This window comes from Castor canadensis, chromosome 4 (genome assembly GCF_047511655.1).
Source record: "Castor canadensis chromosome 4, mCasCan1.hap1v2, whole genome shotgun sequence".
Classification (NCBI taxonomy): Eukaryota; Metazoa; Chordata; class Mammalia; order Rodentia; family Castoridae; genus Castor; species Castor canadensis.
In genome coordinates, this window is record NC_133389.1 from 173,679,089 (window position 1) to 173,751,177 (window position 72,089).

The 72,089-nt window shown below is 39.2% G+C and overlaps 1 protein-coding gene across 1 annotated transcript; it reads right to left on the bottom strand.

The window, feature by feature from the left end:
- Positions 1-2,257: 2,257 nt before the first annotated feature.
- Positions 2,258-59,781, bottom strand: Irs1 (insulin receptor substrate 1). The gene is made up of 2 exons (XM_020179932.2): positions 56,035-59,781; positions 2,258-6,817 (listed from the first exon to the last, which is right to left on the bottom strand). Exon 1 carries the CDS (start codon positions 59,779-59,781, stop codon positions 56,056-56,058), a length of 3,726 nt encoding a protein of 1,241 aa, XP_020035521.2. The 3' UTR covers positions 2,258-6,817; positions 56,035-56,055.
- Positions 59,782-72,089: the final 12,308 nt, after the last annotated feature.

Here is a 72,089-nt window from a genome sequence, read left to right on the forward strand (position 1 = left end):
AGGGTTTACCAGAGATAATATGTAAAATCTAAAGCCCAAAAACACAGCTGTTTGTATTTTATGTGGTCTTCACATTTAACCTACATCCTTGTGTAGTCCTAAAAAAAAACTGGATATTTGTATTCTGTTGCTGAAAAGGTATACTTAATGAGAAAAACAACGATGAATCCAGAAACCACTCTTGACATGGATGAACTAAGCTAGATACAAACACAAAGAATGAAAATAAATGACAGAAGACCCTGTAACCTTGTAGAGTGAAAATTATAAGCTGGAAAGAGCCATACTTTCAGGCTTATGTGAGATCATTTTTGCTCAGCAAATTCATAGCACAATGCAGCTGGAGTGATAGCAATTGTTTAAGGCACAGGAGAGCTAACCAAGGGCCGCTTGCATGCTACACCAGTGCTCTACCACTAAGATACATACCCCCAGTCCAACAGTGGGTTTATGAGTGTGTGTAGTGGTGGTACTGGAATTAGGACTCAGGGCCTTGCACTTGCTAGCAAGCACTCTTGAACCATGCCTCCAGCCTCCCCCCTGCCACACACAGTGTTTTTAATATATTTCTTTAAGTACTCTGACACTTGCAATGGTGTCAATGAGAACATAAACCTTGTCATTAAACAACCCTGTGTGAGAAGCTGTTCCATCCCTCAGTAACCTGTGACCAGACATGGCCCTTGTCTTCATCTAGGTCGCTGGATAAATAAAACAAGAAAATTGATGTAAATCCTAGTTTAGTCTAGAATGAATGCAGAATAAGTGCTGATAGTGTTTATAATAGTATCGAGGTAATTACAAATTTTCCTTGCCTATTAATTCTCAAAGGTCCTTTACTGACAACATTTCACTTTGCTATACTTGTATCTTTATGCGTGTAGAGGTAATAAAACAATTATGCTATAAACTACACCATTAATTCATTCCAACTAGATGTCCCTCAAATTAATACTAATTAGTGATGTTCACATTCAATTTCAGTAGGGGATAGAGTGATGTTTGCTTTGCAGTGTCACTAAGAGGGAAAGAAATCAGTGGTGTTTTGTTCTGCTTGATTTTATATATAAATGGAGGAAGGTAATATAAAGTGAAGATCAAGTAATAACTTCAAGCATTTATTAAATCATGCTGCATGCTGTATCTAAACAATGAAAATGTCAATTACACTGACAGACAGAAGGAAGCTATCTCTAGTTTGTGTACCAAATAAAGATGGAAAAGTAAGTCTTTCTGCTTTCAGTGGAGCATCATGCTCATAAAAAAAAAACTTTAAAAACTAATCTTGAATCTGTTTTTAAAATATCCAAAATAGACATATTAATCATCATTTCTCTTAAGTTGTCTAAGTAAGAAAACTCCAAGGGGCAGGGGGAGAGACTTGGCTACTTCTATATTGGCAATGTAGAAAATTATTCTCAAAAATTGTAGGTGTTACTATTCCTTCTAGTGGTAAAACAATTCAAAATCTCCATGTGTACAGAAATCAGGATTTCCCATACTTGCCTACCAGGAGTCACCTGCTAAATATATATATATTCCAAGTGATCAGTGTTTCTAATAAGCAGCTCTAGCAATCAGAAAAGTTTGGGAAATATTTCCCATATCTGACTACTTGCTACAATCTCCTGAGGAACTTCCAAAGCAATAGCAACAACTGATGTCCAGGCTTTACCCATAGACCAATTAAACCCACATCTCCAGAGTTGTTGTTTGTTTGTTTTTAAAGCTACCCAAATGATGCTAATATGTAGACAGAACTGAGAAACATCACACCTTTGCCTCTACATAGTGTCTCAGCTGATCAGGACTAGCAGTACTGGCCTCCTCTGGAAGTTGGTTAGAAACAGTCTCTCAGGCCTGGCCTCAGACTCCAGAACCATAACTTGTATTTGGACACAGGATCCATATGCACATTCAAGGTTAACAAGGCTGTTCCAGTGCATGTCAATGGATCACAAATCTTTCCATGGAGAGGATGGACAGATTTCTTCTCTCTGTTCCCATCTCCCTTGGCATCACCACCAATAAAGGCAGCTTAAAGTCTTTACAGAAGTCTTTTTCTTTATACACTTAGCCAATGAGAAAAAATTTTTAAAAGGGATAGGAGATGCAAACCTGCCTGTCTCAAAATCACTTGTGAAAGTATATTAAACAGTGCACATTGTTCTTACCCAACCAAATACCCAGTTTCTGTTTCATGTCCCATAATTAAAGACATTAAGAATCACTAACATTCACATCATGAAATCATGAATTCATTTAGACAGTTTTCTTTAATTAACGATGAAGACACTACAGTTCTAAGTACCAGACAGAATCAGGCAAAATAAAATTGAAAACAAGCATAACACTATAAAGAAAACTTGGAAAAGTGAAACACTTCTAAATAAAAAATATAAACCTGGCCTGGTACCCATTACATATATACATAATATGTATGTTATACACATATATACAGTAAATGTTTTGGTAGCAATACAGACCATGCCTTGGTCTTTTGTACACAGATGAAGTAGCACCATGAGCAGCACCACCATCTTAAGATGATAAACCAAACTGCACACACAGTAAATGAAAATATATATTTAGTTAATTTGGCCCACCCTGTAGCCAAGAGGTGTCAGGAAAGTACTTTGTCAGAAAAATTGTCTAGGAACTACATTCTTAGGCCAATGGCAAAGTTCTAAAAAGGAAAAACAGAACAGCACTAAAGATGTCTACACAAATACAGACATATTTTCCTGTGTGTGAATTTCTCCTACTATATGGCATATTGGTTAACACTGGGGAAATGAATAGCATAAGCAAAGATTTGAACACCAGGTGGATGATGAAAGGCTACCACACCAATCTCTTGGTGTATACATCACAAATGCCAAGTCATTGACAAACTAGTAAAGAAAGACAACTCTCCATCTAAGTCATACATTTTCTAATCATATTAGCTAATCTTAAGTTCTTCATTATGATAAATTCCTAAGAGTAGGGCCAAACATTTCCACTATCAGCTAACCCCCTCCTGGCAGCTAATTTGATGCTCCTAGTTACAAGCAGCAAGAGAAACCCCACACACTTAGGAGACTGATTTACAGGACTATAAATGATCTTCTCGGGCTTGGCTTTTGAAATGGCCAAAGGCACCAGTGTTTAACCCTTGATATTCTACTAACTACAGAAAGGCTATCTTTGCTCTCCATGACTAAGCTCGCAGTCTGAATGGAGGCCTATCTCTTAGTATTGGCAAGGTTGTATATCCCCACATTCCTGGAAGAGTATGCTTCTTCAGGTTTCTCAGCATCCCATATGTATGAATACAGCATCATTTCCAACTGACATTCACCCTATCTTAGGAACACTAACCCCACTGTCCAATCACTGCAAAGAAGCTATTTCCTACTTGGTTTCCATCTATTCTCCTTTGCATGCCTTACAGAGTCCCTCCCTCCCTAACTGAGGTCTAAATTCCCAGTGTCTGGTTTGAGGATCTCTGTTTATGATGGTCTGACCACAGAGCTCTGACAAAGCAGCATGAGGCAGATATGGAATCACTGTCACCCATAGTCACAGCACTTCACATTTGTACTGTTCTTCATGGTTCTTACTCTCTATGGATGGGGAGCCTTCTCCCCCCATCCGTAAACCACCTGTAGCAAATGAGTTTCCAACTACAAGGTATATACTGCATTCAGGATGCAAGACAAACAGGACATCAGCACTGTAAAATATTGTTTCTTACAGTACAGTAAAATTATTTCTTAATACTTTGTCCCACATTTAAAAGACAGCTAAAGACAAAAGTCGGGTAAAGAAAAGTTAAAAAATCTCTTTCTGGATGCATGATTTTTAATAGATTCATCTTTGCAGTTACTAGATTTGTTAAGAGTCCTTCACCTTTGAAAGTTAGCAAGAAACAACCACAAATGTAACATCAGTACTAATTTGTCATTATTGACTCAGGTGGTTGATCATTAATGGGTTCTCTTCACTTCCCACTGGTTCTAGGGCCATGCTTTTGCCCAAAATGAACATATTATCAAAGCCATGAAACATATTTGTTCTTTTCACAAAGGAGAATTTTAAAACTGTCCAATTCTCTAAGAAAGAACACTGTGAAAGATTGGTCTCATGAAGATAAGCCACTAACTTCTGGGTTAACCAGACACCACTAGAAGCCCCATTAATATAAGCCCTTGGCTGGCCTACAAATACTTTGAAATGGATAAAAGCCAAGTCACTTCAATAGGAACTGAACACAAGGACTTAGCAGCTGATGTGCTCAAAGTAAACCCTTCGAGAAGTTAGAGCATGAGTTTTTGACTCAAGTACCAGCAACTTCCAGTTTTAAATCAGTAAAGTTTGATACTGCCATCAAACTCAGCTCGGGAACCACTAGAGCAGCTTAAATAAGGATTTCTACCTTTGTGTTACTTGACTCAATAAAAAGCCAAAGATAAGAAACCAAAAATGGATTTTCCAGTCTGTTCATTTCTGTCCTTACCCAAAATATGTTGATAATCCCACATGCAGAGGTATCTTGGTAATACATATTCAAAGTTTAGGTTCCTTAAAAACGACAACCAGCTTTACAAGACATGGTTGAGGCTGACTTCTTTCACTGGTAGCCTTTAATTATTTAAATCCTCAAGGGAAGAGGGCAAGGGAGCTTGCTTTCTTCTTACACTAATAAGAGTCTGAATCAGAATGCTTGAAAAATGAAAACTTACTTTGACAAAGAAAGTGCTTTCTACACAGTGTGAAAAACAACTTTCGTATCAGACTTCCAGAATTGGTGGAATTCTCTTCTAACAGGAAATGATGTAATTCAGCAAATTGAAAATAATGGATTCTTATGATTATAGACCTATTTACCTTAGAAATTGATGAGCATGCAAATGATTAAGATCTGCAACAATGAACCTTGTACAACAGTCTGTGAGGTACATGCCATCTGGTTGAATGAACAGTAACACGGGCCTCAGCAGTATGGTGGGGTCCATTTATCTCCACTCCCTTTTGAGAAGAGTAGGGGTTCCCAATAAGTTGATCAGGGAAGCAGCCACTGCAATGCCCTCCAACCCTGTCCCCTTTCTTCTGGCCCCATCCAGGGAGCTAAGCCTTTCCCAGAAAGAAAATGTTGCTCCTCCTAACAGCAGGGCTCGCAGTGTCTGATACAGGGTTCACACTGACTCAAGGGAGCCTGATATTTGCATTAATTCACTTGATCTTTAGGAAGTTTCCTGGCAAAATGATTAAAAATTCCTCCATAGGCAATATCTTTAAGTGTGCTCATTGACATTTCTATTCACAAGAAAAAAATTCCAAGATGCATATACTTTCCAAACAGGAAAAGGATTAACACTTGCACTGCTGGCTAGATGTTTCAATAGCAATCATTATGCTTGTATGTGCTCTCTGTACACTGTGTTTTATTAACTAATTACTAATAGGCCAGCACCCACTAGGGCAAATAGGCCAATTACATTCAGTTAAATAATGTAACACTGGAAGTTCTCAGAACACAGGAGATAAGGGTCTTGTCTTAATGATAGGGACATGTAGCACTGGTCATCACTTTAACAAACAAAAACCAAAAAAAAAGAGGAAAAACTTTCTGGAATTTTAACTTCTGGCTAGCAAGAACTGACTTGTCTTAACATCCTTTTCAAGACAATGAAGGAAATGAAATACCATAATGTGTGCAGAGAAATAAAAAGTGGTAGGATGTAGTAGAAAGCTTATAGAAGTGGGGATGGGGTGGGAAGCAGATCAACAGTATCTAGTTTATTATGAATAGAAAGACATTTCCAGAATTTACAAACACCTACACTGTTCATTCCAAAGACAGCTTTTGATTTGAAGAGGTTACCCATGTCTCCTCTTCACAGCATATACAATGGAAGACAATGGAAGACAATGGAAGACAATGGAAGACTATGATTTCCTTTTCTTATAATTCTGCTTCCATTCAGTGACCAGTTTTAGGCTGACACTTGAAAACACCCCAGTAGAATATATCCTTCTTCAGTTTAATTAACACGGTCTATAGTCTTACAGGAAAAATAAAAAATTAAGATTAATTCTTGTAAGGAACTTAGCTCAACATCAAGTTTATATTACAAGAGATAGTATCAGCAAATATAACTACACAATTGAGAACCATCTATGGCACTTTGATTCTTATATTATTTTTTTCTGAATTACAGTCTTAAAACAAGGATCATACCCTATTCTACTCTTTTCAGCCTTGTTTTAAGCATTTGCTCCACTCTTTACAACAGAACATTGTATACCTCAGTTCCACATCCAAAAAAAAAAAAAATGTGCTGTAAGAAAAATTACATTTTCATTAAAAATTACACATATAAATCAAAACTTATGTTAAATATTCAATACGCTCTGCACTCAATGTGAACAGTTCTGTATGAAATAATTTACAATGGTGCTCTGTGGAACACAGTTTCAGCAGCAGATGAAACTTATCTTGTAACTGCAAGGAGAGTAAACCTATTTTTTCTTGACATGGTGGTGTGCAGCAGCTCACTGTGGCCAGCTAAGTTCTTAAGGTTCAAGATGAAGTTTACGCAGACTCATTGTTCCGGTGTCACAGTGCTTTTTTTTGCTTGGCACAATATAGAACGTACAGTTCAGTCAACGAACTCCTGAGGATTGTATAAAGTAAACAGACTGAAATGGATGCATCGTACCATCTACTGAGGAGGAAGATGTGAGGTCCTGGTTGTGAATCATAAAATAGTTAGAGTCTGGGTACCCATGAGTTAAAGGAGGATTTGCTGAGGTCATTTAGGTCTTCATCCTGGAAAAGAAAATAAAAGAATTTGTCACCATCGGTGTCTTAAAATGCACATTCAATTACAATTTAGGATCACTTCCTTTAAAAGAGAGTATCAGATAAGCCAAAATTACAAGCACAAGTAGTACTGTGTACTTAAATAAAATCAACAAACTGTATTTAACTTTTTCCCTTCAAAATGCAAGAGTCTAAAGCAATCACAAACTGAAAGTAGTCAATATTAAACCAGTAAACAAATCAATGTAATCTGGATATTTCAGAAGTTTGGCAACAAATAAATACAAAATTGTATAAAACTCTCCAAAATATAGTGAGCAGGTTATAGTCAGTCTACGTTCAATCTTCTTGGTTAAAAGTCAACTGCAGGTTTTTGCATTTGAAGATACAGAGCTTAACATTACAAAGTCTGAAATAGTTTTTTTAATATGACATTATTTGACATGAGAATTTTAGATACAAAAGGAGTCCCATGCAAAACAGACCTAGTTAATCATTAAATAAGAAAAGAAAGGAATTCAGACTTAGGTCTAATAGAAATAAGTTATTTAGGCAGAGGCACAGCATTTCTTCTCTGCAATTCAAGAAGGCAGACCTTAAAAGAGCATTATCCATAATTCTCCTTCAGAGAAGAGACGTTCTCAACCTCATAAAGCATCTTTTGCTCTCAAGTATTACATTAGATGGTCCATCAGACATGCCTATTTTTCATGCACTCAAAAGTTAATCTATACATATCAATATTTATAGAGTGGCCTGAACAGTATGCAGCACAAAGAAGATTATCACAAATTCTTGTTGAATGAGTAAATGGCTCCACTAAGTACTATGGAAGATTCAGAGTTGAATTCTGCTATAAGCCTTTAGAGCAATTATAGAACGGCAGGTATGCTCCATTCATAAATAGAATGAAAAGTAGACAGGTGAATTTCATGATAGACTCACAGAGCGGAATAGCTATAGAGACATGGAGAAGTGCATGTCTCTTAGGGAAATACTTTGCTGGCACAGGCGTCTGGGTTTGGAAGACAAGGAATAATTTCAGGATGTGGAAATAGGGCTTCTGTCTATGATGCTTCGGTGGTAGCACAAGGTCTGCCACATAGCAGGTCCTCAATAACAGACGACAGGGACACAGCACACTTTCCATGGAAGACCTAACAAAACAAGGTCCAAGGGGATGAATGGCCAGCCACAGACAGGCTATGCAAGGGACATGGCTTCACAGGATGACCTGTCTTATAAAGAGGGACACTGGAGTTAAATCTACAGATTTAGATTGAATAGATGGTGAAAAAACTTGACTGAAAGATCAAGAGGTCTTTAATTACATGGCCAAAAAGGATGTGCTTTAAGATATGATCACGACCCACATCAGCAATGGTTTCTAAAATTCACAAACACAGGCACTGACTAATAAAAAGTGCACCCCTCTCCTCCCTCCCTTCCTCTCTTATTATCTCTCCTTCCCTCCCTTTCTTCTTCCTTTTTTTTTGTTTTGGAAACAGGGCCTCACTATGTAGCTCAGGCTGGCCTTGAACTCCTGATCCCCCTGCCTCAGCCTTCCCAGTGCTGGGATTACACATGTAAGCTGCCACCAAGCCAGCCTTTCTCTCCTTTTGAAGGGTTGATTATGATTAAGATCCATCAGCTTTCACTACCCACATAATGGCCCTCAGGTAAGTCAAAGTTTACCAAATGAAGACTAGTTTTATGAGATTTTTCTTTATTTAAAAATATTAAGTCTGCCTCTAAAAGCCAGATAAACTTTTCTTCTTAACTTACTAATAAAGACTTGGCATGGAAGTGCCAATGCAAGCACAAACAAATAGAAAAGCATTCCAGGCTTATCCCTTTAATTGTCAGAGAAACAGGATTTCCTTCATGTGGTCACTGAGAGTGAAAGGCAAGTCCATTCTTCCACAGCCCTTGCTGTGTAACTCCCCAGACAAGGAGCTCCATGGTTCAAATTTTCTTTCATGTTTCTTTCACGTGGGAATGCTCCTTCCAGAATATCTAGATACAGCTGAACACAGCATCACGGTTCTGAGCCTAAAATTAGGCAGGAAAGCCACACTATATTAAAGGACTTGTGACAAAGAAAGAACTGCCAAATATACAATGGGAGAAAAAGCAAAGGGCATGCAGCATGTTTTCCATTTCATAACTGGCACTGAGCCAGAAGGGCTGAATGAACAGCTTAGGACAGGAACAAACTGTACTGCATTTTATCTTCACACGTGCCAACCTGCCTGGATACACAGGGCAGAGAACGGAGGCCCTGTGAGGAGGGAGAGAAATATGGCCTCAGTAGGTGCTAAAGTCTATTGTTTTGCACCAGTAGGAGCCACCCTTGTAATTTTCCATAAGTATGTGCAAAAAGCAGGAAATGAAAGGACATATCAATTCCACAATACACCTTCCTTCTAAAGTCTTAGCATAGTACCTTTGAAAAGGCCTTCATCATAAATCCTGATCAACACGTGTCTGTGCTATTAATGCTGCCTACTGGAGCCATCAATTTAGGAGTCTGTGAAAAAGGGAAACCAAGAGGTGATGTGTGAGGCAATGCTGACATGGTGAGTGGGGATCAGAAGTCTACAGAGACCTGGAACAATTTAAAGAGAAAGTCAGAAATTCACCTGTCTTTGTACAAGGGTGTGCACATGTGTATGTACGTAAAGTACCCAGAAATGACATGGGTTTTTCACAGGCATCCTCAGTGAGAACTGCCTGTCACAGCGGCCACCTTGGGGGCTGCTTACTTAATTCCAATCATGCAGCCATTGTCTGCAGCATTTTTGGAATGCCTTCTCAAGTTCCCATTTCTTTATTGCAACTAGCTTCTCAGCTTCAGGCATATTCTTTTCAATGGTCTCTATAGCAGCCAGTCTTAGCCCTCGGAGGGCACATTTGATCTTTGGAAACAGCCAAAAAGCTTTGAGAGCCAAATATGGTGAATAAAGGGGCTGATTAAACAGTATAATGGTTCCCAGTGAGGTATTATCTAAAGCCAAAGAGTTCCCAAATTTTAGAATTCTGAAGTTTCAAAAACATAGTTGTTCATGACAGTTATCCTGATAAGTTAGTTAGAAAGGAAATCTAATGACATTATAGACAGACCTCGAAATATACTTCATGGCACGAGCATTCACCTTTCCAGTTCCCTGCCTCTAAATGTGAAAAGCTGAATTTGAATCAAGCAATGCACTTAAAGAAAGGATAAGATCTATCTATCTATCTATCTATCATCTATCATCTATCTATCTATCTATCTATCTATCTATCTATCATCTATCTACCAATTGATATGTGTAATTTAACAACACGTTTAAAAAGAGATTGAAAGAGCAATACCCATTCTAGGGTTCCTGCACTCATTCACCTCAATAAATGTCTGTAAGTGACAAACACAAATGCAATAATAAATAATGCAGTAAGCACCAAAAAAGATGACAAAGCATATGTATATTTAACATACTTTATATACATAACCTCAATGGGCAGACCCCAACCACATGCAGCAAATATTGCCACACTGCTTTACCAATACAAATGATCATTGGTGATACTTATCAACTGGAAACCAAAAAGCAAAGCATTTGCTTTAGGGGAAATGCTGTGAAAGTATCAACTGCTGATGTTCTGTGATATATTTTCTCTAGTTATATCAGTGGTGAATAACTTCTGAATCCAGAAATACGATGCACCTGTCAGAAGATTTAGTAGCAGGAAATTACATTTTGACAAAATTTCATCACCACATCAGTATCTATTGTACTCTTTTGTATGTATCTTCTTGTAAGATAAAACCCACCTGATTTTGTTTCTAGTAATGAAAATGTAATTTTTAAAGCATTATAAAATAAGTCAACACTTGAGCAATGCTACTTAAGACCTATGGATTACTGCATTATTGCATCCAGAAGGAATTTACATCTTCTGGATTGTACCCTCTGAAACTATGCTTACTAGAGCCGAAAGACAAATAAAGCTTTTGCTTTCTTTCATACTGTCTCAGTCTGCTGCTCAGTTTTGACTATAAAAGCTGAAAACAGCAGCGTTAAGACATAATTACAAGGGAAGGACTGGACCCCTTCAGCAATGACTTTTTAGTCAAAACCATTAACAAGTGTCTTCATCTTGTATCTACATGTTTTGAAACTTCTTGCCAATTTGTTGAGTCAGGTGTAACCAAGTAATAAGTATCTGATCAGGGCATTCTTAGTAGGAAGAAATAGGTGTAAAAATTTGTGAGATTGTAATGTGACTGTTATCACATACTAAAATATAGCCAGAAAGTCATCCTTCCTCATGCTTTAAAAAATGACTACAGTAATCACTTTTCTTCAAATGGGGAGCATTATTTGAAATCTTTAATTGTAGATGTAACTAGAAAAATTCATATAAATTAAATTCCCCCACCTAAGGAAATGTGTCAACAGATTTCTCTCTTAACATAAATAGCTGTGTGTTTTTTTAAAAAAAATCTTGAGTATAATACAAAAAATGCATAAATAACAGGAACATGTAATGAAGGAATAACCATTATTTGTAATTCCTAACACCCAAGGAAAACCATTATTCAGCTGTGGTTCTAATTTCATTATTTACTTGAAAGACTTGAATTTTTATAATTTTGCATTTAATGTCATAAAATGTTTAAAAAGGAGAAGAAAATAACTGCAAAGCATAGATCTTTCTCATTCTTAAAAATCTGCATTCAGAAAAACATGAAGTGTTAGCCTATTTTTTAGATTATCTGTTTTCCATTTTCCTAATTCACTGTATATCACTGGAAAGTAGAAAGTGCCTCTGACTTTTTGGCTTTAGTTTCCAAAATCCTAAGTTTTTAAGGGAAGCACATCAACAAAGTTTTTGGAAGAACTAATAAGGAAGAAGGGTTCCTTTCAGAGGAGAAAAAGGTTCCCCTCCACTGGGAATGGAAAGGGCAAAGGTAGAGTGACATGAGAGTACACAAGTGGGTCAATCGGCAGGACCGCTCTGTACCTTGCAAGATGCAGGTCAGGTGATGATGCCAGAAGCATCTCTTTCTATCTTGTTTTCCCAGTTAATTGCCACCGCAATTCATGGCATCACTAATTTAATGACCACATCTTCTAGAATGTTGGCATATTAACAAAGCACCCTTAATATATTGCAAAAGTACTCTGTTTTTAAGCATTACTGAATCTGGCAAATAAACCTAGAAAATTAAACAAACAAACAAACAAACAAACAAACAATCACCACTCTCAAGTACCTTCATAGTTCTCATACTATGTGGGTATTCCTCATTTTGACATTCAAGCTATAAAATCCTGGAGAAATAAATGAGACCGGTGATCTTTCCGACAGACTGTTAAACCCTTATTAAAGAGATTCTGCAGCTGAGAGTCTGGGTGAAATGATGGCATCAAGGGACGAGGTAGCAGTATCACAAAGGGCTCTACAGCTATGTCCATCACCAACTTGAAAAGCAAAGCTAAGTTTAGAGAGCTTCAAAAGTTTGGGACACAGGAAAATCTGTTTTCTCTTTACAAGGTGCAGCTGGAAAGAGGGTAGCAAGCCTGAAGCTTTGGAAAAAGACAAAACTAGGTGAAAAAGCATTCTCAGTTTTAAAGCCTTCAGACCACCATCACCAAAATAAATAGGTAAACTAAATTAGGACTGAACTAAAGTTAGAGGTAAGAGCAAGGTGTCTGCAACTTGATGTTGAAAGTAGAAAATCATTTCAGCTTCAAGAAAAGGAAGCCAACTTCTTTTAAAATAAGCCAGGATTGAGCAGGAAAGGCTTGGTTTCATGGTCTTAAACAGTAAAGGGTTAGTAACCAACTGGCCAGAGCCAGTGCTTTAATGGAGCTGCTTAAGTAGCACTCTTGCCTGGTGCAAGTCACATGGGAGAGGGCTGGTGAAAATAACAAGGTTGCTGGCCAGACCCTCCTGTGCACGGGGTTGCCAAGGAAGAAAATCCAAGGAGAGCTGCCAACATGTGAGAGGCCATCTCGCTCCAGTTCCCCTTTTGTCCCAATGAAAGACCTTCTGGCAGGACTGGTGACTTCAGGAGACCACCAATGAAGAAAGGCACACGTATTTTTAAAAGGAGTGAAGATCAGAAATGACCAAGGGGGCCATCAAGCCTGTCAGTTCCCCTGTGGTGTGCCCGGGCCAATGCTGTCAGCACTGTGGATTCCTCTGTTCCCAGCTACAAAAGGCAGAAAGAAGTTCTAGAAACTTCTCAAGATGGTTAGGATGAGAAGACAGATTAAAACGACAACAACATCAATTCTCAATAACTAAAAGTATTCTGTGCGTAGTAGTAAAGGAAACTTGAATAAACATTTCAAAAAACTTAAACCAAACAGTACCCATTGTAGTTATTCCACATTCTCTTTATTAATAGGGAACATGCTGATAAAGCAAATGGGGTTGATGCCATAACAGCTCTGCCCCAAAACTGTAAATTAAAACCTCTCCAATGTGTCTTCTACCAATATGAGAATATGTCCATAGATATGATGGGATCACAGCAGAAGGACTCAGAAAAAAATTCTTCCACATTTGAAGTCTGACCGTATGTACTATGAGCAGGACATCTTTGGGACTCCTAGGAGATGTTTTGTAGCCTATTCCCCCTTGTAGGAATTACATTCCAGTTCTGAAGTTTATACTGTAACATCATGTCAGTTTTTGGTTTTTGGTTTTGTATTGTTGTAATGGTCAGGACACAGGTTTTCTAAGTCTAGCTTTGATACAAACCAGTAGACATCAAATTACATCACAGTTTCATTTACAATGTGGTGTAGAGAAAGTAAAAATTGTTTGCAATCCCATTTCTGTAATTAGACAACAGGGAATCAGGCAGGCTACTGCCACTGTCTTTATTTTTTTCTCTAACACCAAGTAGATTTCTCATTCTTTGCCCTGTCCCCAGAGTCGAGCTGCTTCAAGCAGGCAAGTGCCTGATTGTACATTTGAGTAACTGTCCAGTTACCCAACTCTTTTTCAACCATCATCATTTTTTCCATAATGGCACACGAACTGGGCACAGAACAGACATCCACACAGACAGCCCTGGATCTACAGAGAGCTGAGGTAAGAATCATTAACACCACTGACATCACTTTTGGCAACTGGAGAAATGGGAAAACCTGTGTTTAATCTATTTCCTACCCATCACGAGTTTTAGCCAGAGACCCGAATAATATGGTTGTGGTTGACTTTACGGAAGAACTTGGTAATGCAAGAAACATCTACCGAACTGAACAAGCATGTTTAAAAGGAACCAAGAGGTACCTCTGAGGTGTGGCACTGATCCTCTTCCAGAAGGTTTTTGGGGGTTAATAAACAGGCTTCCAGAGGACAATGCCACTCCCAACAATTCCTAGGAAGGCCAAGCTCAAGCTCAGAGGAGTTTCCCCATGACACATCTAACTAAGATCTCCAGGGAACCATTGTGTTAAACCACAGCTGAAAAAGTTTAGCCTTTGTCTTCCTCTTGCTTTGAGGAAAATGTGGGGGTTGGGGAATAATGTTGGGGAGAATTAGATCTGTGATTCTTTTAAGTTCAATTATGATACCAGGAATTAAACCCAGGGCTTTGTGCATGCTTGACAAGTGCTCTACCACCCTATCCCCTTCATTATTTTTTAGGGTCGTGTGTGTGTGTGTGTGTGTGTGTTTTAGACAGGCTTTTGCTACTTTTTGCTGGGGCTGTCCTCAAAATCAAAATTCTACTGCCTCTGCCTCTAAGTAGTAGGATTGCAGGCATATGCTAGCAGGCCCAGATAAGTGAATTGTTATAAAAAAAAAAAAAGTCTAACTGATAAAAGAACACTCCCTTTCCAAAGGAATTGAAACTAGTCATTATTTTCAAATGTGTTCAACCCACAATTCTTATTCACTTCACCTTAAAGGTTCTTAAGAAAATAATATCATAAATACTTCTGAGGTATGAGAATGATTGTCAAACAAAAGTCAGTATTAAAGAGTATGGGAAACTCTACCATCCACCTTAGATTATAAGCCAAAACCAAGACCCATACTAAATGGGTCGTAATAAAGATAAACTAAAAGTGTTGCTTACGATAAAATAATAATGTGTATTTCCCTTGAACTGTCACTACTTGAATGAGGAGTGAGTAATCCGAATGCAACTTTGAATTCCAAAATGTAATTTAGGAAATTCAATCCAAAAAAGATTACTTGAAGAATGAACATAGAGTTATTACATAGCTGTCACACTTTTCAAAGACTGATCATTTTGTTTAATTCAAATCTTATTTCAAAATTATACTTTGAAAGGAAAATAAGATTACTCCTGTTATCTCTCCACTCATTGTTCATCCTGTGATTGTAGATAAACTGCTCACCCTCCTTAAATCTTAATGTTTTCACCTATAACATAGGATAGCAATACCCATTGCAGAGGATCACCATTAAAATTAAATGTGATAATACAGAAGAGCTCCTATCATTGTGCAGGACATATAATAAGCCCTCAATCATAACTCTTTTGTAACTACTATTATTAAAAACTAGAAACCCTTAGTTCTCACACCTTCTGATACCTGGAAAACACCAGCCAAAAACCCTAGTGGAACTAGCAAGCAAGAATGAACCCATAGACCAAATGGCAAGGGCCAGTGAAGAAGCCAGAATAAGGAGGTATCTTGGGAAGATAAAGTTGTTTTGAAGAGGAAGTGGCATCAAAAAGAAGAGAGGCAGTAGTGGTAGTACTGATGTTAGCAATATGCCCTATGATACAATTTTATACTACCTGCACAGGTAGCAGCTCAAGTTCAGTATTAAGACAGCAGCACTCCCCCATCTTTGAGCAGATCATAAATTAATGCAGTCTACAGAAACACCATTAGAAGGCTACTTCTGTTGCTGGAAGCTTGAAGCCCACCGCCCTTTCTGAAGTCTGCTAATGAAAGCCTCAGAATACTGCATGAAAGCATTTCCAAAGAAATCACACGAAAAGGTTTACATGGATGCTCGGCCAGATTTTTTTTTAATGCACTATTTCCAGGTTCTAAAGCATGTTCATAATTGGTGGGGGAGGAACTGGTTGGCTTTTGTTTCCAAATTCTTTTCCCCAATTTCTCATCTGAAGGAACTGAACAGGAGGGTGATCCAGCCAGTCAGCACTGCCTGAGTAACTTGAAAAACTAAAATTGCTGCCAGATGCACATCTAATCATTGGCAGCTGGAAGAGGAGGGGGAAAAAGTCAGAAAGATAATCTGAAATAATTGATAATGCATACATTGCTGCTTGCAACTCGAAAGTCTTTGAGGCAGACAATGGTATAGATTTCTGTCTGACTGCAGACACTCCTTTATTGTCTTGCATAAAGAGAAAATTCTTCCAGTTGACAAAGAGGGTTGACCTTTCACCCAGTGACCTCAAAGCTCCTGTGTCTTTGCTTTCATCTTTCAAGTCTAACTTCCACTCTGCTCCATCTCCTCTCAATTTTCTCCATTCTTTGATATCTCCGCATTCCTTTTAATTTGGTAAATGTACTTTGCTTAGAAGTTCCCTAACAACACTGAATTAAACTGTTATATGTTATTGTGGTGCTAAGCTGGCTGCCTGGCTGAACTAAAAGATCCCCAAGGACAGTTGTGCCCAATTCTTAATTAGGAGGTGGTGACAGCTCTTAATGTCACCTTTTTTAGGAAATATTTATAGGTTTCTGATGTGAACTGAATTGTGTCACCTTCATATGTTGAAACCCCCAATGTAAATGGTATTAGGAAGCGGGTCCTTTGAGAGTTAATTAGGTCATGAGGGTGGAGCCCTCACAAATGGGAATAGAACCTATATAAGACAAATGAGAGTTTACTCTCTGCTGTCCACCATGAGAAGATACAATGAGAAGACATCCATCTGCAAACCAGGAAGAGGGCCCTCACCAGACAGCAATCAGCGGCACCTTGATCTTGGACTTGCCAGCTCCCAACACCACAAAACAGGGAAAATGTCTTGTCTCCACAGTCAGTTGCAAAGCTCAGGCAGATAATGAGAGAAGGATATGGGAAACAAGGGGACATTTAACTTATGCTACTTGTGACTATTAGTTGTGTGCTTTGTTCTCCAGTGTTTAGGAATTAAAGCAAAATTGAAGATTAGGTCCCCACTGTTCCAGAATTAGTTGATTTTTTTTTAAGTAGTGAACCCACTAACACTGCTCTTTAAGAGACTACATCTAAATCAGAATGCTCTTTCCTAGAGGTTTTTTCTGCTTTATGAAACAAATACCCAACTTGGAAGATGATGCATAACCAAAAAACAAACAAAAACCCACTGTCAAAACACGAAACTGAGATACAAATTCTAGTCTAGTCACTGTTTCTCTGTATGAAATGTCTGCCTAGGAAGACATTTTTAGGACTGTTTTCTCTAAATTTAATCTTAAAGAAAAATAACAAAGGGAGGTAGAGGGGAGAGTACATACATCGTCATCAATGAGAGTAGACAGCACTATAAACAAAAAGAACAAATTGATTTCCAGGTAATTAAACACAAAGTTTTTCAGACTCAACCCTAAGGTAGTAACACTAATAATAGATCCTCCTTAAATATAGCCACAGGAGCTGTTGTGCTCCCCAGGGGTACACCAAGAAAACAATAGCTTCTATTCTTTCCAGATTGTAGCCTGAGATGCTGACAAAATGGCTTCAGAATGAGAGTAAACCACACAGTTGTGCCTTATTATCAAATATCAACAGGCTATAATTAACACTTAATTAACAGCCCCATGAAGGACTTTGCTTAATTCTGCTAGAAAATCACCTAAAGTTTTTGCTAAAGAACTATTTCACCGAAGAGCAGGGTATGGTGGCACATGCTTATAACCCCAGCATTCAGAAGGCTGAGGCAGGAGGATTGTGAGTTTAAGGCCATACTGGGCTACATTGCAAGACATTATCTGAAAAAAAAAGCAAAAAAGAAAAAGAAAAGGAAGACTATGTATCAATGTAGTATAAAATGCTACAATATCAGTGTGATTAAATTAACAGAAATTTGAGAGACATAAATACTTGCCAAAATACTTCCACTAGACTTAGTAGTACCTAAGCCGTTATTATATACCATGATTAACTTTGATTTCCACTTTCAGGTTATATTAAAGTACAGAAAAAAATAAAATTATGAAGATACAGAATAAGCAGTGTTTCTCAGACTTTAATGGGAAAATTTAATGTTAAAAATGAAGATTTCTGAGTCATTAGGCTTGGGATGGGGCCAAGAGTCTCCACTTCTAACCAGCTCCCAAGGGACCCCAATGATGCTGGGCTGAGGACCACACTCTAAGTAGCAAGGGAGTAAAGAACCTACAGGAAAGGTGGAAAGCTATTATTTGAACTGTATGAAAGAATGAGAGGGCTTAGCTGGAGGAATAATGGCAGAGTTACACTGCAAGTCATCCCTTCTCTGTCTCCAAAGGGAAACAGAACTTAGATGGCAGAAACAAACAGTTCAATTGAAGAGAAGTTTCTAGAAGAATTAACTAAAGAAGAATGAGAAATATTTGGTCCCCAGGATTCTTGAACAACACAGAATTAGATAACTGTAAAGATGATACTAGGGAAGACAACAATAGTTAGGATTCTTTAAAAGACTCCAGCTTCCCACCTCCCAACTGCCTCTCTTCCTCTCTCTTTTTCTTCCTCTCTACTTTCTTCTTTCCCTCCCTTACTTCCTTCCAGATCTGGGTTGTCTAATCCATGTCTAAGGTGTTACATCTTAACTGTAGAAATTTTTATCTACATCCAGAGTCATACTGACAATCACCTGATTGGTTTTCTGAGTTTGATGCCTGGAAGACATGATAGATTAAAAACAATCAACCCGAAAATTTTGGTCCTGCTCCTGGTTGTGACCCAGACTTCCTGTTTGAGTAAATGATATCACCATTCACCTAGGGCTCAGGAAAAAATTCCACCTTCTCATTTCTCCATGCCATAAACATCTCATAAACAGTCCTGTCCATTTTCCCCTCCTGCCATTATAATAAATGAATAAAAGACTTCACACTTTGGTATTTTTTTTAACACTGTTTAGGGTTCAGACTAAGGCAAAAAGTCCAGAGGCTGAGGCAGTTGGACTAGGGAAAGGGTGTGAAAATTGTGACCCAATACAATTTTAACCTTACAGAATGAATAGATTACTTTGACATCTGAGGATCTCAGTCCAGAGGAACTGAGGTAGGGCCATGCATATTAGCTGACAAGTTATAGAACCAAAAGTAAGCAGGTATTCCCTACAACTCACCCTAGAGCCATCATTTACCAAATAAACAACATAAACAATGGGGCACAAAGTGGAGGCTAGCTCCAACTCCACATCTCCATTTTGTGAGGAGACTCACAAGCAAGAAGAGCCACCAAATTGCCAACTAAGGTTTCATCTCAAATAAATGAGTAGAACTAAGATAACAATGAAATGACTACAAATCTACAACTTTTTTTTTGAAACATCAAAAGTATTGGTAGCAAAAAAGGGCTCCCATTTTCCTCTGAGTATTAATACTCATCCTTCACCACATGTTTTAAGAGTAAGGATGGCCCAGATGCTGATGGCTCACATCTGTAATTCTACCTACTCAGGAGGCAAAGATCAGGAGGATTTCGGTTCAAAGCCAGCCCAAGCAAATAGTTTTAGACCTTAGTTTAAAAACACCCAATGCACACACACAAAAGAAAAACAATGGGGTGGGTGGAGTGGCATAAGTGGTAGAGTGCCTGCCTACCAAGTGTGAGGCCCTGAGTTCAAACCCCAGGGCCAAAAAAAAAAAAAAAGAGTAAGGATGAGTCTTTATGCAGATAAATACCCAGAACTACAGCTGCTTGCAGAAGTAGCACATTTTGTAATAATAGGGGAAGCAACAAAACCATAATGATATAAAGGTGCCAAAATTTGGAAAAGACCAAAAACCAAGTAAGCAAGAAAGGTTTGGGTCTGCTAATAACTTCCCATTCAACCAGCAGACAAAAGCAAACTGGTCCCAATTTATACAAGAAGGTAAACAGAAATACGGATGTTCTCTGGTCTTATTTATTCAGAAGCCAGTCACAAGATTGTCTCCCCATCAAAGAAGTTTTACAGCAGTGGGCAGGTGTTAATTATTTGATGGCAATTTCATCCATGAGACCTGTGTCTATACTCCAATCCTGAGGTGCAGCTTGACTGGTTTGGGAGAGAAGTCTGGGCAAGGCAAGCATAAGCTTCTAATGACTTTAGGAAATGGTAGGAAAATGATGATGTGGCCAGAGATACTCCCCAAGAGCTAATTCCAAAACCACTGCTGGGCTGTGCAATTTGCACGAGCTGTTTTTCCTAACCAGTTGCAACAGAGTGAGAACACATTTACCAGGGCTATGGGATACAGCAGGAATTCAACCTCCTGCAAAGTACTTTCTGTTGGAGATATGGGCACTCGCTCTTAACAGTTAAGCAATTCTAAGACAATTAGTTTATTCCAGTACTGGGAATTGAACTACCACTTGAGTCACACCCCAGTCCTTTGGCTCTCAGTTTGTTTTTCACATAGGGTCTTTCACTTTTGCCTGGGTTAGCCTCCTATCTTCCCCTCCCAACTAGCTGAAATTATAGCATGTGCCACCATGCCCAGCTCTGGCTTTGTAAAAGGTCTTAATATACATTATTTCACTTAATTCTCATGACAATTGTGAAACTGTATTATTAATCCTGTTTTTAAAGGAGGGAAACTGAGATTTAGAAAGGACAAGTAAATCCCTCCAGATCTCATAGCTAGTAAATGCGGAGACTGGGATTCGAAGTCCATACTTGTAACCACAAATTTATGGACAATGCTATAAAAAGCATGGGTGGAAGTGTGGTCAAACCTTTCATCTAAATTGAGTCCACTGCAATATACAAAGTTATTTTATAGAAGGAAGCAGAGGGTAAGCTTTGTGTTTACAGAGGGTGATGAGAATTACATGCTGAAATGACATGCTGATAATCTAAATGAAAACAGCTAAAACATGCTCCACATAACAGGCACTGGGATATCACAAATACCTTCCTTTCTGGAAAACAGTTTGCAAAAGAGATTGCCATCGCAAAAGCACACTTTTATCCCTCATTGTGTGTCCTCCTGTTAAAACACTGAAAATGAAATCTCTCATTTCTGGAAGGGTCTAGACAGTGGTAGACACAACCAACCGGCTGTGACTAATAAATTCTGACAAACAAATACAAACAGAGCCAAAGGTAAAGCACGAGGCCTGACATTTATTGGCCCTATAAAATAGAACCCCTTTTCCCTTATGTAAGGGCTACAGCTCAACTGCCCCACCGCTTCTGGTACAAGACCTGGTGCACGTGGAGATATTTTTATCCAACCATTTTCCTTCAGTCCTTCTGTCCTTTATTTAGAAAGCCAAAATAAAATCCAGAAAAACTATACTTATAAACTCACAAGCCTTGAACTATAACAGATAAATAAGTTCTTTGACATCAGAAGCCACAAGACAGAAGATTAAAAAGTAAATCATAAACAGCTGTATCTCCCCTCCCAATTGTTTACATTCTTAGACATCCACTTTTTAAAAATACTCCCTATGTAGATCAAAACATGCTGTACTTTGAGAAGGGGAAAACAATGACGTGAGCTTTAAAATATTATACAGTTTACACATAAACAGAGCTAAGAATATGCACACTATTCTCGTCGGCAGCAACTGAAGTGAATGGCTCAAATGGAGACCTAAAATTAAATGTGTTAATTATCTCAGTCTACAGAAAAATAAAAAATGCCTACGTCACCTTTAAAATGGTATCTAGCTTGAGTGTAGGCTCCTTGTTATAGAGCACAGGATACAACTGGTTGAATACACCAAAATAATTCAAAAAACTCTTTCAAGTTGAACTTGAGTGCTCTAGGCGTGGATGGAACCGGGTCCAATTATTGGAGGCACTATCTTTTCATCCTCTTCTTCCTTCCCATCTGCTCCCTCCCCTCTATTTTTCCCTCTTTCCCTTAATACCATCTCTCTTTCAAGTAGTGCCACCTGTGAATACTAACTGAGCTCATTACTGATACTCAAAAAACTGGGTGGGCCCCATACCAACAGTCCCCTTTTTATTTACTCTTGCCTTTGAACATCAAAACATGAATCCAATAAAAAGCTACCCTTAGGAGTCTGAGTCTCCCCTTCCAGCATCAGATACTTCTGTGATATGTTTAGGATTTGAGTTTGTTACCTGTTCAAGAGATCAACAATTGGCCCAAAAGTCTTCAAAACACAATATCCATTCAAGACTTCGTGCATTTACTTGAATTGTTCTTTTGAAGGGAAGCATTTCATCAAAGATATGTTGCAAAGTTTTTGTTTGTTTGTTTGTTTGTTTCTTCTGTTCTGTGCCACTGTGGCCTAACCCAGGGTCTTGAGTATGCTGGGCAAGCATTCTACCACTGAGCTATATACCCTGGCCCTTGGTCTAGTTTTAGCATAACATAATATGAGTCAACTTTCATCAGCAGCAGCAAATTAATATCAGTAGTAAGATAGCAAAATAAGTTCAGACTGATAAAAAGATTTGGCTGAGCTGAACTATCAAGAATGCTATGTTTCTGTTTGCTTGGTTTGGGCAGCATTGGGGTTTGAACTCAGGACCTCACACTTGCTAGGCAGGCACTCTTACTGCTTGAGCCACTGGGCCAGACCAAGAAAGCATTTATCATATATCCATGGGCCTAACACACAAGCCAAGGTGAATCACTGACTCATTTTACTGAAGAAAGTTCTTATGTTAAAATTTTCTACCCCTGACCTCACTGGCTCAAAACACATGCTCCAATGATGGTGAAACATCCCTTGTCAGCAAATCACCATCTCGCAAAAGTTTCCAAGAATGACATACAAACACGAGCCCTATAACTACAAGTCAAAGTCTTGACATTTGGTCTGGGGGTGTGGCTGAAGCAGTGGAGCACCTGCCTAGCAAGTGTGAGGCCCTGAAGTCAAACTCCAGTACCACCAAAAGAAAAGAAATGGCTCCAGTATTAATGGATGCCCAAAGTTTAATGAGGATGGATAAAAGGAAACAATACATTTTTTTCTTTAGGATACAAACAGGATAGCATATTGGTCAAATAGAATACGTTTGTTGATGCATTAAAATAGGGATGTGAGATCAGATTCAATATTCAATCCACAATTGGGGCAGAATTACAGAATAAATTGTCTTTCTTTAGGTCTAAATGCTTGTGTGCTTGCCTTCAACGATGAAGTACATGTACAAGTATCACAAATCTATTCAACTATTTATAAAGTACTATAATTAATGAGCTATGACAATGACTCCAAGTCAAACCTTTGGCGGTAACCTGCACCACGTAGAGTAGGAAGCTGTTATTAGAAGAGATCGGCTGGAGCCACTGAGTTTGGTCTCTCCTAGAGATCTAATCCTGGGCTTGTAGAGAGCCATCAATTCCACAACACGATGCTCACGAACGTGATCTCCAGGAGGTACAGCTCTGTGGGCAATGACACTTAGAAACTTTTTCCCTCCTTGACACATTGTGTAACCATGTGTTTTCTACACTTATCTTGAGAAAATAGTTTTTATTTTGCGCTAACTAGTCTAACATCCTATGAGACACTCTGTGGGAAATACTGCATTAAAATTTCCCCCACAAGAGTATTCTGATAAAAATACTAGATAAGATATATGCATATAAACAAAAGAAATGTGTTTCAGAATAAAAAGTTTATTAAAAAATTCACTGGATAGAAAAACTATGCTTTATTTCAAAACACCATACTTGTGGCTTTTTTTATTCCCAAAGTTCCAATATGATTTATAGTCAAAAAGAAAGACATTAACACATCAATAATTTACAATTAGGCATAATATTTATATGTCAAAAGAATTTTTGCTGCTCTGAGTTTGAAAAACTGAAAATAAGAGAGAAAAAATGAATTAAAATGTGGAAAGAAGGCTTTTTTCTCTAAGTATTCAGAGCCCCACTCTGAATTCAGAAAACCATTCTTCATGTTTTAGGATTCATGCATGAAAGGTGTTTTATTTTTATCTTCATGGCATTGGTGGATGAATGCCATAGAAATTAAATGGATTATTACTGCACAAATAATTTTAAATAACCCTTGAAGAACTAGAGACAAATTTAAAAATATTTTACATTGCTAGAAAACCACCTCTACCATTAGTCTGCTATCATGATCAAATGTGAAGTACTTATAAAATCACAAACAAAACTCAATACCCTTTTTTCAAACTATTAAGCAGAATGTTATATTCCTGTCTAGCCCAAATACCTGTCTATATTAGGTACACATGAAATTTGATGTTTAAATGTGAATAGATTTGGTAGAAATTTTATGCTTATTAAGACATTGGACTTTGATATGCACAGAAATAATTAGAAAGAATCAAACTAGTGCCTTGATTCTCTCCTGGATTCTTAAAAGGGCTGTGATGATTTATAATATTTTCTAAAATATCTTTATGAACCCCAACTACATACTGCCAGCCTGTGGAAATGAAGCATAAAGTGCAGCATGTTTGTAACGAAGTTAAAAAAAAACCCAAAGGTGGCAGGGGAGGGCTGAGATTAAATGATTACACACAAATAGTTAAAACCTCATAATTAGTCAAAAAGATACAATCCAATCCAAGATTCCTAAAATATCCAAAAGAGTGAAAATTTTGAAACTCTATATAGTGAGATTATCTTTGGAGAGGTTTTGTAAAATCCTCTAGCAAATATGCTCATTGCACTTTACAAATTATTTTATTCAGGTTATGCAATTATACATTCACTTCTGTTCATGCCCAGCATATGACTTACAGAGAGCAATGAAGGATAATGAGAAAATAAGCTCTACTGTCCAAAACTATTTGTGTGTGGGGGGGGGATTATGCATGGCTCAAAGCACAAATAAAAATCACAACTAGCAAGTAATATTCATTAGGCACTCAAGTGGTTTTGAAAGACAATTCCAAATGCGTACTTATGTAACTCCAAGATATGGTTGCTAGAGTTTTATAATGCCATGTTAGTAAATGGGGAAGATCTTTCTACAAAGTGAAACATCTTGTCCAGAGAGAATTTTACAGGGGTTTGCAGTAAACAAATTTCTAAACATAGTACTTGCATTTAATAAAAGGGCAAATACGTACTGGGTTCTGGCACCTAAAGTTTCAAGAGTTTGACTTAAGTCCACTGAGCCATGGCAGAATCAGGGCAGCTGGCACGTGTCCTGAACCATTCACCAAACAGCTGCTGAAGCAAGTCACATTCTGAAACCGTGGAGCACTCCCTGTAACCTGGTAAATGTTAGTATGCAAAAAAGAAATGTATTTCTTCCCTAAAGCTGAATGAAGATCATGTGAGCAGAAGAGCTTTTGTAATCAATGCAGGCATATATTTTCAAACGCATTTTTAAATGAAAGGAAAACATAGAAGCTTGTTTTTTTTCAAACCTCATGCAAAGACAAACAAGGACATTTTCTTGGATACAATTTAAATCATGGCACTTCCTTTATCATAAACTCAAGAGAATCAAAATCACAAAATAATGCAAATATGCTGTGAATAGAAAGCATGAAAATATATTGAAATGTTTTACCTCCTAGCATTCTGCTAGAATATAACACATAGGCTTAGATGAGAAAGAAAAGCCCACTCATCAAACATGTCTTTTAATTAATGTGCACAAATTAAATTTTGTTTGCATTATGTTTGGCTTGGTTTTTGCCTTATGACAAGATTAAAAATTAATTTAAAAACTGAGATCCAATAAATGGCTTTACTAAAAGGTTGTCTGAAATTCTATTTCAACAAAAGCCAGCACAAAGAATCTCCTTTCTACTTTTTAAGAGAGTTGAAAATAACCAATTAATTTATAAAAAGTCAATAGATGAGGGTTTCCAGATAGCAAATCTCATGGGTGTTCAGTCCACACTTCTCTACAAATACATGCAGTCTTTCTTATTTTTTATTTATTTATTTTTTGCCTCTTAATCTGCCATGACTCCATTAGTAAGCCCCTAAAAATGTAACCTGGCATTTACACTCTTGTCCATCTGGAATGTTTCCACGTCAGAGGAAAACCATCACTCCTCCACTCCCCTGCAAAAGTACACAGCTGGTAGAAAGCTGGGCACGTACGAGGGTAACCTCTTGTGTAGATGCACACACACGAACAAAATGTTTAATCTTTCCAGCACACTCTTTCACTCATTTTCAGATAAAGCTAGGAAGAATATGAGGTGGTGGTATTTTTGTTTCTTTCTTTTTTTTTTTTTTAACTTGAATTCTGTACTACTATCAGACACCAAATGATTCCTGGTTGAAAAGATATCACAAGAACAAAGCTTGAAAACTTGCCAGTCAAGCTGTCTGAAGTCCAGGGTGCTGTCTTTTCCCAGCAGGCACCAGAAGCCTTGGAAGCAAATATGCAGAACACTTAGGCTAACTTGTTAAAGTATCATTGGGAAACCCAACCCTACAACTCTGCCTGCTCAGAGCCTCACTCACATATATGCATTTCAGAAGAGATTTAGGAATTGCTGAGGTTTTTCACACTGCTTCCATGAAAACCAATACTTCTACGTTTCACTGCTGGCCCAGGATATGAGGCTAAACTTAGACATCAAGCTGGGTTCTATATCATTAGCTATGAGCAGGAATGTGACTGTATAGATAGTTCTAATTCCTAACTATTGGTTTTCATGAGCAAAGAAAGCCAATAAAATTCAACCCTGCAGGTGATTTAACATTGTAATTGCTTTGGAATGCACTTTGGTATTGAATTTGGCTATTATAACTGAAGTTTTGACCATATAACTACAGGGGATGCTGTTTATACCTTTGAGTATATGAACACCAGGCCATAGAGTTGTGCCATACATAGCTTGGGTGATTGCAGCTTTTATTAAGTTATCTAAACCAGTTTCTACAAGTTCGACCTCAGAAAAAGCAGGAAAAGTCCCCACTGCATCCCTGACAGTTTCCTTTGCAATTCTTCCCAGTCCTCTCAACTCTGGTGAATAGTTACTTGCTGCTTCTTATCAAATCTTAAACTGAACAAAGACTACTTAAGGTTTCAAAGAACATTGCTCTTCGCCAAAAGAATCCTAAGTTGTGAATGATTCAAGCTCTAAATTTGAACAAACTAGTTTTGCAAGTACCTAAGTAGCCAGAAATTCCCCCAAATCCACTTACTTAAACAAAAAATTAGAAATCTTGAAACTTAAACAATTGTTTCATGAATGTAACAAGTATGGTCGTGGATAACACAATATGCCAAGTGGCATTACTTTCCATCATAAACTCTAGGAAAAATAGTGTCTCATTATTTTTTGCAAAGATCTGGTTTCTAAATTGCACAGGCACTTCATTCTGATCACCAGAAGAGCAGCTAAGAAAGCTAGAATGGCTTATCAATACAAGGGCTGAGCTGCAGTTCTACATCAATAGTCTCCTTGCTTGTTACCCTCCAAATACAAATTAGAAGACACCTTAAAGTTACCTCTGGCCAGGCACCAGTGGCTCACGCCTGTAATCCTAGCTACTCAGGAGGCAGAGATCAAGAGGATCATGGTTTGAAGCCAGTCCCAAGCAAATAGTTAGTGAGACCCTATCTCCATAAAACCCATCCCAAAAAAGGCTGGCAGAGTGACTTGAGTAGGAATAAGAGTGCCTGCCTAGCAAGCATGAAGTCCTGAGTTCAAACCCCAATGCCTCTAAAAAAAAAAATATTCTCTCTCTTCCAACAACTGGCAATCACTATTTCTCAGAAAAATATAGATGCAAATATGGTTTGATGTGGGAACTTATTTACAACCCTGCTTATAACAAATACAAATGTCTTAGCTTTCCATTGCTGTAACAAAATATCTGCAATAATCAGCTTACAAAGAGGAAAGGTTTATTTTGGCTCACAGTTTTGGAGGTTTCAGTCCATAGTTGGTTGGCTCTGCTGCTTTTCAGCCTGTGGCAAGGCAACACATCATGGAGGGAGTGTGTGGCAGAGACAGGTGCTCACCTTGTGGCAGCCAAGAAGCAAGAAGCAAGGAAGAGGAGAAATCCCAATATCCCCTTCAAAGGCATACCCCCAATGATCTAACTTCCTTCCACTAGGCCCTACCTTCATCATTTTCCAATAATGCCCTGAGCTGGGGGCCAAACCTGTAACACATAAGTCTTTAGGAACAATTTTCCAAATTATAGCAAGAAATATGCAATATGCTGTACCACCATTCAAGAGTAGCATCCTAATTTGGAATCACAGCTCACAATTCTTTGGTAAGTCATAATATGTTTTATTGTACTGATAATTCAAGATATATCACTCATGACTCTTGAGATACTGCTATCCAAAATGTCATGAGAATATTAAAAAAAAAAAAAGACAGCAAATCACAATCTACTGTGTAAGCTTTACGTACCATGGTTAGAGACTCTGTACCAAAAATTTTAACTAGTGTAGGATTTGGCAAACTTTTACTGTATAGGGTCACATTGTAAATATTTTTGGCTTTGTGAGCCACATAAGGGCTATTCTGCTGCAACTCAACTCTACCAGTATAGCTCAAAAGCTACCACAGAGAACATATGAAAAAATGGAAGTTCCAGTATATCTTTACAGAAACAGGTGGCAGCTGAATTTGGCCTATGAGTTCCAGTTTGCTAGCACCTAATTCTAGTGTAAAATAAGAAAAATGATAGATTTCCTTGCAAATCAGAAAGAAGAATCCAATAGGGGCATTACATAAACATGAAACAACTCTCTTTATAAACATCTTTTTAATGAAAGGAATTGGGCAAATAAAATAGTTAAATGTGATCTACCAAAGTATAAATAGGTATCATTCTTGCAAAATAAACTATTGTAAAACAATACCAATCCCAGAACAAAACTGAACCCAGAACATTCTGTGTCACTGTCTTCATCAAAATGCTTTTTATAATAAAGAATGCAGTTATTTTCTCAATAAAAAGATAAAAGGAGAAAAGAGACTATATAACACCTTCAAAGGTAAAAGGGGGAAGATAACTGATAAAGGAATATAGGCATAACAGGGAATGTTGAAAGCCTTATATTGCTAGAGGTATTGCTAATTTTCACTTACTAGGCCTAAACATTTCCCACACCATCCTATTTTTGGTTACTTTTTATTCAAATTGCTACATTTTTGGGGTTTTTCTTTTTATACCATGTTGTGGTTTTTACAGTCCTAAAATTATGTAAGTTTCTGAGAGTCCTGTATTAATGCTTTCTGGGAAGGCTACTGTCCACATTTATGACAAAAATATTACAAATGAAATCCACACAAAGTGCCAAGCATGCCACATCTCAGATCCTAGTGCTTACCCCCTCTGAAGGCCAACACAAAAATGAAATGAGCCATCCAGAGAGCTTGAATTTCAAGGGTATCTTTAAAAAAAGATGCCACATGCTTTCCAAAAGCAAAACAGAAGCAGAAATAGTCTACTTTTCTAGCACCAGAAACCCAAAATATTATTAGATCATAGTGCATTTGATCTTCCAGTGGCCAAGGTACCAACATTTTTGTGGTCTTTCTCTCTTGGTTTCTATGATACTGGTCAAGTCTTATTCCATCTGGAATTATTTACTCTCCTCACAATAATTCCAAACCAACTTTAAATGCCATCACAAAAGACCCTACATAAATCCTCCATTCACAAAAACTTACTTTTGAATCAATTTTTTTTAATTTTTTTCCTTTCTGTGGTGCTGGGGAATCGAACCCAGTGTCTCAGGTATGCTAGGCAAACACTCTGCCATCAAATTTCTAGCCCTCAAATTTCTCTTTAGCAATAACCAAGCTGTTCTTTTCTTCACTATAAATACCTACAATGAATTGCATACTTTAGTATGATAATATTTGAGCCATTCAATAATCAAAGCATCAGAAGTCATTCATATCAATATTGTATGGCAATGAACTTCCTAATAAAATGAAAATCCCTATACACAACTGTGTAGTTCACATCAAATGATAAAAAGTGGGGCATGGATAAATCTTAACAGCCCACAATCCAAGAATGATTTCTAATCAGCCTAAAAATCAGTTTTATGATTTCTCCCAAACTAAATAACATTTCACTTTTCTTTTACTGTCCTAAAAAAAAAAGTGTACGTTCCTTTAGCAATACCAAAGAATCACTAAAGGACTATGACATAGAATCAGACTTAAAAACATAGAATTTCATATTGCTATGAAATGTATCCTATAGTTCTGAAACATGTCCTTGGTCTTACTGAGGATGAGGAAAGAAAGAGAGAATGAATGAAGATGAGGTTACCAATCCTAGAAAAGGAACTTAAGGCAGATCATACAGATGGGTGTCTGTAGTGTCATCTTTGTAGCTGAATCCTGGCACAGTTTGCCTCTTGTGTGGCAGCTGTCAAAGTCTAATTGCTAGCTGGCTTTTCTACATGACTGTGTGTCACAAAACACTTATTAACTGCTACCTAAAGATTTAACAGTGCACAAGAACATTTAAATGGTGGGCCCAGGGATGTCATCAATACTGTACTTAGAACTCTACCAACAAACTTTGTTTCTTGTTAATTCCCCTCTGAGCCAAGACAATCTTCCTTGCACCTGATTATATCCCTTCCTCTCCCTCCCAATCTCACACTGTAACCATTTCATACTCCTTTTTTAGGAAAATAGTCTGCTCAAACTCACCTCCCTCAGGAAATGGAATCCAGTTAAAGTGGGAACTAGACACAAGGTAATGCCTTTAAATTTTTATTAACTAGCAAGTAGAAACTCATAATAAATGGATTTGTTGTCAGACAAACTTTTTTGAGTGTTCTCTCTGCAACTTTCTCTAGGATTGGTCCTTATCCAAGAATCAGGGACAGGAAGAATTTTTATCGTGGCTCTGAGAGAAACCAACAACTTATTTGGGTTTTCTACAAGGCCCTCTCTTAATCCTATAACATTTTTATCATAAACTTCAGAAGTACTAAAGCAGTCATCATCTTTATCTGTTTTTCTCAACAGTTGATTCACCAAATTCTGCTAGTACGTTACTTGTAAAACCCACAGTTCTCCATTGTCACTTTCACTGACTTAATGAAGTCTTGCATGTTTTCAAAATGTACATTTTCACACTGAATAAAACTGAAGGAGGAATGGATGCTTGGTCTTAGTATAGAGAGATGATAAGCAAAGAGAGAGTTTAGAAGTGGTTAGCTCATTAGTGAATATTTCTAGATCTACTTCCCTACTAAATCCTTATAACTGCAGGAACTCACATAACAAAGAACACTTCCCCATTCCCCCATCTACCACTACTGCCATATGGTAGGATTTTGGTTTCATCAACTCACTACTCTGCCTTATGAAAACTGCTACAGCCAGCTGTCCAGAGCTGCTAAAAGCAAGTATGATCACAGAATTAACACCTAAGAGCAAATGGCATCACCAAAACCACCATTACAAGTTAAGTCAACCAACATAAATTTCCAGGAAGGATGTAAAAATCAAGTTTTCTTGTTTTGAAAAAAGCAATAAAAGTCAAAGCAAACTCACTGATTGGTGTCATATGTTTCTATGAGCTTTAAATGTTACCCAAAACACACACACACACACATATAAAAAAAATGTTTTGAAATGTAGGTGTTGGAGGAGATTGTAATTCTAGCATACAAGAAGATTAAAGGAGAAATGACCCAAGCCTTGTATGCACATATGAATAATAAAACAATAAAAAAAAAGAAGATTAAAGGAGTAAAATGAACTAATACTCTTCTTCCTGAAACATATAGACTTCTACACAGTGCCAGTCGACTGGCAACGCAGTGTTATCAGCAAGGATAAGTTTGGATCTTATAATCTAAAAACCGCTTCTGCTAAGAAAAAAAAAAAAAGAGTGCTAAAATAGTTGCAAGTCACAATAAGGGACACTAAGTGAACAAGTTGTTTCAGGTGACACAGTTTCCAAAACAAAAATGACCAATTCGAGATATATAAAAACTAGGTCACATTATTTATAGGTGGAAAATTTGGAGGAGGCTTAAAACAAAGACCCTATTCCAAAAGGAAGGGCTTTAGCCATTCCTTATAGAAGAACAGAGATTTGGTCCTAAAGAAATCAAAGCAGGAATGTGTTAATGGTTGTCACATGAGCGTCCAAGTGTCTAATAAAGCCTGGACTCTAGTCATAATTCTCAAAGGGATGGTTTGTCCAATTGGCCTTACAGGGGCTAGAGCAATCACTGCTATTGCAACACTAGTGATGAAACCTCCTTGAGCACCCCGAAAATATGCCTGAATGATGCTGGGAAGGAATCTATGAAAAGCTACGTCAGAGGTGATTTTGTTTCACATCTAAGAGGTTCCGGGGGATTGGCTCTATCAAAAGTTAAGGCATGGGAGGTAAAAACAGATCATGCACCTCCAACAGGAAACCCGGTGGCATGCTGGGTGGTCCGGCCCCTCGCCAACCTTCTAAATGGGCTTCCCATCACACCTGGAGTGACACCCAGGTTAGCGTGGCTTCACAAGCACTCCAAGGTCAGGCCCAGGTCTACTACTTCAGTTGCATCTCCTCCCCCTCTCCCGGTTACTCTGGATAAATTGGACATGGTAGAATTGTTTCCACTGCAGGATTCTACATGTGCTGATCCTCTGAGAATACTTTCACAAGCATACAGCTTCTCTCCCTCACCTTATCCTGGCATTTGCTCAAACACTGCCTCCTTCTCTTTTTACCATCCTTATAAAAAAAAAAAAAAGCCCACTATTTCTTTATTCCATTACAGTATTTCATTTTCTTTTCTTTTTTTTTTTGGTGATCCTTGGGTTTGAACTCAGGGCCTCACACTTGCTAGCCAGGTGCTCTACCACCTGAGCCACTCCACCAGCAGTATTTCTTTTTCTTTTTCTTTTCTTTTTTTTTGTGGCTCTTACTCTCAGAAATTTTATAAGTTTTGGTATCATTTGTCTTTTCTATTACAAGAACATACACTTCATGAAGATACAAACCTGTACTCTGCCTGATTCACCACAGAACCTCTATTCTTCAAAAATGTATGAGTGCATAGTCACACTCAACAAGTCAGTATTTGTGGAATGAATGAACAGACATAAACCCATTGCACTGATGCAAATGTATTTTATGAGATATTAAATAACAAGCAAATAATTATTGGTAAGATTCAAATAAACCCAACCCATGAGGCTAACCAAAGACTTGGATGTGTGCTATGTATTGCAACAAAAGCTGCTTGAAAGAACTACTTTGAGCACCCCTTTGTATTTCCTGACTTTTAAATCTACTTGAAACCAAATCTGGCTGTTATTAAACCAATCTGAATGCCCTTGGAAGTTCCCTTAAATCTCAGTTCTTCCTTAAAGTCATTAAAATTGATGGCACCCTCTGAACTTCTCCAAAACTAATGTCGTAACACTTGCATAACAGGACCACTCACATCCAATGTAGTTCATGTAACTGTTACTTCAGTATTGCTTTATGCAACTGAAGTGACAACTAGAGCACAGAAACTGGTAATGGAATTCTCTCAGTTCAACAAGACCACTATTCTCTGAGTCACTCTATGACCATGAGTTTCCTCCTAAAGCACAGAAGACACACCAATGATGGCAACTCTCTAAGCAGAATCAGAAGTTTTCTGACAGATATGGAAACTAAAGACTACTCAGGCCACCAGCTCTTATCCTACCAAGGATGGTCACTAGTAATGCAATATGTGGGCACTGAACTCAGGATAGTCTAAATTCAAATAATTGTTGACCAAAAAGGAAAATGAACCTGAACCAAGAATGATTGAAATGTCTTTAAAAAGCAATTGGCTCTCAGGAAGATTAGCCCAAAGCAACACGGGCTTCTAGAAGCACCCTATGGAGCCACAGACTCATTCCCAGGCTTGTCCTCCCAACCAACAAGTCCATGATGGAAGACCTAGAGGAAACATCATTTTAGGATTCCCGGAAGTTTCAAAGGAGGCTTAGAAATGACTTCCATTTGAAAAGTAGCAACTTATTAAGCTATCATTATAATATCAAAGGAGTTATACAAAGCTATCACATTTCAGTACAAACAGGGCAGATAATAAAGAGGACTTTTATCTCCAAGAAAACATTTTATCTATGAATCAAGGAAAACAGGTACATATAGAATTAGTAATAATCCAATGGAATGGAGTCTTTCAACTTTTCTGAATAAACCCAGTCATTCACGGATCACAAGCTATATTCGTCTTAGTTAGTACACATCAACCAACCTTTGATTGGCTTACTATTATATAAGATGAGGCCTTTCAAGTCCTACAGAATGTAGCATCACAGTTTCTCTCCTCTCCTATCTGATAAGCAGTGGAGGTGCTGAAAAATCCATTTCACTCCCAGACAGGAAATAGGAGGATTAAAAAAAAAGGAAATAGGAGTTTTAAAAACACTAATAATGTCTTAGAAGTCATAAGTGCATTTTTAAAACTTTATGGTTTAGGACTAAGTCAAAGGTATAGACAGTTAATTACCAGTTACAAATTATTGTCAAACAAGACTAATAATCAAACACTGTACATATGATAAAGGAAACATTTAACAAGCTATCTTTTAATACCTTTAATTATTCTTATAAATTATAATTTTTAACCACATATGCAAAAATTTGAATAGCTTCTTGCTTGATAGAATTTTTCAAAAGAAACTTCAAAAACAATGAATTAAAAATAACTTGAGTGTGATCCATGTATCTTCTTCAAGAAATTTATGGTCATACTTTTTGTCCCTACCCTGCCTGATTTTTTTCCTAAGAGTACCCACTGCTGTCTGAAATAACTTTATCTATTTATTATCTGCTTCTTCCACGATAACATAAGGCCTACGAGGGCAGAAATCAAGTTTTATTCTAAACTATATACCCAGCATCCAACACGGTGCCTGGCATTATAAATATCTGAGGGAAAATGAATGAACAATTAAATCTGTAACATATATTCTCTTGACACATATGTGTGAATATGTAACATACATGTGTATAGAGCTATAAAAGAGACAGACAAGGTACTACATAAAGCACAGGGACAAGCACCAAGCTGGAGATGGAACATTTTTGCTGATTCTACTGTGAAACAACAATATCATTTTATGCAAGTTACGCAAACACTCTGATCTTGAGTGTATCTGTAGAAACATTTTGAGTTTTATTATCTTTAAGGACATTTTTAGCATTAATATTTTTCTTAATAAATTCAAGAGACATATCCAACAATTTTCATAATCTACTTGTCAAGGATAGCAAAATAAAAAAAATAAATAAAGTTATTTTTTTTTTTCTGGCGTCATCTGCAAATAAAGTTATTATAGTAATTATAAATTGTTAACTATGGTCAGTGATTATCTAAAAAACCGTCATGAATTTTATCCCAACTCCAATTTACCTCTTTGTTCTTCTCATGTTTTATTTTCATTTTCCTTGGCCAGTAAAGCCAAATGATGTAACTTTGGAACACAAATGGTCATGGCAAAATCATTACCATGCAACTGAGCATAAGACAGAAGGCTCAGTTACAAACTCCTCAGCAGCCATATTGTGCCCTATGTGACCCTTCCTAAAAAATGTCTGAACTTGACAAATACAACTCAGAACCCAGAATGAGTGCACATTAAAATGCCTACCCTTCCCATAAAAACAGGGTAAACTTTAAAATCACAAACAACATAGCCAACACTGTCAAAGTTTTAACAGTAAGCCTGAAATAGCAGGAAAGGATTTTGATAGTTATTGCTTCCCAAAGATCCTTTTCAACTGAGACAAGTAAGCCTTAGCTCCTATGACCAACCTTGAAGAGTCGATCTAGTTTTCTCACGAGGTAGATGCCTCATACATTCTATGCACTCAGTTCTCCTTTACTCATCTAAGATGGTCATCCTTACTGCCCAACCCAGCATACAATATGGTATCTCTCTGCCAAACAGTGCTGAGACTCAAGAGTAGAGATATTTATTAACAAGAATTTTGTAGAAGGAAAACATTCAGCAGTATCCAGTAACATTTTTATTTTTCTATATTTAACACATAAATCCAAAGGAACTATAAAATACTTGTATACAACTCCTTTTAAAGTTAATAAATGTTTCAGCCTTTAATCCTGATTTATACTTATAGCTTGTAAAATAATTTAGTCTGCACATAGAACTTTGTTTTTCAATGCCAAGGTAATAAATGCAAACCAGTTTCCTAGAAAAACAGCACAACATACGTATGGTCTCTGTAAAATAAATCTCTGCAGAACTAACATTGATGCATCTTTTCAGCATTCAATCATGACACATAATTCCAACCAAGAAATCTAGAAAGCTGACTGCATTTGAAAAATATTTTTAATAAGGAAGCAACACAAACCAAAAAACACCCTTGTGTTCTGAGGATGAAAGGGGAGTTGATAATCTATAACTTAAACCACTATAAACCCAACCCTCAAAAGGCAATTCAGACTATACAACTGCACTTTCATATATTCTTTCATTTAATCCTCAAAAGAACACTCTAAGATGGATTAAAAAATATTACTGCTACCTCTAGTTCTGTGAAGCAGAAAATCAGGTCAAAGAATGACAGGTCCCATGAGGTGGCAGAATCTAGAATAAAATGCTCAGCTCCTTTTTTTGCCCATGCTAGTTCAATTGTCATTCAACCTTTTCCTTACAATAGTCACCCTGGCCTTGCATTACAATATATATTGAATCAACACTATCCACACACAAAGATACAGTCAATGAATGAGTAAACAGCAGTATTCAATTTTTCTGTTAGCCAAGCAAGTGCAGTGATAGGTTCTTATCAAGACAGGAAAAATTATTCTAGCAAATTCTCTCTTTTCGTTCCACATCAACAATTTAAAAAAATATATATAGAAGATGATTACATGAAAAAAAATCTTGGGATCAGGAAAGCAGAAGTGAAATGGTAAGCTTATCATACTGATAAGGATACTTACACAAGAAGCAGTAAGTTCCCACTGCTTCCTGTTTTAAGAATTTTTAACTAGAGTACACCAAAGTTTTTTCACCACAGAACCTCTCATTTAGGACACTTCCCAAAATAGCATCTTCTGATCTTCAGCTGTCAGCTGAAGTTGTTTCATAAATAGCCCAGCATATGTACACCAGAGAGTTGGTAACACTCTAAATGCAAATATAGCCCAGTAATACCAATTCCTTGTAGACTTTGGTGACAATATGGAATGTGCAAAATGAAGCAGTTACAGAAATACTACAGAGGATACTATAAATGTCTGCAGCTAACGACCTATGGAACTGTGTGTGTTATTTATGGAAACTTTGAAGTAAAGGCCATTAGCAGATATGGATTCCTATTTTTAGCATATGGTTCACAGAGGAACATAAGATTTGTTCCAGGTCAGTTAATATTTAAACAGTTTTAAAAACAACTTTCATGCATAGAGATTCATTTTGGAGAATAAGATGTGTATACAGAAACTTCTCAGTTCTCTGAAACAAGATATGTGAAGATACCTCATCTCTGTCTTTCTCTCTCTCTTTCTCTCTTTCTCTCTCTCTCTCTCTCTCTCTCATGTGCACACACATATAAGAGATGCCTAGCAGTAATCTTTATGACTTTATGATCTAGTACATTAGGAATTTTATTTCCAGAATTACACAAGCTGAGACAATTTCAGAGAGAGAGAAAAAAGTCAATGTCTGTGTCTTTACAGGGAAAAAAAGTACTGCATGGAATGACACTATGGAGCACAAATGGCTTGGAATTTTTATTATTTTCTTTTGTGTACATTTGTGACTCCCCCACGCATGGCCCTCCACCAACACATATACCCCAGAAGGGGTAAGGGGGATTTGCCTTGGTTCCCTGAGGATCACAGTGGCTCTAAAATGGTATATAAGTCTATAAAGTTTTGTTGTCATTGAAATAAATACTGACATGGAGCAGATTAAAATGGACGTACACAGGAAACAGGAAGCAAATCTGACTGCATGCTGGGTTGGTCTAGTCTCTACTGTAGAATGTTACATAATTCTGGGCAGGAAAATATGTGGAAAACTTGGAAACAAGTTAATCAAAGGTTTGAGAAATAAGAAGGACTACAAATGATTACAACTAAAGAAAACCTAGAAGCTGACTTCACAAAGGTCTTCAAATACATATAAAGAGAAATATCTCATAAAAGGACAGTGGCAGGCTAAGCAAGCCATGGTACATCCATATAAGGATCTTAATCAGCAATCACGCCACAAGAGATATGGATGAATCTTGAGGGCAAATTGCTAAGTTAAAAACAAAAACAACTCAGACTGTAAATGAAGGAAGTTAAAAAGGTTGATGTACTAATGTACTACCTATACAAGAACTGAATATAGAATTTTTAAACTGCTGAAATCATGATAAGAAGGGAACTAAGACAGAAGAAAAATAGAGGAGACAACGAATTGGGGCCATAATGCATACAGACATTGAAGTGCCACAAGGAAACTCCCTACATAGCTTTCTTAAACAAGCAAAAATGTCATTTTTTTTTCTTTTTTTTTTTTTCCCAAAGTAAGAGAACAGGAGGGCACAACAGATTCTCCCTGGGGGGGAGGGGTTGGTACCAAAGGGGAGAGAGAAGATGGGGAAAGGTGTAAGAGGGTGAATATAGTACAAATACTGTGTAAACATGTATGTAAATAAAAAAACAATACCTGTTGAAACTATTCCAGGAATGGGGGAGGGCAGTATAAAGGAGAATGATGGAGGGGTTGAATTCAAATATGATATATTAGATATATTGTAAGAACTTTTGTGGATGCCACAATGTACCCTCACTCAGCACAACAATAAAAAAAACTGATGGTTAAAAAAAAACAGAATGATAACTAAACATGCTAAAATAATTCCAATTACAAAGAAACAATAAACAAATCAATGATTCCAGAGGCTGGGAAGAGAAAGAGGGTGAAACACTAACTAGGTAAAGAATGTAAGTATTTTTAAGAAAAAATTATTCTGCTTAATACTCCAATTGTAAATAAAATTATTTGTCAAAACCTATAGAACTTTATAGCACAAACAGAAAACCTTGATAATGTATGCAAATTTTAAAAAATCATATGTGAGGTCACTGATTCAAGGATGGAATACAAAGTGTTACAAAAAAAATCAAAGCATATGGCAAGTGCATGGAATGACCTCAGTAAAAGAGATAAGAGAATGATGTAGTGACTGTGTAACCTTGTAATTAAGGGGAGTATTTAAGAATAAAAGCAAGGAAACTGCACAAAAGAATTGTGCTGTAGCTGATAAAGTTGTTTCCCATAGGTGTATGAATTGACAATTCTGATGCATCAGAACTACACATGTACTGGAACTGAACAAGTAATTAAATGGATGAAGAATGATGGAAACCATGTTTCAAACTGTTGGGAGTAGGTAGTGACAGATAAGCAAGGAAAGGAGACTAGAATGGTCCATGTGAAATGGATTAGAGTTACAGACAGGAATATGAACTCATGTTTAGCTTATTATAGATGTAGATGATTACATATATAAATATTTATAGATTACATGTATGTACTAATATATATGCACCTATACCCTTAGTCCTTTTGTGTTTTGAATCTTGTTTTTGAGATAGGGTCTTGCTAACTTTACCTGGTTTGGCTCTCCATCCTCGTGCTAGCTAGGGTTACAGGCATGTACCACCATACCTGAACTGTCCACTGTTTAAGAGATGAATGGCAGGCATCCATGCAGAGGAGCATAGAACCTTATCCACACTTTAAGTGTGGGTTGCATATAGTGACTTCCTTCCAAATAGTACAATATGGAAAAGGAGAAAATAAGAGTAACTTTTCAATGGAAAGCCTGACCAACTCAACCTCAGCCAGGTGATCAAGATCAGTAACAACACTGATGAACCACATTGGTGGTTTATGATCTGATGTGATGAGATAGCACTTTATCTCTGTGGTCTTCATCCCCAAAACACACTGCCCCATCAGTTCATGAGACACACAGCAAACAAATTCTCATTAAGGACATTCTACAAAGTACCTGACCAGCTCTCAAAACTACACAAGTCATCAGAAACAAGGAGAGTGTGAGAAACTGACAAAGCCAAGAGAGTCTTACAGAGGCATGAAACTAAATGTAATGTAGTATCCTGGGTGAGCCCCTGGAATACAGAAAAAGGACAGAGGGGGAAAAAAACTAAGGAACGCTGATGGTAGGATGGACCTAGGTTATGTAACATACTTATACAAGGTGTTAATAAAAGGGGAAGTTAAAATTAATGACAAAGCAAGTTTAGGTAACTATAATTATTTGTATATCCTGCTTTCCAAATGGCTTCCGAACACCTTCAGGAACACAAAATTATAAAATGTTTTTAATGAATTATTAATTTTCAAAGAAAAGTTAGATGATGTATACTTTTTTGAGAGGAACTTGACCCTGTAATTAAATTTCAGCAAATAAATATATGTTATTCTTGAGACTAAAAAATCATACTCAGATTAATGAGAATTATCTGATCAGTTAAACTATTTTCTGTTTATGAATATTTTCTTCTAAAACTTTGCTTAAACTCATTTCTAGCTTTACTTCCTCTCTGAGCAAACTCATTCACAGCAGTGCCAACAGGTTATGATTTCTCATTTTATCTTCCACATATTTAAATTTGTTTATCCTATTTTTTAAATTTGATTTAGCACCATATAGTATTTTATAGTAGATTTTTATTATGTAAATTTAAACCTTCCAGTAAAAATATATAGTTAAGTCAAGTGTCACCACTCATCACCACCACTAAAATCAGAACAAGTAAAATGCTCTCTCTCATGTGAGAATGAAAAAGTTAAGCACGAAGAAATTTCCCCCATAAACACTGTTATCCACTACAAAAAGCTGCCTCTAAATTGTGGTATTCCTTCTAGGGATGTATGGATTTAACAAGAATATGCCTGAAGATATTTACTTATAAAATAAAGATTAGAATAAGTCTTCTATAAGTGCAGTTCCAAGATAACAGTCTTTCCTCCCAAACATTCTGCACAAGGAATAAATAAAAACCAAAGGTACTACACAGATTTTTTAAGCCAATTTTTCAAAAAGAAGGATTAGTATAGACACATTACCAGTTTTACATATAGTCTTAAAAAGAATACTCATTACTCAGTGAAAATTACTAAGATCCAATGTTGCAACATAAGCTATGGCCTATGACACCCACATATATGTGGCCACACTTGTGACCTCTGAGTATCACACACTCCTAACAACCATTCCCTAGTTTGCACCTGTTCCCGATCTTTCACCTAAGACAATGTCTCTCGAGAAGATACACATAAACTTAACTCATACTTTTCTCTATTTTATATCCTACTGTACTACTACATCAGAAGAATCTGACTTTGTTTCATTGGGGACTCACAAGATAACCTTAATCATGACTGTAAATCATGAGCATAAGGAGCCCCAATGAAATATTTACATCCAGGCAACAGGAAGTCATGAGTTTTGTAGGGAAATTTGATGTACAAATCAGTGTGGTCAACGCTGCAAGTCCATGTGAGGGCCAGAAGTCCTTGTTACTTCTCTCAGTGGGCTTCATTTTTCCCTGCAGAAGATGGTCCTTTACAACTTTCTCATTTGAACAATCCTCAAGAAATGAAGCTCTATAAGGGCCTGAGGTATTTGTCTTCACTGAATTTTCTACACAGATGTAACTCTGAACTTAGCAATATGTCTAATGCTCTGTAGAAACTAACTCCTCAGTGTGTTAATTACAATAGTCTGTTGTGTACAGTCTACACACATGTGAGTCTTGAACAATCCCCACCACCGTTTTCATAATCAGTTATGATTTCTTCCAACTTTCAGGTGCAGCAATTTCAACTGCTTAATTATGCAGTGAATGAAAGGAGTTAAGGCAATGTTCAGTACCTACTAAGTGTCAGGTAATGGTAATGTCAACAAGCTAAATTAATTTCTCTACCCTCCTCAATGGAGTATGATTCTGGTTTACGCATAAATGAGACGCTGATAAACTTCCTATACTGCGTGCCCTAAGACAGTGGTCCAACATACGTTCATTCAGTACCTCTTACAACAACGAGTATCTAAATGCTAGACTCATTTCTCCAAGAGTTTGAACCTCATTCACCATGTTCACAGAAGAGAAACAGCTCAGCTTAATACCAGATGCATACCAGTTAGAAATGTTTTCATACCTTAGAAAGTAGCATAAATGTCCAATGATTATGAAGAGCCAATAAAACTGAATCTCTACTAAAAATTTTAAAAATTGTATTACAGAACTTGGGTAATTAGCAACTTTAAATTAAAATATACCAAATGTTTTTTTCCTTTATGTAAAATTGCTTGCATTCCAAATTTTATCTGAAATGTCAAATAATATTTTAAAAGAACTGCTGTAATAGCTGACAACCTAGTTTAGAATCATATTCTATCATTTTGGTCATCACAGTAGCTGAGTTTTAATCCAGTGTAGCAATGAACCTTAGGAAATGCAAGGAAAGTCTCAAATCTTAGTGGTAAAGGTTCAATTTCCTGGGCCAAGTTAACATTTTAGCAGAGGAGCTAACATGTCACACTAGCCAAATGGGCTCACTTAAATTTAATTCCTTTACCTGGACCTTACCCATATATTTTAGTAGAGGGGCTACTTAGCAACAATATACCCAAGAGGAAAAAGAGGAATGAGGCAAAGGGACTATTAGAAGAGGACTTTATGAATTACAGACTTAATAACTGGCCTCTTTCTAAAAATAGAGGCAACTATGATATAATTATTATTTTTCAAATAATTTTCTCATTGCTTTTGATAAGTTAAACCTCAGTGAAAATGCTATGTTCTGACCTAGATCAGTAAGCTACAATTAACATCAGAAAAACTATATTAATAAAATAAAAGTTGACGAGCTACTATTAGAAGCAGAGAAATAAATCTTGTCAAAACAAAGCAATGTTTCTGTCAATCTTCAAAAGGATGGTTTAGGGGAACAGAGGGAGGTATCTAAGACTTTAGATACACTGCAATTTCAGACATAGGAATGACAGGGATATAATTAACTTTACCCAAGTTTTTATATCCTTACCAGATGACACGGACTCTTGTAATTTTGTCTATTTTTAATATATCTGATATTATTAAATCTTAATTTAATTTTTAAATTGTTTGACAAATGAAATGGTTTGGAGTACTCAAAATACATCCACATTATTATACTTGCCTGGGACTCTCCTAAAACCATTCTCTTCCCTGAATCAAGGGTTCTTCCCTGAACTGCTGATAAACATGTTTTCAATTTGGCAAGCTTTTTGTGAGCACCAACTCAGACAATGGAGTCATGAAATGAATAGCAAGCCTACTTTCAAACAGCTCACAATTTTTGGTAGAAAACAGTGCCGTGAAACCAGTAACTACAGGAAGAACAGGTGTTGCCATCATCCCTCCAGAAGGGGTAAATTTTCTGAAAGGAAGAGAGGTAGGGGGTTGGTCTATTTGAACCCAGGAAATACAGTATTTTAGGTGTTTTTCTGGTCACTTCAAAAAACTCAGCATTGGTAAACACAATTTTACATATGCTGGAAATACACTGAGAACTCTTTGCAGCTAAAATGTCCTCCTAAATGCTTTCTTCCCTTATTTTTAAAAATAGTATTTCCCATGCCTCTAAAGAAAAGAAAAAAACAAAAAGCCTAAGGTTTCTTTACCTATGGAAATAACAGTAAATCCTATCAGTACGGGTGGGTAGGGAGCCCAATGGGACTCTTTTCTTAGAGAAGAGACATATTAATTAAAAATCTACCTAAAGGAGCCAGTGAATTAGATCGAATTGGGTGGCATGGGTTTTTGTTGTACACTTGATAATGCAAAGACGCTTTCCAAGAACCCATCAAATACAGCGTGGTAGGAAGCAGGCTTTGAAGACACAATGACATTCCTCCAGCGAGTTTCAGGCTTCGGGCTAAAAGCAGCAGCCATTCATTTTTTCCATCTTGAGACACACTCTTCACCCAGTTCAAAGGCCCGAGAAACAACAAGCCTGCACAATTTCCGAAGGTCGTCCCTTGTAGGGACTTGTGAGGAACCCAAGACTCAGGCTGCAAAATATTTTTAAAGACCTAGTTTTAGGAATGTAGCCTTTTTATTAGACTGTAGTCCCCCCTCACTTAGCCCTCCTCCCCATCCCCAAACAACATACACTCTTCCTTCACTACTATTACTTCTTCTTTTCTTCTTCTTCTTCTTCTTCTATTTCTCTCTCTCTCTCTCTCTCTCTCTCTCTCAAGTTTAGGCAAAAGGAAAAGTTTAATGATACTCTCATGAATTCCAGGATTCTCAACCAGTGGAAGTGTTTTCAGGCACTATTTCATTACCCATTCTTTTAAAATTGGAGTATTTATATTCCTTAATCTAACCAGAGGGAATGAGATCAGCTTTGAAAGGAAGTTATTGTTTAGCTATGGTTCAAAGAGTGTGCTGGAATTGGGAAAGGGGGGCAGACTGGCGAGTGAGGAGGGGATGGAAGGGGTGGGTGGATGGAAGCTGCCAAGATCACAATATAAATACCAGGGCTCAACTAGCTCCCTATAAAACTTTAAGGCCCTCCCTCCCCTCTCTCCCCTCCTGCCACCACAATATATTTTCTACAGTGTCCTGTTCTGTTTTGTTGTGTAACCTCAAGAACATTTAAAGCATTTGAGATTCTGGTAAAAGAAAAAAATGTGAATATTGGTTGATGGCAGAGTTAAGAAAGTACTTGCTTTGAGTAAGACTTTGCAAACATTTGCATTTGCTTTGCAACCATCAGCAACTGTGCGCTCCCAATATCTGCAACCAGGTGGGAAAGCTCTCAAATTATGTAAAAGTCTCTGACTCCCTTTCAGCCCTCACCCTCCACCATTCCCTACACAAAGTCTGGTTCTCTTCCCAACCAGTTCTTATTTGGCCCAGTTTGTGTAAGTGGGGACAGGCAGTCACTAGAGAAGGGACAGTGGAAAGACACTTAGGCTCTGGGTTTCCTTCTAGTAGCATGTATGATCTCAAGTCCTATGTGAGCCACTTGAGGGCTGTCAGAAACTGTAATCCTCTAGTCTGGGTCATAGCAGGAATCTAAGACTAATAGTAAAAATCCTTTCACCAACTGCCAATGGCACTAAAAGTTTAGACAACAGCTTCTGCTACCAGAAACTTCAACAGTCATCTTTTTATGTTTTTCTTAGAGATGAACTTTCAGCCTACACTCACCCACAAAGAGGCATCTTCAAGTGAAACAACACCTTGAAAAGATCCCACCCAAAACCTGAATTTGTACAGAGCCCACAGCATATGGGCATAAAAATATATCTATATCTCCCCTTTACCAATCTGAGTGTTAGAACTATATTCCCAACTATTTTCTCAAATCATTTTCTGGCCCTACATTTAAAATAATTCCTATATTATTCTACTTCCTAATACCCTAGTCTTCTTCCTCACACCACATTTTCAGTAATGTATTTCTTTGTTTACTTGTTTACTCTTTTCACCCTATAAAATGCCAAGAAGATGGAGATATACGTATTTCAGTCTTCACAGCCTAATGCACAGAATGAATTCAGTGAAGATTTATACAAGAGAAGACAAGTATTCATGCTTTTCAAAGAAAAATTAAGATAAAAGAAAGGATTCTATCCTAACATGAAAGAAATGGCTGATGTTTTCTCAAAACCAAGACTAATCATTATAACATCTAAGAGTAATTTTATTCTAAATGTTCAACATGAAACTGATGTTTTTTAATGATGATAAAAGCAACTGCACTTATAAATGCACTTGCATATGTTAGTAAATAACAAAAACATGGCTTCTCTCATCAAGAAATAATATCTATATTTTTACCTCGTGAAATTGGGCATGGCTGTGTGACTTCTGCCTTGTGCTTATGCAAATAGTATGGTGCAAACATGATGGAAGCAGAGGCTTCAGACATATTTAGGTATTCATCACTTCCTGACTTACTGATGGGAATGCACCAGATACTATGTGAAGTCAGAGCTAGCCAACAGGGAATATATGGTCCGGTCAATAGAAAGTACCATCTGATAGCCAGCACTGTCCCCCAGACACATAAAGGCGTCCTCTACCCAGACAACCCAGTGGAGCAAGCAAAACTGCCCCGCAGAACTCAGTTCAAATCACCAGCCTACAAAACTGTGACTCAATAAATGATCCGTGTTTTAAAGCACCTAGTACCTAAGAAACGATGTAACTTCATACATAAAATTCTTTAATGACTTCTTAAAAAGTTCATTCATGTTGATGAATTTCAATCCTTCTAAACTCAAGATGACTGGAAGAAAACCAATACTTTTGCTATGAGCATACTCTTATGGGCAAGTCACCAAAAAAAGAGTAAACAGTGATAACTCTGATATAAATGTTATCTGTTAACATATTCTTGCACACTTGTATTTTGTAACAGGAGCAACTTCATTCTGTTCATACTCTTCTTGGACTAACATAAGAAAAGAGTAGGCACCAGACATGCATGTGTTTGACCACTACAGAAGTTTCCTCTTTGGTTCAAACTAGAAATTATCTTAGCAGTACACCCACTGAACACATGAAAGATGGTCTAAATTCCATTTCTATCTATTGATAATAAGGTTTAGGCAATCACTAACATAAAGGAATTTATTTAATTATTTGTATACACTCATGTTTAAAACAACCTGCTCCCACAAATCTGAAATGGAAAAAGACCAATTCCACCAAAAAGTACTAAGTCTTTTGAGCTCTCAAAAATATAAAACCTTGGTGTCCAAGGTCTTCAAAAGGATCTTTAATGTTGATACTTAGTCCTACTACATTATACTAAGAACTAGTTATTCATTCAGTCTAAAGACTAGGAAGGTACATAAGTACTACCACACAAATGAATGAAAAAAATAAAGTAATGAAGATTTAAAATTTTATTCGAACTCTTAGACACCTTTGCCTTCTTTGCACAAAAACTTCAACACTGGAAAAATAATTTCCTAACTCATGCTTTCACCTTTTCCTGGATTACACCTGTCTAGTCACTGGTAACTTTTTAAATATGAGGATTTGAAAGAGACATGGGAAGTAGAGAGTGTTTTTCTTTTTCCCTTTAACAAAAAAGTAAGGATTGTGTTCTACAAAGTATATTATCTGCTGTGCTCCTTTAGTGCCAGAATGTGGGATCTGAGTATATTCTTCTATAGAACTTTTTGAGCAGTTGGGAATCTAGCTAACTTTCTATTACTAAGCTTCAAAATGTACAACTTTGGAAAGACAAAAAAAAGTCAGCAATGACGGTGGCCTATGAAAAGACAGGATGGTGGACATGCATAAGAGGAAGCTTTATTTTTCACTCCACACCTTTTAAAGTACTATAATGAAACTTACAGTATGTGCACATATTGCTGATATCAATTTTTAAGTGTGAATTGACCCAGAGAGTTCTTATAAAACTTAGTAGTCTAAAAAATATGTTTTCTTTATGTGTCTCAAAGAAAGTACTATAAACTTAAAAGCATATGTGATTGCACATCATTGAAAGAGAGAAAGAGGAAGATAGCCCTTAAGAGAAAGCAGTGACAAGATCTCAAAGGAATTATACTTCCACTCAGAAGTGAGCTTAGTCCAAAGGGTCATTATGGCTCTTCACCACTAAAAATGAAAACCATAACCCAAAGGGTAAAAAAGGTCTCTTAATAATAAAAGTAACAGTAAAAAATATTAAATTTCTTTTTTCCACTAAATTTCTTTTGCCTGGACACCTCTTCCATCTGCTTCTCTTAGACTATACATCCAAAGCAATGACATCTTTCTCTTGCTTCTTGCTAATACAGAAGCTCCTTGGTATATGGTCTGCAAGTATAAGGCCTTGAAGGAAACAAGATACATAGAGTTCAGTGTTGTACTGAGTAGCCTCGGTTCATTTTTCCCACAACACTGCCTAACTTCTGCCTCCTTTCAACAAATCTAAAGTTTCACTTTATCATTTAAGTTAAACACTTTTGTCTTCCTTTTTGGGAGGCAGATTTTCACAAAATTAAGGGCAGGGACACACTCAGCAGATCATACAATGATTTAAACACAAATGATAACATGGGCTGGTGGGATGGCTTAAGTGGTAGAGTGCCTGCCTGGCAAGCATGAGGCCCCAAGTTCAAAACCCAGTACCACCAAAAACAACCAAAAAGATAATGTGGGACTGACTGAGAGCTTCCCTGCAGTATACACACAGGAGTTTAAAATTTCATTTATGAAATTGCTTTTTATTTATTTATCCATTCATTAATTATTTATTTTTCACTGTGCTTGGTCAAAACCACATGTGATCAGTCACAAATAAGATGGGCTTGCTGTATTAGGTCTGCTAGCTCCATGTCCAAAGATAGATCACTCTTCCAAATGAGCTTCAACAGCCTTATCAACCATTTGGTACGGTGGTATCATTGTCAGGCAAGAGATGTGGTGAGAATGATTTCACACAGCATAAAGTTTTAAGTAGCTGGGCACTTTTGTCCTATAAATTTATGAAAAATGCCAACTTAATAAATTAGATTTTCTGAATATTGGCTTTTTTTTCCCCTCAGATAAGTTGTATCATTAAGAAATTTGGTAACTACTGTGGCAATTTCCCCTCACTCTCATGTTTTTGTTTTCGTTTTTTTTTTCTCAATTCTACCCTCATCCTCTTTCAACAAAAGATGCACTACTTAAGAACATACTAATGCTCAGTGGTGCTTACTGAAGAAAAGGAAGGAAAGAGGAAGACCAAGAAGTGTGATGGGGGCTGTCTGGCCAAAGACAGGTAATTTATGTTGGAGTTGAGAACTAAGTGACCTCTAAGAATGTATTAAAGTTGCTAAAGATCTCTTGATTATTATTATGAGAATTTTTGTAACCATACAGCCCTCTAAATAATTTTATAAATAAACAGAGAAGTGATAGTTGGAGAAGATCAGATGAATGAATAGTTGACTACAAAGCAATTCTGAATATTCCAGTGGCCTGCACATAACACTTATATTTTAAATGCTAATTTAAAAAAAAAAACTTTGCTTGTTTCATATCCTTCCTAAAAGCAAGAATAATGACTTTCTGGGTGAAATATAATTTGTTATTATTATTGCCATTGCATTTATTTGAAAAAAGAATAATGCTTCCTGGATCATTTCAGCAAACACAACTATCAAGTTCTCAAGATTAAGTGATACTGTTCAGTCACAAGACCTAAATATGTCAGGGAGGATCAGAGAACTCACATCAAAGTATTTTTTGGTCAAACACGCAAAAAAGGAGGGAAGGGTGCATATGTAACACATAGTTTAAAAAAATAATACGGTAAAAGGAAAACAGTGAATGCAATTCATCTTGCTCAGTAAAATATTCAGGATAGGCTAATAAAACCAAAAAATCTCTTCACTTTAAGACAGTTATAACTAAAATTGTAATCTAACCCAAGTATTTCACTCTACTGCCATCATAAATGAAAAGACAGAAAAGAGGCTGAAAAAGAAATGCAGCCTTCTCATCATAAACACATCATTTAAAAAAACCCTATTATTCAGAGATCACTGACTCATTGAAAAAACACAAATGACACTTATCCAACCAAATTTATTTTAACAAATAGATTATAGCAGAGCCTGCAGCAAGAATTTTATTAAAATGGAAAATGTTCCTTTACCATTGGTGACAGTACCTTATACTTACTTATCTAATACATCTTCCCCTTCTTTCTGTGAATTAAGATTGGGAGAAATACTACCATTTCCATAATATAAGACAAGAATAGAAGCAAATAAATTATAGTAACAAGTCTATCGTTTTGAAAAACCTCACAATCACTTTTTAAGCTATTTCATATTAGTTTGAAGTGTACAATTATTATCATATTAACATTAAAATACAATTCTATTAAGTTAAAACTCAATATGATTATACCTTCTAAACACACTTCAGTAACATTTTAAAAGAAGCTTTTAAAGTCGGCCACATAGCTATGGATTCATAATGTAATGAAATAATAAATACATAATTATAAATGTGAGGGAGTATCTATTATTTTTTAAGCCAAAAGAGTATTAGTGTAAAAAAAAAAAGTTACAGAATCTTAAGCAAGAAACTAACTTCAACCCAAATTCAGGAGAAGCTGCTTTCCTTGAATACAATTTCCAGTAGCTCTAACACGAGGAAATAATTGAGGAAATGACATTCTTTAAAACAAAACAAAACCTTACAATTGTGAAGTGTTCATTTATACTAAATTACCAACTGATCAAAATAAAAGGAACCATTTATACACTATTCAGTTAAGAAATCTCAGTATAGTAAAAGGATGAGAAAAGAACAGAGCTCTGAGTGAAAAAAAAATGAACAGGCTATTCCTAATTCATGAAGCCCACCTGAGGTGGTAGCAGGGCAGGCGCTTCCCTTACATTGGCATCTCCACAGACAGGATAACACTGGGACAATCAAGCAGAATGCATATAACTCAAGTAGCTGATGCAAAATCCTAAAGCACAAAAAAATTGCCTGCAAAAGCTGTTTCACACACCAATAGAGAAAACAGAACTGCACACACACACACACACACACACACACACACACACACAAAATTGTGGAAGACTCCTATAGTCTCCAGTTGGCTTCTCAGATTTCCTGTCCATTCACTTAAGTAGATATCTCACTGGAGAATTCTGATGGCACAAATGAGAAACATTTTCCATAAACACAGTATCCACAAGAAGTGATTCCCAACAGAATAAACACTGAATAATGTCACAGACATGCGTTGGTCACAGCTTGACCTACAACTCTGGGGTGTGACACTTGTGACAACTGACCTTAGAGGAAGCAGGAACTAGCAGGTGACTTGCATTCCCACACAGGTTTTATTTTTAAAAAGGGGGTGGGAAGGGACAGGAGTCTAATCCAGTCTAGAGATGGTTCTCAAAATTTAGAGTGGTACACTCAGGACGGTTTACCTTAAGGTCTTTTAAAAACAGAAAACCCCCATTCCAAACAAGAAAGGTTAAAATAAATTGTGAATCAAGTGATGTTTTCCATCTGCTCATAAGGAGTGTCTGCTGCATGGACCAAAACAGGACAGAACATTCCAATGTACTTCATTATGACCCCAACAACAACGTCTTCACAAAGAAATGCTCAGTATAGCCGACCTATTAAAGAATATCAGTCATTTGATCCAAAACATTCCTATGTTTAGAGCCACAAAGGAGGTTAAAATAATTTAGAAATCATCAAGTTACTGATGAGGAAATGGGGCCAGAGAAATGAAGTGACTTGCTCAAGGTCACCAGCTAATAATAATAAAGGGCACAGGCTGTGTTAGGACATAAGCTTAAATTCCCAGAAGCTGCTTTCTCCATTGCATCTTTGAAGATACTTTACAGGAATCGTGATTTTAAAAAAAAGTGGCATGCCCTTTTGGAATCCAAGTCCCTTTTTGTAAAGCAATATTGGAGATAATTTTCATTTAGAAGGTATTCAGGTAAATGATTTTGCAATATTGGGAAATTTTTAAGGATTTATTTTTTAACATAAAAATCACCTGAACAGTGGCAGAAACTAACAGACTGTTAGATGTGCTGAGTATTCTGGAATAAGGTCTGGAGTGTGTAGCTCAGTGGTAGAGCACTTGCCTAGCATAAGCTAGGCCCTGGTTTGATCCCTAGCACTATTAAAAAAAAAGACAAAGCAAAAGTATTTGGAACAACACAGATACTCTCTCCTACTGCTAGGAAGCAGTTCTGGGTCATTTGTACGGAGCAGTTCTTCCCTACATTTTCACCTATGCCTGTTTCCACCACTACCTTAGCAAAAACACTACTTCTGGGTCTTACGATTCAGTGATGAATGGGGATGCTGGCTGGTTGGGAACCCCTTATTTAGACGTAAGAGGAGAAGAAAATACGTGAAGCATTTCTCTTTTCTATTTTCTTTCTTTATAAAGGAAAAATCTGAGTCCTCTTCCATCCCCCCACACTAATACACCTCATGAAATTTTGTATGGGATGGTGCAACACAAATTGAGTAAGTTTTCAAAATGAGGTCACCCAGCCTACCCTGATGGGATGTCATTGGTCAAAAACAAATTTGCGTTTGAGAACCTAAGTAGCACTTCCTCAAACCTTTATATTGGTAAGGAATATACTATCCAAGCCCTTTCAACGAATCTCCATGTTCTCACAATTTGCACTCTGAGCTCCCTTACAGAAGAGGATCAGTCTTCCTTGATCTTATCTAGCTCAGGTGCTTTGCAAACTGCAGGTGCTCAATAAAGAAGTTCGTGTTATACTGGAATGAGCCTAAGCCACTTTCAAGCCAAAGGAGTTTTTTCCCCCCGAATGACACCAACACCGTGCCAGCCACAGCACTTGTATTTCTCCCCTCCCCATGACTAAGAGAAAAAAACGTTAAGAATCCAGGGCCAACCTCATCAATCCCACAGCCACGTGCTATCGCCTGCTCCTGCTTTTGGATTTCAGGACTAGAAGATGAAGGAACGTGGCATCGTAGTAAACCATAGTAAGAGAGGAGGGAAACAAAATGGGGCACGTCACATGGTCACGGCCTGAATTTTTCTCAATTAAAAATAAGAGGAAGTATGTGTTTCCGGCCTCTGTCAGCCGGATGGTTGACCCTTTCATCCTTAGGATTCTGGTCTAGATGCACGAATAAGGCTGAGTGCATAACATCCCCCGTCGGGCTCGGGGGGAGTGCAGAAGTATTTGGCTCAGCGCCCGGGGCTCCAAAGGGGAAAGGATGGAGGGGTGGGAGATGCCTAGCCTCCCTCCCCCGCCCTTGACCGAGGCCCCGCCCCACCCGGCAGCCCCGCCCCCGCGCCCTCCGCAGCTCGGCTATTACTCAAGCTGATTGGCCCTAACGGGGGCCAATTAGCACCAGACCGCCCCGCCCACCCAGAAGCCGTGGCTGCCCCGCGGAGCCAGAGGGGCGGGGGTTCGCCCGCCTCCGCCAACCACGTGGCCTGGGAAGGGGCCGGGTAGCCCGGGAGGACCGGAGACAGGCGGGGGCGGGAGACTGGAGGGCGTCCTCGCCGCACATTCCCCCACCCCAGACTGAATGGGGTTCGGAGGAGGGAGGAGCAGCCTCGTGCCAAATAAAGAGGGAAGAATGCGGGAAGCGGAGGTGACCCGGGGAAATGGAAAGTGCCAGGGCCGCGAGGGTTTAGCCAGCTCTAAAGGCCACGGCGCAAAGAGAAGGGGGAAGGAGGGGAGGGATGAAGAGGTAGTCCTGGATGTGTGGAATCCTTGAAATCACGTTAAGGACAAGCAGCGAAAGAAAGAGAATGGCAAAATTCTTTTTATAAGGGGGGGGCATAACAAAAGAATGACAAAAAAACAAAAAACTCCACGCCAGAGGGCTGGCTAGGGTATGCGTCTCTGCGAACGCCTGCTCTGTGTGCCCAGCTGCAGTTCCAAAACTAAAAGGCAAATTCGAGGTAAATGCTCATTAAGGGTGGCTGGGCTGCTATCCTAAGGTCCTTTCTGCCCTCCTTTTGGGGGCTCAATTTGCCTCCTGCAGCGAATAGGCCACAAGCACTGTACTGCGAAATTCTGAAAAGGAGCAAAAATGGGCAATGTCAGGAACATGAAATAAGAAGTGGGAAACAAAGGGAATGGGAGGGGAATAGCAATCCTGCAAAACAATCTAGCAGGTCAGAACTAAGTTGGAGGAGACGCGGAGATGGACAAGAGAAAAGAGAAACAGAGAAAGGTGGTGTAACCATCAAGTCCTGAGGTGAGCTGAATGCTTCACAAATGTCCTTTAATGTTCAAGGAAAAAATATTAAGCAAGGAGAGATGTTCAAAAGAGGGGCAAGAGAAAGAGCACAAGCCCCTCATCCTAACTATTCCTTTACCATGTTTCAGATTTACCTTAGAATGAGAAAAAGAAGCAAAGATAGCAACTGCTGAGGAAGTTAGGAAAACAGCTAATGAACTCTTTTCTGAGCAGAAGTTTGCCACTGATTTCTTTCTGTTTCTGATGACAACTGAATATCAAATGACATCTTTAAACTCCACAGGGCAAAGGCAAGCAAGCAGAATTGAGGACGCTGAAACCCAGTAGCGTTTGGTACCACATTTACATCTTACAAATACATGCAGTAGAATATTTTTCTGGCATGATACATTCAAAGCTTGGTCTATTGCTGCTCCAGGATTACTAAGGATGTGATTATATGATTTTCTGGAATATCATATTTTCCCTAAGAGAGTCAAGAATAGAAGGTTGGGGATTTAATTTTTTGGATTTTTTTTTAAAGTGTACTTTTAAATCCCTTTTTAAAAATGAAAATTCTGTTTAGTCTTTTGGTTGGTTTGTTCAAATCAAACATTATTTATTCTACTCTATAAAAAAACTGCCAAGTGAGAAAACTTATTTCTTAGTCTGTTCTTTCATCTCCTTTAAAACCAAAATTTTAGTTCTGGGTTTGGTTTCTTCAAACTCTCATTACTTTATAAGTGAAGCACTTTACAATGCTAATGTTTAAAGTATTATAGGGACACTGGTTCCCAAAAAACATTTGAAATAGTCAAAATTTTTATGTTATAGTATACACATCTTCTTGTGAATGATGAAAACAAATGTTGAAATAAATGGTAATCAACTAAATGGTTTTCATAACATATCACCTAAAATCTTAGTTTTAATGTTCATATACTTCTATTTTGTTCTACAAGATAAAAAAACAATAGGTATTGGAAACAGAATCAAGGAGACTATGACCACTTAATACACATTTGTATTACCTATTATAATTTTCTATCAATAGGAACCCAAAGTACAAATCTTATGAATGGACATCTACTAAGAAGAATAAATGCTTTTAAAAGCCCACTCTATGAAGCATATGTAAAATCCACAAGGTAATCAGTTTGTCAGAATAAAGTGTTTCCAAATGCTGAAAACTCCTGCACTGCCAACTCATCACATTATTTGCAAACTATACTCCTCTCTTCTACCCACAATAATGACCACTAGAAAACAGGCTTATAGAATGAAGGGATGGATAATTTCCTATTACAAATGTTTTTCATTTTCAATACAGCCTCAGCCACAGAAAACCTAATGCAAACTTTCAACATTTCTGAAGCATCTACTCTTGAACTTAAAGGAAAACACATACCCAAGAGTGATCAGTACCCAGTTTAGCCCTTACATTCAATGCAAATCAAAACAAAACAACCTCTTTTCCCTGACTCAAAGTGCCTTCATTTCATCATAAAGACGTTAAGTAATTTTACAGAAGATATACAGTAGCTCCCAAATGATCTGTGTGAGGCCTCGGTGCAAGAAGAGACAACTACAAGGCAGACATGCTGGGAGGAACTTCCCTAACTCTTAACTCATAATGAGTCCCAGACGCGTGCAGTTTATTGTACATCCTGTATAAAAGCAGCCATGCCTGCGAGATGGTGAGTCTGGGTGTGAAAGATATTTCTCAAGTCCTGCTATGGGAACAAAAAGGAAATACCACCCGTAATTACTTTCTTGAGAGATCAGAGATTGGATAAGCATTTCTGTCTTAAATACATGCACCTACAAAAGCCCTTACTCCTGAATCTTTTTAGGGCAGCGTGAAAAAATTTGTTGCTTGTTATGTTGTGTTAGGATTGTGAAATCACTGAACAAAGTGCACACAGCAACTGGATAGGATCACCCTTCAGAGCTCCAAGAAACATTCTTAAATGAAGGGTTTAACCCATAAACCAACAAATATTTTTGTAGAATTGTCCCTTCTAATAGCTATCTAAATATACAGTCAAAAGAAAACTTTAATACAAAGGGTCATAAAAATAAACTTTACAAAGCTCAGAACTGGCATTACACAATCTAAGTTTTTAAATGCTACAGTAAGCACTTCACTTGGGAATTCTCAAATGCAAAAGCCCTCCTGTGGCGTCTCCTACACATTTCTTTGACTGTCTGCCAGGTGTCATTGGGGGGTGAGCATCTGTGTGCCCTGACCCGCCTCTACCTCCTGTAAGTGCATCCTCCCCAAGGACACAGTGGGAAGGAGTAGGAAGAAACAGAGAACAGATTTTAAGCACAAGGTTAAAAGCAGTTTTGTCTTCTGCCTTTGACACCATGGGGAAACGCACCTGCTGTGATGTCCAGTTGAGCTACTGAAGGTCTTCTGGCTTCTTCTGGAAACTGATGCTAGCATAGGCGCTTAAATCCTCACTGGAGCGGCTGGTGGAGCTGCTCTCACTGCTGCCCAGGGACTGATGAGGGGGCGGGGGTGGGGGTGGCTGTTGTTGAGGGGGGCACTCCTGGGGGCGCTGTTTGAAGTCCTTGACCAAATCCAGGTCTATGTAGTTAAGACCATTCTCCAAACCCCCAGCAGCCCCACACACTTGAGCCATCTCTTTAGGGGCTCCCCCTAGCTCTCCAGGTCTCAGCCACACATTATCAAAGGAAGCAGAGCTGTGGCGTTTCACATCTTCACTACTGCTGCTGCCGCCACCACCACTGCCCCCCATTGTAGCCCCTGCTCCGAAGGGCACCATGTTGCCCACCCGGGTGGCAGTAGGTGTTGAGGAGAAGGTCTCGGAGCTATGCCTCCTCCGGCACCCTTGTGGGTCTGCCCGGATCACTTTGGCACTCTGGTTGCGGTTGGGACTCAGGTTCACCCTGGTAAAGGCGCTCATGCCCCCAGGTCCCTGCGAACCCCCCAGCAGGGAGGAGCGGGCAGGCAGCTCAGCTGCTCCTTGAGGTGCAGTGGGGGAAGCAGATGCTGCTGACGATGAAGAGGGGGCAGCCGCTGCGGCTCTAGGCAGGCTCACCTCCCCTGCAGCAATGCCTGTCCGCATGTCAGCGTAGCTCACAGGGGCAACTGGGGAGGTGTCCACATAGCTCTGACGGGAACAACCCATCTGCATGGTCATGTAGTCACCCCGGCCGCTGGGCACTGCCCGAGTGGGCCTGCAAACACTAGCAGCCCCTGGAGGTGCGGGGCCCACTCTGCCCATCTCAGCTGCACCACTCTCCTGCCAGGTTGCCCTCCGTCCTGGTCCCAGGTCCATGTTCATGTACTCCTCAGTGCCAGACGCTTCCTCTCTGGGAACTGGCTGGAGCTGGGGTGGACATCGGACAGAAGGGGAGCTGTGGGAAGGCATGGGGCCAGCTAAGTAGCCAGGCTGGTCACTACCAAATTCAATATTCACATACTCCCCTGGGCTCTTGGGCTCCGGTGGGTGGAGTAGGGGCTGCTGCTGCTGCTGCTCTCTTGCCCGAGGTAAAGTGCTGGCCTTGGGATCCCCCAGGGATAGCCTCGTGGGCCGAGCCAGGCGGCTATTGGTCTGAGCAGCTGTGTCCACCTTTCGAGGCAGATGGGCCTGCAGGACATGATGATGAGGATGTGGAAGGCCAGGCTCCGATCTAGCCCCACAGTAACCCCCGCCCAGGCTGTCACTGCTGGTGGAAGAAGAAGAATCTTCTGCTGTTGCAGTGTAGAGAAGGCGACCAGAGCTAGAGGAAACGCGGAGGTGCTGGTGCCGGGCACCCTCCTCTGGCTCCCCAGGGCGCTGGGTGTGCTTAAAGGACCTTGGCAATGAGTAGTAGGAGAGGACTGGCTTGAGCTGGGGATCTTCAGAGCCGTAATAGCAGTCAGAAGGGCTGCTGGTATTGGAGTCCCCCACTGGTGACATGTTCATGTAGTCGCCTGTGCAAGGCAAGAGCTTGCCACCACCACTCTCCACAGGGGGTTTGGTGTGAGATAGGGCATGAGAAGGGTGGCTCCCTACCCCATTTGTCCATAGCTTCCCATAGCTGCTCCCAGAAGGGGCAGCACTGATGCTGCTGCTGCTGCTGGACCCGCCTCCAATGTCAGGGGAGCAGCTTCCACTGGGGGACATCATCATGTAGCCATTGGGGTCCACTCTCTGAGGATGGCGTCTGATAGGGTTGATAATCTGCTGTGGGGCAGATACGCTCTTGGGACTCATGGGCATATAGTCCCCACTGCCCTTTCGGCTGCTGGGCACTGGGGCCACCCCTGGGGACATGGGCATGTAGCCATCGTCAGTGTGGAGGGTGGAGGTATCTGGACGGTGGTGGCTGCCACCACGCTCCAAGGGGTGCATCTCTAGGCCCTCTTCGGGGTAGGAGTGCGTGGGCACAAAGGCGGAGTGCCGGTAGCCAGGCAGTCGGCCTCCACTGCCACCTCCTGGTGGGTAGGCAGGCATCATCTCTGTATATTCCTCAATGGAAGTCACTGAGGACTGTGAGGGGGTCTTCTGGTGGGAAATAGTAGGGGATGTGCCAGCAGAATGAGTTCTCTTCCGGAACCGATTATCCAGATCTGCAGCACTGGCTGCTTCATCCCCAGCCAAGGCTGGGCTTGTACCCAAGCCAACTCCTGGGATATAACGGTGGCCATTGCCACCCCGAGACAAAATGTAGTGACCATTGGGAGCAGTCAGTGTGGAGGCCCCCTTGCCACTCATGCAGATATAGTTGCTCAGCTCTTCCTCTCCACGGGCTGGTGGGGTGTGGCCCAGGGAATCAGGAGTGACACTGCGGAAAGAACTTCGGAAATCGCAGGGACTAGAACCATACTCATCCGAAGAGATGAAACCGCCATCGCTGGGGGAACCAGACACAGAAGCACTAGACCGCCTTGGGAAGAGACAGTCCGAGGTGGAGCCATGGCCACTGGTGCTACTGGACGACAGACTGACTGGGCTGGTAGCTGAAGGCGAGCAGCGAGAAGAAGGCATGGGGATGGAGCGGCTGTGGTTGAGAGGGGGGTGCAGCCTTGAGCTGCCCCGATGCCGGTAGGTGTGGGTTCTGTTGGTGCTAGGACTCACAGGGCTGCCATCCACTGAGGCTGGGCGGGACATGGTGCCTTCGCCATCGCTGGAGGCACGCACACGGAAGGAACCTGGCTTCCCACCCACCATGCTGGCTGGGGAGGTGGCAGTGATGCTCTCAGTGCGTGATCTGCGGGTCAGCCCCACCTGACTGGGTGGAGGGTTGTTGAGATGGTGCCTGCGCAGGGGGACACTGATGGGGTTGGAGCAGTTGGATGAGGACTGGCTTTTGCTACGAGGACGAAACTCATCGCTCATGGCCCGCATGGCCTCCAGGATAGTCTCATGCATGTTCTGGGCCACCACCGAGTCATCCACCTGCATCCAGAACTCCCCGGGCCCTGTCACGGCGGAACGGCCCACCTCGATGAAGAAGAAGTTCTCTGAATGGCCACAGCGTCTGATGTTCATCAGCTGCAGCACCACGGCGGCTGCCTCTGAGTTCAGCTTCACAAAGCTGATGGTCTTACTGGTCAGGCAGAGGCGGTAGATGCCAATCAGGTTCTTTGTCTGACCCAGGCCCTTGGGTTTCAGAATCACCTGCCAGACCTCCTTGAACGCAGGTCCTGGGGGCACGTCTCCATAGCTCAAGTCCTCCCCAGCCTCGCCCAGGCCAGAACTGCCGCTGCAGCTGCCCCCACAGCCTCCAGCTCTTGGGGCTGCGGCCCCGTCGTGGTGGCTTTTGGCACGGTTGTGCAGCTGCAGGAGAGCCTGGTACCAGCTGTCTTGCTCGGCCTCGCTATCCGCCGCAATGGCAAAGTGCTCGTCCCGGGTGTAGAGAGCCACCAGGTGCTTGTTCTTGGAGTCAGCCCGCTTGTTGATGTTGAAGCAGCTCTCAAGGGGGATCGAGCGTTTGGGGGCGCTCGACTTGTGCCGCCACTTCTTCTCGTTCTCGTAGTACTCCAGGCGCGCCGGACCCCCAGCCTCGCTGGCCGCCCGCAGCACGAAGAAGCGCTTGTGCATACTCTTGGGTTTGCGCAGGTAGCCCACCTTGCGCACATCGGAAAAGCCATCGGTATCCGGGGGGCTCGCCATGCTGCAGCAGCCACTGCCGCGGAGCAGAGGAAGGCGCCGAAAAACAACTAGGTGGGGGGCGGAGGCTCTTCACTGCGGCTCCGCACATGCAAACCCGGCTGGAAGCAGCAGAAACCCCGGCTCCAAAATCCACGCCGTCCCCCGCGCTGGGGAGGTGTAGCCAAAGGAGGACGCAGCAGCTGCGCCAAAGAAGATAGCCCCACCGGAGTTTATGGCCGTTTCATGCCCAGGGGAGAGGCAGTGCGTCCGGGGTGAGTGTAGCTACGATCCTCCAAGAGCCAAGTCTCGTCTCAGCCGCTGTAGCAGAGAGGGGGTGAAGATGCATCTCTCGCTGCCCTGCTGAAGTCCTGCGCAAGGAGGCAACGGCGACCCGCGGCTCCCCGCGTTGTCCCTCCAGGCGCGCGCGCGCGCCTTCCCTTCTGAGTTCCCCTCTGGAAGTAGCGATTCCCGAGGCAAATTAAATATCCTTGGGCAGGGGGAGGCGGGCTGCCAAGTCCCAACGTTGCACGGGGTTCTCCCTCCTCCTCCTTCGCCTCCTCCTCCTCCGCCTCCTCCCACCCCCCCAACCGTCCCCGCCGCCACCAGCCGCCCAAATACCAGCTCAATCGCAGAGACCGCGGCGCTGCGGCTGTTGTTGCTGCTGCCGCCGCCCGCGAACGCGTCCTCTACAGCCCGCATTCGAGCCCATCTCGGCGGGCGGAGAAAGTGGTTTTTCCACGCGAAACACTACTGAGGAGCCGGAGGAGCCAGGGATGGTCCAGACGGACAGGCGGCTCATCCCTGCCCCTAGCTCCAGTCGGCAGAGAAGGAGGGGAGGGGATGTGGGAGGGAGGCGAGGGGGGAGATTTGGGAAGGATTCGGGGAAGACGCCTGTCCCCCGGGAGGCGCTGCCGCTGCAGTTACTTCTCCCCTCCCTCCTCCTTCTCCTCCTCGGAGAGTTGCCGAGAGCCCCAACCAAAACAAGCGGCGGCGTCTGGCTCTGTGCGCCGGCCCCCTCCGACCGCGCCGCCGTCTCACTCCGAGGAGAAAACACGTGACGGATCCTCCGTGCTCGGCAGCCGGGCCGCCGCCGGGAGGCTCCAGCCCGAGTCTCTACATTCCGGGCCGAGCCCGCCCAGCGTCCGCCCCTCTCCGCCCCCCGGCCGTGCCGCAGCGACGCCCGCGCCCGGCCCGGCGCAGCGCTCGCTCGGGCAGCGCCCCTGCGCGGCCGCCAGCCCCAGCGCAGCGCCTCCCTGCCTGCGCCACCCAGGGCGCCCCCGGCCCGCAGGAATCCCCGCGGCGGGCGCGGGCGGGGGTGTTTGGGTGGCTACCCGAAAGCAGGAGGGGAGTCTGGGAAAACGGGAGGGGGGCGAGCTTGGGAAGACGCAGGAGTGAGGGTGGGGGGCGGCGGGGGGGCACTGCGGCTGCAAAGCCCCGAATGGGAGGGCCCGGGGAGGAGGGGGCGCGGGAGCTGGGCTGGCTCTTACCGAACAGGTAAGATCGACCCTTCGGGAGGGAGGTTTCTAGTCAAGGCTTTTCCTCCCAGGAAATATAAAAGCTGGACTTCGGTTTCAGGGCGACAGGCCAAGGTGAGGACATCTAAATTTTTGTAAGGTTTTCTAAGGGACTTCTGGGCCAGCCTTCTACCCTGGAATCCCGGATTTGCAGCTTGAGGTACCTACAAGGAACAGAGGGACGCCCAAGGGCAATGATTAGGAGGTTATGGTCACTCCAGACGGAGAACAGCAATCCCCAGGAATCGGCTCATGTCTGGCTCTGTAGGACTCGCTGCTGATCAGTTAGGAATAAAATGTAAACATCACCATGAATCCCTCTTCATCTGCCCATCCAAGAGAGCGGGCATTCACATCTAAGGGTAAAGGCTTAGCGGAGAGGGTTGGGGGGAGGGGGAGGTGCCCCTTATCATAGTCACAAGTCTATTGGTGATCTAATAAAGATATTAAGGACCTACAGAGGGCTCATAAGGCCAAAACCCTACAGTGCAAATATTGGCTGAAATGTTTGTTTCACACACATAGCTTCCACACCCATTGAACCACCCTATAAATTTTTAACCTTGACCACAAGGATAAACGAGAGAAAACAAGGATGGTGCCAGCTCAACAGTACAGGAACATGGGTACTTCATAAGCAGAACAGGTCACCAACCTGGGTCTAGTTGCAGTCTCTTACTCGGTTTCCTTATAGTATTAATGTCACCACAAGCAAAGGGTCCCCAAAGTTTGTTTTTTTTTTTCAAGTGACGTATAAATAAGCATTTTGTCTTGCTTGCCCAGTTGGCATTAAAGACTTACAAAGATGACGTTTGTCATTCTGTTTATTACTATCTTATTTTCCTACTCTAGCCCTGGCCGGTTTAGGATCCCCTCCCCCTTTCTGTGCCGGAGACCCTCCTCAGCCTCCAGCTCTGAGGTACTGCAGGATGCTCGCAGGGAAACGCAGCTCTCAAGGAGCTGGGCATGCTCAATGGCCGGGACTGTCTGGGCCACAGCGGAGCACACCACCACCTAATTCGGGGCGAGGGGCGGGGCGAGTTTCTTGGGGCAGCCCTCTGATTGGAGGGCATGCCTGTCTTTCAAGCCCTGGACTGCAGCGGTGGTGGGGAGAGGGGGTGAGGGTACCAAGGTAGGTTGCAAAGCGTACTAAAAAAGAAGAAGAAAAAGAAACAGAGGCGCCATTCAGCGGCTTGCGTTACTGGAATTGGGGTATCCTGCATCTGCAGAGGGGCTTCTCCCCACTGAAGCCTGGAAGCCTCTCGTTTCTCCTCTCACCTTCTTGTTCTCTGCCATCACGCAGCTTCTTCTAGACTTGGTTAATGTATTATTTGAGTACACATGTTGAATTGAAAGCCCTCCCTTCTTTTCCACTGACAGCTTGCTGATGTGGGCACACATGCCCACTACAAGGCTATAAATAGCAGTTAATTTGGAGATGGTAACGAGGCGACAACAAGGATCGACATTCTAAGGGTATATAGTGGTTTTGGGGGATAAGGACGAGTATGCAGAATAGAGATGCCTGAAGTTAGTGTAGAAGAGTAGCTGTGGAAGGCAAGTAAAAACAAAGATAATAAAAGTTGTTTACCAGTAACAATGTAATCTAGATAGGCCAAAGGGCTTTTACAGGTTTGATGTTTAGCACAGGAGTGGGGAAGGCAGGGAATTTCACATTTTATAGGAAAACAATTTAAATCCATAAACTTTCATTTTTAGATGACCTCCTCCCTACTTCTTAACACCCCCCCCCTAAAAAAAAAGTTAAGTAAAGCCAATGTAGATCTATGGAAAACAAAATATTCTTTTGCTGGAAGGAGGGGAGAACTGAAAGATAATCTAATTCTCAAATACTTTATAATTAATTTTCACAGAAAGGTTAGGATTTTGATCATGTAAAACTAATTTTTTTATAAAAGACTAAATAAATATGTCTCTCAGTGGTAAGTGATCTCTGTTTTAAAAAACAATTTATGTGGCTAAAATGTTCAATAGAAATCACAGAAGAAGTTAGATTGTGGCTGGTGATGTCTTCAGTGATAGAGCATTTCCCTAGCATGCTCAAGGCCCTGGGTTTGACCCCCAACACCAGGGGGGAAAAAAGTTTGATGTAACAAATTTTTTTCAGACCAATGGATTTCATATGGATCATAGGGAGTTATTGCCTGATCATAGGGAGTTATTGCCATTTTTCCTTCTTGCTAATGTTTTACTACCAATATTAAAGGTGGTTAATATTTATTATAGTTGTAGCAAATACAGTTGTTCTCTACATTTTTCTATTAATGGGCTGAGATAACTCTGGAAATGCAAATTCACATTTGGTTCATATAATCTACAGAATAGAAAGAGATGCTTTATGGAATCTAACTGAAGTAATGTTGAGCGGATGCATGTATTACCTGTCACCTAATGCTAAATTAGTCTTGTGGTGTATTATAATGTAATACACTTTATGAAAAATTTACTCCTAACTGAAAATTCCCAGGAATGGAAAAACAACCTGTTACCAAAATATGTTGCTCGATGCTGCCATCTATCGGAAAGTTAGAGCGATTTTATGTAATAAACAGGGTAAAGAGCATCTGAAGAGGGCTGAAATAATGATGCTGGCTAAAAACAGTGCCAGAGCTATGTTGATATCACGAGTACACTGATGACTAAAGGAGTTCAAAATTTATCTTTCCAAGCGTGGTGATTTATGCCTACAATCCAAGTACTTGGGAGACTGAGGCAGGAGCCAGCCTGGGCTACACTGTGAGTTCCAAGCCAGCCTAGACGATGAAACCCTGTCATGTAGGTGCACTTTTAAATAATATGTCTACAATTAGCTTTAAAATGGAAATAATGGTCTATGTATGACACTATCAGAAAAACCATGCCATCTTGAAAAACCATTTCACATATCCCTAAAGAACAGTGGTGAAGTGCCAGAATCATTTAAAAACTATAAAAGCATTTTTTATACTGTTCCTTAATGTGAATGGGTGGCAACTGGATGAACTGTTTAAATAGTGGTATCTCAAAATTAATTTTGGCAATTTAGAACAATGCTTGAAGGAAAATCAAATTTTGTGGGGGTTTTCATCCAATGACTATTTTGTTTTAATATATCTCAATAATAGTGAATACTTGAATGCCTACTCTGCAAGGCAGTATGAAATATAAGAGTAAGCGTCTTAAAGCTTTGGGGTAATGGAAGATACAAAATAACTGATATCTAAACTCATGTGTGTATTAACTAAATGGCATTCACTTAAAGACGATAGAAGTAATATAGATGAAAGAAGTAAAGAAATACTTATCGGAGACAGGAGTCTTAAGCTTGAACTCTAAGGGTGGCCATAGCTCAGATGAGTGGTTGGCAGATTTATTTTCTTATTCAAGCTTTTTTGGGATACCTACTCCTGTGAAAGGTAGTAAGCTAGACACTCAAGATTTAGCTGTCTTAGATATGATCCTGCCCACAGGAAGCTTGCAGTGTAGGTGGGAGATAAGTGGATACAATCATAGACCACTGTGAACTCTTTTGTGGAAAAATAGGCCCAAGATGAATGAGATCACTTATCAATTGCCTTCTGACTTAAAAGTCATCAGTCACAGTACAATTTAGAGTCTGGAAGGTGTCTCGCCTCTTAATAACTTGGTTTTCTCTTATAATTAAAGTTTTTCATCCTTTTGGGTTTTTTAAACAATGTATAATAGGAGAATTAAAAATGAAAAGAGTCACATTTGGCCTAAGAATCTACTATGTCAGGGCTTCTGAGACCTGAGGATCTTCTTAAAACAGCATGTCCTGATTTAGAAAGTCAAGGAGAGGCTGGGGAGCTGTGTTGTTTACACACTCCCAGTGGTGTTGCCACTGTGTGGACACCACACTCAGTAGCACAACTCTGATGATTAGTTACGGGATATGGCTCTGTGCAATGCAGTCAGGATACATATATTTCAGTGTTATATACATTCAGAACAGCAGCAATTAAAAACTCTACAATGCATCACTGCATTTGGAGCTTCTCTCTTTTCGATCACAGTTATCAAATCATTCTGACAAATGTGAAAAGTTATTATTTCCAAGGTGTAATTAAAAATGCAGATTTCTGACCTCATCCAACTCTTGCTGAAACAAAATCTCTTAGGCAAAGACAGCCCCCCACCCACACTTTAAGCAACATTACAAGAGATTCTTATTTGTAGTGAAGTTTAAGAAATATTGGCTAACCAGGTGCTGGTGACTCGCATCTATAATCCTATCTACTCAGAAGGCAGAAATCAGGAGGATCGAGGTTCGAAGCCTGCATAGGCAAATAGTTTTCAAGACTCTATTTCAAAAAAATCCAACACTAAAAAGGGCTGGCTGAGTGGCTTAAGGTGTAGGCCCTGAGTTCAAACCCTAGTACTTCAAAGAGAAAGAAAGGATGAGAGAAGGAGGGAGGGACTGAGGAAGGAAGGAAGAGAGGGAGGGAGGGAAGGAGGGAGGGAGAGAGGGAAGGGAAGGACAGGAAAAAGAAATATTGACTCTGTACAAAGGAAACAATGTAAATTATATATTTGGGATCAGGAGAATGCACAGCCTTAATTACTAAACAAAGGTCGCCCCCTGTAGGCTGTTCACTGCAGCTGGGTGGAGTAGGTAATGACCCAAGCTGGGTGAGTCTCCAGGCAGCTTTGAGAAAAATCAGTTACTTGCAATCAGCTAGGGAGAATCCAACTCCACTCTCATCTTTACTTTACCTTCTAACCTAGAGAACTCAGGGAAATAATACAGGACTTCAGAAAATAGTAATGCCTTTTTTTAACATTTGCCATTTTTGGTATAAATAAAGCATGAAATAAACAAATGGATGAGGCTGGAGGAAGAGGAGAAGGTGAAAATTCCATACCAGTATTTAATTTGTCCATTTCAGGAATTTTGCAGGTTGGTGATTTTTCTTTTTTTGGGGGGGGAGGGAGATATGACCACATAAACGAATTTTGTCTAAAAAACTTCTTTTTTTGTTTGTTTTAATTTTCTTGATTTCCTTAGTTACTTATATTCTCATTTTTTAATGATTTTCTTTGCTTCACGGGGGAGGGGGGCGGGGTTGCCAGTCAGTTTGTTACCTCAGAAAAATGCCAGTCACTCTTATGGTCATTTATTCTAGAAAAAGAACCCTAGCTGTTTCTTATAGCCAATGAGCTAAATGTTTTGTCTAGATAATTGGCATTGCTAGAAGTAGTTGAAGACTCTACAACACCTATTGTTGACTCTGCCTTGTTCTGCATCTTAAATTTGTCTTTATGTACAGTATATTCATTCTAAAATTTGATAACTAAAAATGTCTTCAAAATACTTTAAGCTCATTTGTTTATTTTTAATGGGAATTTCCATACTGATGAATGTTCTGTGTCATCTATTTGAGTAGTCAGGGTCTGTAGGTAAAACGTGTTGGTTTTTTGTACTAATATAGCATCACTGGGTCACCCACACATATCTATTTTCTCATACTCCTTCCTCAACTGGAAAATTAACAATCAGATCTTTTTCCTTTCCTTTTCTTTCTTTTTTTTTTCCTTTTAAAAAGATAGTTCTTTAGGGATGAGCATGGTAGTTCACACCTGTAATTCCATCTTTGGGAAGTATAGATTAGAGAATCATGTCCCCACTGGCAAAAAGGTGAGCCCCTGTCTGAAAAATAACTAACTCAAAAAGGGACTGAAATCATGGTTTAATTGGTAGAGTGCCTGCCTAGCAAACCCCAGTACCATTAAAAAGAAAAAGTTCTTCAAACTGGGACTCAACACTTCAATGTCCTTCATTAAAATTAATTAACTAATTAAATAAAATAAACTACTTAAAAGCTTAAGGAAAATCTCTTTGTGTGACTTGGGAAGATAAGAATTCTTTGAACTCAATAAATTTGTGATTATGTTGCTACCTGTTGTATTGTCCAGTGTAGGTCTACATGAAGGGAGGCTTCACATCAGAATCACCTGGGGACTTATACAATGGAAGCTTTCTCCATCCCACCCCCTGACCCCACCATATCAGATCTTCCACAGGGCAATGTGGAAGATCTCATTTCCCACTGCCATCACCACAAATTTTATGGATGCTGCTGGTGGGCCCATCTTTAAAACCATGTAAGTGAGCTACTTGTATATTAGGCCTTCAGCATGTGTTACAAGTCTGGTCAGTAGTTTTATTCTGAATATTCTACTGCACTGGCTTTAAAAGTTTTGACCATGATCCACAGTAAAAATACATTTACAAACACATATCTAGGGCAGATCAAACCCTGAATATGCATGTGCACATGTGCACACATACTCATGCACGTGACATACTAAAATGCTTATTCACACTCACACAAACATGCATCCACACTTGCACACTCAAGCACACACGTGCATGCACACGCACACACAGGTACACACACGCAGACACCACACACACACATAACACACATACAAGTACATACACACACACTTGCACACACATATGCACACCCAAGTGCACATGTGTGCAGCACACAACTGAAGCACAACACACACAAAGGCAAACACACATGTACACACACAACCAAAATAACACAACTTACCTCTGGCACTGCACTTAGATTTTTCTATTCTTTCTCTTTCTCATTCGCACTTTCTTTTATTTTAATGCTTGTTAAAACTCACCAAATTAATTTTCCAGAACACTACTTTGTGACCTAGAGTTTGAAAATTTTGTCTCTCTGAGTATTTCTGAACTCAAAAGCAAAACAATTATCTGTAGATCCTTCGTTGAGCCATGTACAGATTATTTCTAAGGAGGAAATTCACAGTGCTTCCAATGTATTATATAGTTCGCTTAAATGATATTTTTGGTACCAACCAAGGATGATTTTTTTTCTACTGCTTTTTTTCTTAAACTGTAGCCAGTTTGTATCTACTAGGAATCAAATGTGATGCACTTACAATTGTTCATGCATCTTCACAATGGAAATCTAAAAATAAGTGAAAGGCAAATTAAGAACCTGGAGTGTAACTCAGCTACTATTTTTTAACAATAGACATTTGTTATGACTTCCCAATATTATTCTATTATAATTTTGTGCAATTCATCAAATACAAGCTATTTGGGAAAAAGAAGTGAAATAGATGTTATATTAATATAAACTCACATTTATAGCATTAATATATAAACATACATTAATATATTAACATAAAATACACATATAAATATATATTGATGTAAATATATTAGTATAAATTTTAAATGTATTAATATAAATTCATATTTTATTTTTGCATCAGTTTGGGATTGAGGCTAAAGGAAAAATGTACTGTCCTCTTTTATAAAGAAGATAAACTTTTAAAAAATGAATTATTTGTTAATAATTTAAATGATTACTTTTATTAATAACATTAGTTTCATTAAAATTAGCTAACATGTTGCTATTTTGTACCTTGGTTTACCAACCATAAATTTCTCTGATTCCTAGGAAATTAAATTTTAAGTACTAGTTCCCATTCATTCATTCAATAAATATTTTATCAGTCCTTTATTATGTATAAATGCTGTTTTTGGTGCTTGATACATGAGTGCCACTGGTCTTTCCCTCATGGAGCTTAAGTTTTAGTAAGGAAAGACAATGCCTATAAGACTAAACATTTTAAATCATTAGAATATCTAGGCTATTAGAAAGTAGTAAATGCTACAGGATAAAAGAAAATCTTAACCAAAATAAGGGAATTCATAGGAGAAGTTTGCAATTACAAAGTGGTGTGTAAGCCTTATTCAAGACAGCAACCTTGAGCAAGAGACTTGAAGCAGGGGAGTTGAGTGTCCAACTGAAAAATAGTGAAGTGTTCCATGCAGAGAAATAGTGGTGCTAGGGCCAGGGTAGGTGCATACTTGGCACATTCAAGCAAAGTAAGGAAGCAATGGTTTTAGATAAAAGTTTATTTCTATAACATTTGTTCTATATTTATTAAACTTCACTGACTTAAAACTTTCCCAAATCACAAAAAAATAGCTTTTCCTTTTATTTCAAGTTACTTTTAAAGATTAAGGTAACAGTGCATTTATAAACAAATATCAATATCAATACATAGTTTTAAGTTAAAAAGTATGAAATTAAATCTTGTGTAAAATACCAAAATATATAATATAATAATTTAAAATAAAATTACTCCATCATTGGTAAAAAACACAATTTTCTGAAATGTAAAAACCATAACTCTTGGAATTGTTTTAGAGCTACAAAATATACTTAAACACATCCTTATGGATTGTGAAAATTAATTTACTATTGTTTCAGTTTTGCATTTTTCCATCATCATATAAAAGCAAAAATACAGTGAATCCATGTACAATTTGCTATACATTAAGTGACTATGGCAGATGCCATTCCACTTTTGCCCCATGGTGACCAACCCACTACCCCAGGTGACCTTGCTTGTGCATGTGGACTTGCTCAAATTAGCAATGCTTCCCACAAAATTGTTTATCCTCTTTCTACTTGCTCAAGGTTGATTGTGGTTTATTTGTTAGCAACTAAGAGAATTAAAAATTTCTAAAACAAAAATAGATTATCTTTAACAGCTTCTCACTTTCTCCTTTCTCTAGTTGGACTCCTATTACATTTCAGCTGACTCTAAAATGAAGCCCAAGGGGGTGGTTCAGGACCATGGAGAGCGTGAAGAAGAGAAGCTATCAAGATTATTTCACCCATGCAGGTAGTAGAAGAGATGGTCCTGGAATTGTTGCTAAACAACTTTTATTTAAAGGAAACTATTATGATGAATAGAGTGGACTTCTAGCTTCCTGAAATGTTTATGGACACTTGGCTAGTGCTTTTGACTTCTCCATTGGAGTTTCATCCAATGACAGATGAGGGCATTGAAAGGAGGAGTGGCCATAAGTTGCCAGTGACATATACTTTGAGCTTTCATATTCATAGTTTGCTACCATTTATGTCAAGTTTTTTACAGGGATGGGATACCCCAGCCCTCCATGGAACAGGATTAAGTCATACAGAGACAGAAAAGTTTAGAATGGATGACTAGAGGAGTGTGTGAAGGCTCAAGTTCCCAGTGCATTCAGAACTGCTCTGGAACCTGCAATTTACCTGTCAATTCTGTGAACTACCAGGAATCCTCTCAGTAATTATCTCTAACATCCACCACCACCACCACCACACACACACCTTTTCATTTTCCTTAAGCTAGTTTCATTTGAGTCTTTTTTTTTAACCTTCAACTGAGTGTATCCTACTAGTACATTTAGGTAGGATAGATAAATGAGAAGAAGAATTCCAATATACAGTACAAGATGACAGGTAAGAAAGCAAGAATATGGCATGGATTATGCCAGTGAGAAAACTGGCATAAGAAAATTTAGTAGTTTGTAAGGAATGTAGTTAAATGAGTTGTCTCACTATAATGGGGTGGGAATAAAAATTCTTTCAGCCTTTTCAGAGGGAAGTTGATGAATACTCATACAAATTTCAAATGGATATGTAATTTGATCCAGAAATTCCACTGTGATAAGTGAATTCTACAGTGATTATTACACAAGGATATTTATTAGAATGTTACTTTGTCATAGAAAATGGCTGAACAATATAGATGTCCATCAATACAGAACTTGCTAAATAGTCTATGCTACATTTACTTATAGAAATAAAATGTAGCCATTAGAAGGCATTCAGTAAATCTGTGTGTGCTCACAAGGAACAATCCACAAAGGAGGAAAACCAGGTGCAGAACTTCAACATAAGTGCTCCCATTTATATATATTTTTAAAAGCACATATATGCTTTTATATACATGGAAGAATTCTAGGAGGGCAAATAAGAAATCTTAGAAATCATTTTCTCTTACAAGGACACTTTTTCTTCATAGCCTCTCCTATTATTTGTTTGGTTTTTTAAACCACATCCGTATATTACTACTTGAGTTTAACCACTATAAGTAAATAAGGTTAAAGATTAGAGCAATTTTTAAATCACTATAATAAAGTACAATTAAATATATAACAAAGCTTTGAAGATCCATACATATTTATCACTTGCTAAGGAATTTCTGGGTAGGTACTGTTTTATGCCTCCTTCATATAAGATTAATCTTATATGAGATTAATATATATCATATATATATTAATTATACTATATAATTAATATATATTATTATATTAATATATATCATATAAGATGTTAATCTTATTTAATTCTCACACAACCCTTGAGGGAGATATCTTCAAATTGCAGATAAGGCTGCTGCAGCTTAAAGAAAAATGATTCCAAACTCTGACTCCAAAGCACTTGAGTTTAACCATTTCTCTCCTTTTATCCTGAACTGAACTGACTTTGTTGGAATACTATAAGGAAGGGATTTCTGTGGATAGAAGCCAAATTTTTATGTGGTCTATAACTAATGTCCAATAAAGGGCTATGTTCATAATGCCTAATAAATAGGTCTTTTCTGGGGTTGTGTACCAGTGGAAGGGGAGAGGACATAAGGAATGGATGAATGAGGGTGAATATGATAGATGTATTTGATTCAGAAATGAAAGTAGAGAATGAAACTTACTGAAATTGTTCTAAAAGTGGGGGAGGAGGGAAAATGATGGGGGGGTAAATCTAAGATATATTGTTAAGCACATATATAAATATCACAATGTATCCCTCCTGTACAATTGTTGTATGCTAATAAAAAGTTACTAAATAAACTTTTCCCTCTGTGCCAGGTTCTTAGATTTGTCGTGTTGGTTTTCTTACACTGACTGTTTAGGTAAACACTACCTCATAAACTTCATTAGAGAACAATATACAACAATGATTTCCT

Coding starts and splice junctions, on each gene's coding strand:
- Irs1 (XM_020179932.2), bottom strand. CDS start 59,781: ATGGCGAGCCCCCCGGATACCGATGGCTTTTCCGATGTGCGCAAGGTG.